Here is a 72,089-nt window from a genome sequence, read left to right on the forward strand (position 1 = left end):
TATGCTTATCTAAATACAAACTATGAGGATATCTAAACATCTTTCAAAACAAATTTACTAGAAATACTTATATCCAACAATTTTCACAAGACTTTAAGAATTTCTAAAGAGAAAATGAGGTGAAAGTGATATAGAGATGCTCCCAAGAAAGGTAGGTGAGTCTCTTGGACAAGCTTAGAAACCAAGCCTTTCAATTCTTGGACCCTTGAGACACAAGTCAGGGATAATTTAGGTGATAATGATGTGACATGATTACTGGCACTTGAGTCAATGATCCATTTGTTAAAAGATATATGGTGATGATGTACCTTGAGATTGCAAGGCTATGTTAGCATGCGGCTGGGAAGCAAGTCTAATTTCCTTTGCTAATAATTCGTTAACAACATAATCAATAAAAAGCATAGGGTTATGATGCAAAGTTGAACCACATAAACTTTCAAAATTACTACGTCAGGCCATAAGAAATTGAACTAAACATTGTGATTCCACTACACCATTTTTCACTTTAAGCAATTGGTAAAAAGTGTTGGCTAAAGTTAAAAAAGTGTGGCCTAAACTTTAGGCAACACTTAGGCAACAATTTTGTAGGTGTGGAGGATATGGTTGTGGGCTTAGGTTATAGGCAACAATTTTTGTACTAAAGGCCACACAATTTACAAAACTGTTGCCTTATAGTGTTAGAATAGGCCACACATTTTAAATGTTGACTATTCTTTTTAGACAACACATTTTGAATGTTGTTTGTTGTTTATAGGCAACACATTTTAAATGTTGCTTATTGTTTTTAGACAACACATTTAAAATGTTGCTTCATGTTTAGACAACATGTTTTTAAATGTTGTCATATGTAAATATCATACCTCTTATCTATCCTTTAGAGAACACTTTTCTAATGTGGCTTGTTGTGTATAGACAATACATTTTAAATGTTGCTTATTGTTTTTAGACAACAAAGTGAAATTATAATTATTCATTTAAGCAATTCTTATATTATTTTGTGTTAATGATTTATGTAACATAATAATAATTTTACAAAATATGTAATATACGTAATAACGGATAAGAGTTCATAAGCATTAAAACTAAGAGTTAAAAGTAACATATGTGTAGTCCAATGTATGCTAAAACTAAAAGTGTTGTAAGTATTAAAACTAAAAGAGTTAAAAGATAACAAAAGAATTATAACATTTGCTATGTAAAATCTAGAGGTTCTTCAATCAATCATTCTTCCATTTGCTCTGCGGTATTTTCTTGAGGTTCTTGATCAACCTAAAACAAATAAACAAAAGTTGATCAAGCTTTTTAAAATATGATCTAATATGTAAATGAAATAAGATAAACACAAAGTACCCAAATTATAACATTGAATGCAAATTGTTAGCATGCTGTTATACCTGGTCAAAACAAGGAACATGAGTGGAAGTAGATGAACGTGGAGCAATGGCACTATTTTCTTTCCCAAAAGCTAATGACATCATATGTTATATATCATCCTCATTCAAATCAGGGTTTTGTTGCTTAAGTATGAGTGTCATCATTGTTTCTAAACCTTCAATCCTTTTTGTCATCCCATCTATTTTCATATCATATCCTTTTTTAATTGCAGCAATTTCTTGATTTCTTTTAAATAATGATGGGGTCACAGTCCTTCCATAACAACGGACCCGACCATGCTTTTCTTTTCCAAACATTGATTCAAAAGTTTTTTCCACATTTTCAGTTGATGAGTTTTGCATAAATCCTTCAAGCTTAGACTGAAACATATGTATATGTATATACATCAAAGTTCATGATTAAAAAAATGAACTACTCAAACATATATCATAAATTAAAATAAACTTACAATAGTATCCAATGTTTCTTTGTCCACTACTTTTCCTTTCCTACAAGGATGACCTTGGCGAGTTTTTATAAACATTTCAACTCTACTGACTTCTTCTCCATCCTTTTTCCCAACACTCTATATGAATTGAAAATTAAGCCTTCAACTAATGAGAATCTCATTGTAACAAGTAATATAACAAAGTTCTCAAAGTCTCATTATAAATGACAATGCATGCTTTCTCATACTTAATATAACAAATTAAGTGGTAATAGAGTTTTTTGGTTTCAATCTTTGGAGTTGACATAGGATTTTATGTGCTTTACCTCACTTTTATAATACTTCTCTTGGATTATCCTTTACCGACCAAGTTACCTAACACATAATTTCTGTTAACATTTAAGAACAATCATGTGTGCTCGCAACAAACTAAATTTCACGTAAAGACTTCTATCATTTTTTCCATTGGTGATTCCAAAACCATTTTTCCTATTCAAGTATAAAACTATAATCATGGTTTGTGTTGTTGTGTTGTAATTAATAAATCATCCTAAGATCAAACAGAAGAGGAGGACTGTGTTAGTCAATTGAGATGATGACAATTGATGACCTTATTTTTGAAGATTTGGAATTTGCCAAAGTTGAATGACATGGTGTGATTCATAAAATGCACTATGCATTGGAGTATCTCTCGCCAATTAATGAAGCCCTTAATAGAATAAAACTTCAGATATTTATGATCAAGAATATTAACATAGCATACCCAGGGTAGTCACTAATTGTCCATAGAAGAGCTGCATGCATTTGAAATGTCTCATTTTTTGAAGCATCATAGGTTTGTACTCCCAACTCCCATAACTCTTTCAGCTCCTGGATCAGAGGTTGAAGGTACACATCAATATCATTTCCTATTGATTGTGGTCCAGGAATCAACAACGATAACATTGTATATTCAGGTTTCATGGACAACCAAGGCGGAAGGTTGTACACAACCATCATGACAGGCCATGTGCTATGAGATATGCTCATGGTTCTAAATGGATTAAAGCCATCACTAGCCAGACCAAGTCTTACATTACGCGAGTCAACAGAAAAATTTTCATGAAGGCCATCAAAGCTCTTCCAAGCTTCACCATCAGCAGGATGTCTCATTTTTCCATCCTTTACTCGTTCTTCTTCATGCCACCTCATTAACTCAGCAGTCTTCGAACACATAAACAGTCTTTGAAGTCTAGGAATCAATGGAAAGTGCCGCAATACTTTGGCAAGAACTTTATGCTGATATTTTGGGCCCTCAACCTCAGAATTGGCTTCAGGAAATTCTTTCCATCGTGAAGATTTACAGATACTACAAACATCTAAATTCTCATTGTCTTTCCAAAATAACATGCAATCTTTTGGACATGCATGAATCTTTTTATAATAAAGACCTAAATCAGTAATCATGCTCTTCGTTTTGTTGAAAGATTCAGGAATATTCAAGTTAGGCATGGCCTCTTTTAGTAGTTGTAAGAGGTCAGTGAATGAAGAATTGCTCCAACCATGAAGACACTTTAATAAATATAGCCGAATGATAAAAGATAAAGTGGAGAAGCTTTCACATCCAAGGTAGAGTTCTTGATTTGCATCATTAATCAATTGGTAGAACTTTTTAGCTTCATCGTGAGGACCCTCTTTGCCTTCTTTTTCTTCTACCACATTTCTAAATGTATCATAAAATAAGGCATTAATATCATCGTGTGAGTCTTCATTATCTATCATGTCTTCATCTTTACTAGTGGGCGAAGGTATTTCTTCTCCATGATGGACCCAAAGATCATACCCTTCAAGAAATCATGTGATAATTAGATGTTCGTAGATCACATGTCGTCTAGCCCAAATACAATTTTTACATTTAGCACATGGGCATAAAATCTCATGTCCTTGAGGTCTTCCTCTTGTGTAAGCAAAATCAAGAAATGATTCAACACCCTTTATATACTCATTACTAATCCTTGGAAATTTCGTCCACTCCTTATCCATCACCTTTAATGTAATACATAAGAAATTATAGTTTCATTAAGCAATTAATAATTGAAAATAGTATTACACGAATTAAAATTATAGTTTTATTAAGTGGCAAATAATCTATAAAATAAAGTTAAACAATGGTTCACTTATGACTTAAAACAAAATTAAGCAAAAACGTTTCTAGCCCATAAACATTCACTAAAACTGCAAAAAAAAAAAAAACTAAATTGGAAAAGCATAAACTAAAACAAAGTTTTGGTTCCTTTTCTTATCCAAGAGATAATAAGACTCAAGGAAATATATTTATACACGTAATTTTTTTTAAAGAAAAAAGTTTTATTAGTAAGATTCAATTTAATCACTTCTAAGGTGCGACTTTTCTTGATATATATATATATATATATATATATATATATATATATATATATATATATATATATATATATATATATATATATATATAAGAACAATTTAATTGACAGTCTTTAATCAACAAAGACAAGTTAAGCTATGTTATGTATGCATTCAAATATTGGAGGAATGAGAACATCACCTGTAGCTAAAGAAGAATTATCTTGGATACAATTTAAGGAACTTTACTGTGAAATGGAGACAAGCCAAACATAATGCAACATCTTGAATACAAGCTGCAATTGAGATAAAGAATCATAAAGAATCATAATGCTTTTTGCCAAAAGAAACTGTCACCACTTTGACAAATCTTGAAGTTGTTCAATCAAAACCTACCATGGTTGAGGAACTTAACATCTCATTAGAACAGACATTGAGAAAGAAAAGCAAGAATAAATATTTATAATATATATATATATATATATATATATATATATATATATATATATATATATATGTTCATAAGGATTTTTTGTTTTTAGCATTTTTACTTTATTTTTTATATTAAGTTAGTTAGATTAGACTGAATCTGTAATTCATTTTGCATGTAATAGTGAAAATTTAGGTTCATTTTATAGGTAAGAGGTACAATTTATAGTAGATTAAATTCATGTTGCATATGTAAGAATCAATTGTTTAGTTATATTGAATTCTTGTTATCATCATCAAATTCTTAAGTCTCTTATCGGCATAAATTTCATCATTTATTGCACATTTTTATTTAAATAAAATAATAATAGAAACATATAGTAAAAAACTTACCATAGGATAGGACGAAGGATGGTGGGATGAAAATGGTGCTGTGTGTAAAAAATAAAAAGAGAAATCATTAAAGAAAAACAATTTACAGATATCATTTCTACATATAATAAAAAAAGTAATTAATACAAAAATAAGAATACATTATTTTATTCATTTTGAGCACTTTTAATCTTTTGAATAACATACCTCTTTAAGTAAAGTTTATCTCAATAAACCTCGCATTTGTTATACATTTTTATTTAAGTAACAATAATAGAAACATAGAAAAATCTAACAACCCAAATTAGTAGATAATATGTTACTAGTTACATTATTCATACATATTAACACACATTTTATTTATAATATATACCAAAATCTTCACACAAGATTCCCTTGGTACAATCAAGCTAGTCTTACATTATATTAAGTTACCCATATTAATTTATGAAAGTTACTATCTGTTATATATACATGCAAATAGAGTCTTTCAAACAAAGTGTTTGTCAAAACGTATACATATATATAGAGAAAGAGATAGGAAGAGTGAGAGAGAGATAAGCATGAATTTGTAATGGGTTCCCACTGTTTAGATAACAACATTGACACTTCAAAATTGGCCATGTCCATCTAACTGTTTTCATCCAAACAAATGTATTACTATAATCTTTTATATATATAGATATGATAGATTTTCTACAGTTCTCCACTGTTAAGATATAAACACTGACATTCAAAATAAATGATCCATCACCATCATTTCCACCAAAAATAAAGGACAAAACATCCATCGCATTAATGGACATGTTTTCTATGGCTCCAATGAAATCAGTGATTAAGCTGTTTTCTATATAGTTATACTTGGTTGAGTGGAGAAGATGCTGCAATATTTTTTCAGTTTTGATATCTTACATTACTTCTGATAACTTCCACATTTAAAAAGGACAAACTGATGATTTCTTATTCCCCATTGAAAGATATTATTGATAAAATTAACATTTTTGTTGAAAATTTTGGCTTCCTTTTTTATATTTGTGTGAATCGGTAGCTCAAAGAAAGGAGTTTTAAATGAAGTTTCAGGAGAGTCATCATGTACCCTGAAGTCAAATCCTTGTGAAAAAGTTAGCCAGTACAAGATGGTGCAGAACAATGAAAAGAAGGATCAAAGTTGAAAAAATGTTTGTTTCTTTGAGCAAAAGATAACAGCTAGAGTGCGGTTTCGTGATAAATATTTTAGCCCTGTCATTATCAAACAACTTACTGTCTGCATTCAATAATTTTGTCTATTCACCATCAAGTCAAGTGGTTATTTGGTCACATATTTGTGAAGACAAAACATAATTGGAGATCTCGCTGATACCTTAAATTTCTTTTACTATTGCCATTCATCATTATTTACCCAAATTCATTGACTATACATAAGCCCCACCACTATCATTCTCCAGTTCCATTTCAGTTTTTCTCATTTCCTTCTCAACTACTTTCTTAAAGCTTCTTAAACTATTACAGCAATACATGGTGCTCTAAAATAATATCCTACTAATAATTTCCTATTCACAAAAACCATCAGTGAACACTGCTGACATTTAAAATCCTCTTAACTCGTACATATTCGCTAAACATGAAAACTTTGATAACATATAAGGGTAAAATCACACACAAAAAAGGAAAAAAAAAATTAGGGGATGAAGTTAAAGATATGATTTACAATCTACACTTGAATGGAAACGAAATTAAAAATGTCAAAACCCTAGAAATTTGGTAAACACGTACCTATAGCCGGAAAAACTCAGGGAATCATCAGACCAGCGAGTGTTAGTCTGAAATCAGTGACGAACAGATCTGAATCACAACAAAAATTGAAGGATCTTAACTTTCGCAGAGGAAACAGAGGTTTTAAGAAATTCAGAGAAAGGTTGAACATACCGGAGGGAAAAGGGAGTAGCAACAAAGAACGCGGTGTTGATAAAGGGAGCGAAGACGCGGTGCAAAATGTGAAGACGCTGAAACATCAGAAGAAGATGCTGAAACATCAGAAGAAGATGCGCGCGGTGTTGATAAAAGGAGTCACAAAATGTGAAGAAATGTACTGTGAGAAGAGAACGAGATTGAAAAATTTTAATATTGTCCTAAACATAAAATTTCTATACATTATTATTAACGCGAAAAAAAAAAACATGTTTACGTTTTACATAATTTTAAAGTAGTAAAATATTTACATTATTACATTAGTAAAAACTTAAAGTAAAAATCAAATATCATTTTCCATGAGAAAAAAATTATGATATATTTACTGTATTGGACTATTTAGCAAAGATAAATATTATGTGTAAAAAGATTTAAGATTTTTTTTGTAAGGTTATTTGTAAATTTAAGGCCACATTTTTTTTATCACATATCTTAAAGACAACATTTTAAAAAGTATGGTATAAATAGTCAATATTTTATGAAATTTGGTCTTTGGTAATTTTTAAACCACATCTATAAAAAGGTGTGGTCTTTGTTAATTTTTAAACCACCTCAATAAAATTGTTGTCTTTAATATATTTAAGCAACACTTTTTTATGTGTTGGCAAGTTCATTGTTGCCTAAGGCAAAAAATGGTGTAGTGTTCCCTACAAGAAATTGAAGACTTTTAGAAATCCAATCCCATAAGGTTATCATGACAGAATAAAAGTCTTGATTGCTCATGTCATTTTGCTTCAATGCACAAATATTTGTCTTAAGTTGATAGTGTTTGGCAAAATTAGACTATGTATACAATTGAGATATGTGATTCAATAGAGCTTCAATTGCCAATTGAGCTTCAATAGAGTGTATGAAGGAATTATTGACCCAAGTGATAATTTAGAGTTATCAACTTCCCATGCCTCTAAAGCAGTAGCATAATCACCAACTTTGGTGTCAATCGGTTTTGTTTTAACACCTAAAGTATAACACCACACAAACTTTCCACAAAGAAAATTACCATCTAATTGTACACTAATAGACTGAAGAGAATCATCTTTATTGTAAGACTCGAGAAAATTAAATACTTAATTAAATAATTATTTAATAAATGCGGGTAATAGAAGCCTTTAAGGCATTTAATGCAGAGAGCTATGACGTGGAAAAGTACTAGCTCAAATGGTTGAAATTACTTTGATTGTGTGAAAGGACTTATATTTGAATGTGAGATGTGATAATGGAATCCTAAAAAATTTAGGAATTATCACAATTGTGAATTGGTTGAATTGGTTGTGCACTTGAATTACTAATTGATGAGTTATGGGTTCAAACCTTGCTAAGAACAAATTTACTCTCTTTTTGCGAATTTTTTCCTTAGCGTGGATATGGAAGGGTTTAGGAACCCTAGCAGCCAAGAGAGGTAGCTTAGAAGGCAGAAAAACATTCCAATTATGAGGGTTGAATAACAATTAAACTATTTTTTTTATTTAAAATTCGTTTTAGTGTTAATTACACTTAATTAAGGTAGTGAGTGAGAGAGAGAAGGCAATTGGAGGGGGAAAGGGAGTGCTACTGTTCGTGTGAAGGCTAGGCAAGGGTTTCAGAGGAGTGGTACTTAGTGAAGGAAAGGTGAGGCTGAAATCAACACTATCAAAGCGAAACCAAAGGCTATAAGGGTTTTGGTTGAAGGATACACACATCAAATTCGTGTTTTAGCAAGGAACCCAGGTTAGGGGAGCTACTTTTGCACATTTTCAATCCTATACGATATACTGTTTAATTGGATAAACCCTATTGCATGAACCCCGTTCCAAATTGTGTTGTTTTCGCGTTTTCTGGGTTTCTGCCCAGAAACCGCCTGGCGGGCATGCATGTGCTGCCAAGCGGTTCATCAATTTGTGCATGGTTTTGGTTTCTGTTGGCTTAAACCACCTGGTAGGGATGAATATCCGCCAAGCGGCGCGACAGTGCTCGCGGTTTTTGGCTTGTTTTGATGTTGTTTTAGTGTAAAAGTAATGTGATTCCTGGAATCAATACGCGTATACCCTATTGGATGTCCTGTTGATATAAAACTGACTCGAATTTTGGGTATGGCAGAGTTTTAGACCACTTGTGCATGATAAACTATGATCATATGGGCAAGGGTGAAGGGAAACGAGAATTTGATTGATTCAGGAGCGGAAAAGATCAAGAAACATCTTATGAATTGAATTAAGCACAGGAAGTTAGTCTCTTATATTATGAATTATCGCATTTTGGTGTGTTTAGCATTAGGAATGGATACTGGTTATGGGCTGACATACTCGCAGGTATGGAGAAGCATAGGTTTAGGCTGATTCTAGTGTACCGCTTGGCATCGCTAGGCTTGCTGCCAGGCGATGGCAAGGCACAGGTGCTGTTTTATGAGTTTAGGTAATGGAAAATGAAGAAAGGGATCTAGGTGAGTGAGTGGTACTAGAAAATTATTGATGAAACTGTGAGGAACAATATAATTATGGTGTTGAATTGTGTGAATTGGAATAAGTGTGAATGTATGAGCATAATATGGCGTGGTTAAAGGAAAGTAAAATTCAAGATAGGGAGAATAATGATTCAAATTCAGAGATTCAGGTTTGGAATGTGTAGTGTTATTTGATGGTGTATAATTGGGACATGAGATAGTGTGTCGTCATGAGATAAGGTATGAGATATGAATTGTGTAGCATGGATGGAACGCTAAAGGAGTAGAAAGTGTATTACTGTTGTAATGCGATCTAGGTTGATAATGTGCTATAAGGTATTGTGTAATGGCCTTATTCTGAGTTAGGTTGGATCATTGGGTAATGATTGAAGAACTTGGTAAATCTTAGATTTTTGTTGTGAAATTGAGAATGGAAAAATTATAGGTAATGGTTTCACTTGTAGGGTGCCAAGGGTTCAAGAAATCAGATTGGGATGATGGAGAGTGTTTTATTACCTTGGAGGGGTTATGAGAGTGAGAGACAACCTGATTGAGGTGTGAAAAACAGCAACTGGTGCATTGCTGATACAGCGCCTGGCGGTTGGAACGTGTGCGCCAGGCGAGAAGAGCTCCAGGGAGGGTTCTACAACAATGGGCGCCTGGCGGTGGAGTGGGAACCGCCAGGCAGAAGCGAAGCAGTGGACTTGCTGTTCGTGGACCTGGCGCCTGGCGGTGTGGCTTGAACCGCTAGGCGGTTAGCACTGATTGCGCCTGGTGGCACTTAGGGCTGCGCCCGACGATGGTGCTGCAGATTATGACTTGTGTGCACGTTGCTTTTAAGCGATAATGCTATACTTGGAGCGGGAGATGTTGTGCCATGAGCGGGTAGGTTCATGGATGGTGGTTAACATGTGATGATATGAGCGGGGAGGTTTATATCCAGTTACTCTCGCGTGGGGATACGAGCGAGGTAGGTTTGTATGTTCCATGCTCATGCTTGAGAGATGCCACGTGCGGGGAGGTACGGGGCTGGTGGATCACATGTGTTGGACTACGGGCGGGCAAGTCTGTAGAGCAGGACTACGAGCGGGGAGGTTCGTAGAGGCAGGACCACGAGCGGGCAGGTTCATGTGAGCATCATATTCCCGAGTCCAAGGCTAACCATTTGTGTGATTTGAAGGCTATAAAGCCTTGGGGTTAAGGTCTTAGCCAAGAACTAAGTAGATTGAATAAGATGGGTGTATAACTTATGTTGCATATTATATATATGTTATTTTTATTTTCTCAGCTCACCCTTTTTGTTTGTGTATGACGATGATCGTGTGATTTGTTACACGGGAGCAGATGTTGATACAGGTGATGCTGAGGACGCTCAGGCGACGGAGTGAGGGCTAGCTGTGATTAAGCTAGGAGTTTATTTATGTTATCATTTATGTTTGGATTTTTGGGAATTGTAAAGTTTTAAATACTACGATTTTAATAATTGTGGCGCGATGTTTAATTATTTTAAATTTTCCCGTTGGGAATAATAATATCGTGACGTTTTATTTTTCTTTTCTTTCTTTATTTATTTAAATTAGTAATATTCCTTAGGGATGTTACATTTACAAGTTGCCATAACAAATCGAATGCAAAACATAAATGTGAACCACACAATGGAAGCAACGATCAAAACATAAGACAGACCCAATATTAGAGGATTGCAAATACCTTAAAAGTGTGATATCGGGTGAAACCTAAAAAATTTCGAAAGAGGCTTAGGACTTAGGGCTTAGGGTTTATGGCCTAGGGCTTGCGAATTAGGAAAAAGGAACCTATTGCAAGAATCCCTTCTCAATCATAAAATTTGCGAAAATAAGGATTTAGGGTTTAAGAAAAAGAAACTATTACAAGAATCCTTTATCAATCCTTGATTGTTTGGGGCTCTGATACGATGTAGAAAACAACAAACAAATACATGAAGAAGGGGATTGTATATTATTAAGTGTGTATAAAATGTTATAAGATGAGTGTTATATATAAACCATAAATAAATGAACATAAAACATAAGCCTATGCTAACAAAAACCAACCCAGTAGGGAGCGAATTGCCATGGATAACATATTATTATTATTATTATTATTATTATTATTATTATTATTATTATTATTATTGCATTGGAAAATAAGATTATAAAACATATTTTGTGCTCTTATAAATGCAAACATACGCTATTTATCTTCTGAACACGGTTGAAATTTATTGGAAATTACAAAGGAGAATCGTAGTCTGAAACAAATAATTTTTGTGACTTATAATGAGCGAATATAAAAGAGAGTCCACGGAAGATGAAATCTACCTTTTCTGTCTCGTTTCACTACTCTTTCTAAGAGAGGTTTTGAGTTTTTTTATCAAAGAGGGTCTTCTGGGGGAGTCCGCCCTTGAAATCGAACCTTCAAGCTATTAAGAATCATAGTCATCCAAAACAAGAAAACTACAAAAGTGATTAATTGTTGGAGTGCCCATGAACCAATGCTCTCCTTCACTTGCGTTTTCTTCATTTCAGGTTCCAGTTTTTTATTGTCAATGGTTTCGGAACCAAAGTCTCTCCATCTGGGTTGTCCGCTACGGCCTTTAGATGCCAGTTTTTCATCAACAATAGTTTTGGAACCAAAGTCTCTTCGTCTGGGTTGTCCGCTACGGCCTTTAGATGCCAATTTTTCATCAACAATAGTTTGGAAACCAAAGTCTCTCCGTCTGGGTTGTCCGCTACGGTCTTTAGATGCCAGTTTTTCATCAACAATAGTTTCGGAACCAAAGTCCCCCTGTCTGGGTTGTGCGCTACGAAGTTTAGTTACCAATTTTTCATCAACAATAGTTTGGAAACCAAAGTCTGTCTCGCTGGGAGGTCTGCGAGGGATATTAGGGACGATTGGGATACCCTTGCTAGTCCTCTTTCTTCCATCGTTGGCCATGGGAATTCCTCGCTTAGATTTTATCTGACATTTACCAGTTTTATATATACAGCAATCTTATACTAGGTTTGACAACTAATCTATCATTTGAAACTTTCAAATTGGCAATGTGAAAGGTAGCTATTAAGTATTCTCCATTAGCCCACCTACCCCGTTGAATTCAACCTTCATTAATAAACAACTGAACCATATGCAGGGATTTAAAACCAAATATCTGTTTCATTTACGCCACTATTATTTTAACTTCTCCATGGTCATGATTCATGAATATCAATTTGTTCAGCAGATTAGGTTTCTCAAAATATTTAATATATTACTCTTCCTTACAACACAATGATAATTCACTCATGATGTATGACTCTTGGATGACCAAAATATATTGACCAGGCTTCAATTAGACTGATGGTAGAGATATACTCCATTTTCTAATAAACACCTATCTAATACTATATATATATATATATATATATATATATATATATATATATATATATATATATATATATATATATATATATATATATAATATTTTTACTTCAATATATAAACTAATTTTTAGAAAAATCAAGAACAAAATTAAAATGCTATCTTCTTTTACTAGATTTCATTCTTACGAGTGCATTATTTAGACCACTTATCTTTACCTTTCAGGAATTTAATTGTCTTAAAATTTATTGTTTTAATTACAATTGTTGGGATACAAAGAGCTTTGAATGAAATTATATGCTAAAATCATCTTTTTACCTCTAACAAGAAGAAAGTTCTAGATAGGCAGTATGTACTAGACACTCTAGTTGGGAGAGTTTAATAAGAAAGCCTAGTATGTTGAAATCCAATAGATAACTTGTTAAATTATTTATAAATTGAGTTTTTGATGACATTATATAATTGAAAAGATGTTTTTTAGTGTTCTAATGTGTGATTTGTGTTGCTAAAGCGAAACGAAGTTCCTAAATCATAATTTACAGGGATTAATCGTCTAACGATAATGATCCTATGTAATCATGACTAAATTGGAAAATTTACTCTGACCGAGTTAAGATTGCAGGCTTTTATTAAAAGAGTAAGGTGTTGAGAAATGATAAACATAATGTATAATACCTTCCAAGAAAACAACCTATGAGTGTTTGCTAAAAATCTATATTGAGAGACAATACTTGTAAAGTAGTATGTAACCAATAATTTATTATTTTATAAATTGATATCTAAATCCATCACTATATAATAATTAAGAATTTTTTGTTACTAAAATTAGTAGTTAATGAAAAATTTTCTTGTACTAAAATTTTAGTGGTATTCTTTAGGTTGAAGTTTATAACATATAAGGCAATTATTTATTACTAAGTGACTGTAACTTTTATATTTAACTGAAACGCTACACAGGAATAGTGCAACAGCGCAGTTCTGGGGTTCTTAACACCACCCCTAGAAAACTAGGCACACCACGATGTCAACAGAAAACAGGATAACAAGTCTACAAAAATGTATATAAATCCAAGGACAAACAAGTACATGGGCCATAGCTCTAAAGAAAAGCCCACAAAGAAACTAAAGTCCAGTCCACGCGGACTATGTGGCGAAACCATCACCTCCCTATTGTCCACGGGTGTTCCTCGCATCTGCTCACACCAACAAGTTGATGATCATCGCAAAAGAGAGTACCACACAGCAGAACACACAACAATAAAAGTAGGGTAAGCTAGAGCACAAAAGAATTCATCCATACAACCAAATATATATTCACCATACCATGTACACATATCAATCAAGCATGTTATGACTTCTCAGACAATATAGTAAGACACGAGTCGACTCATCCGAATACATATAACCTGGTCGGATTCAGTGAATGCTTGCACTTGTGGTGGATACCTCTGCTCACCCCCGAGCTATGTGTTACAAGTGTTACAATGAATCAATTTCCCTCCCCACAAGGTTAGCCCTTAATGAATTTCAGGCCTCCTGCTACTCTCACCACAAGAGTTAGTTCGCTCTAGGTGAGACTAACTGACTCCTTAGATTGTCAGGATGCAACCTTACCTTGAATCCTTACCTAGTTATACAGATGGGGGGCACCACCATGGACACCCACTAACAGGGGCCATAGAATAACGTCCCAACCACTGAAGCGCGACCCTGAAAGTCTCAACTAGAGACTCAAAGGAATTACGCACTAACACAGACCAAACATAATCACACAGCCAAATAACATTCACCATGCATGTATACGTTCATCATACCAACCTTTAAAGCCAACGCCTTTCATGTTCCAGGTCTAACTCATTTCAACTCATCATAAACCATCCATGCATAAAGGATTTCCAACTCATCTCATTATCATGACTCTTTAATACCAACCATTTAATTAGAGTCTCATACTAAACTCATATCAACCCATTATTCACAACTCATGACTCACACCACTCATACATACTCATTTATCTCATACTTTCAATACAATACTTAAAACCAAGCAAGCATTATCCATACAAAGTCAAGAAAACAATCACATATCACACTGCCTCGCCCAACACCTCGCTCAGGCTAAAGGGTCTCGCTCAGGCGAGAGGCTCTCGCTCAGGCGAGCCCCCTTCGCCTAGGCGAGAGATCGAAAAAGGGGAACAGTAGCTCACACGGGAACTCGCTTAGGCGAGACCCCTCTCGCTTGGGGGAGATGGTCGCTCTCTCAGGAGCAACGTGGTTCGCCTGAGCGACCACTCGCGTGAAACATCTTGAGTGAGCCTCTGTTGATCTCGCGCAGGCGAGCCATGCTCGCTTGGGCGAGAAAACCAGTGCTCACCATTGTTCTCTCGTGCACAAACGCCCAACAGATTCACCAAGGTTCAATACAATCGTACACAAGTTTGCATCAACATACCAACATATTTAAAATGATAAAACAGTGGTACAAACATCATAACTCAAAGAAAGGGCGAACCCTAGAGGCTTCAACATTGAACCATGGAGCACAACAACTCGAGAGATAGACTGGGAACAGTAGAAAAAATGAGATTATTATTGAACCCTAAACGGAGGAATACAAAAAAGAGTAATAGGGAGTACAGGTAGGAGATTTGGAATCATTTACATGGAGCAGAAAGCAATACTAAGCTTTGAACGGACTGGTTTGAGACGAGAAAGCAAACCCTTGTAGAGCTCTAATGGTGTAATTGAGAGAGATGGCTTCAAATCTATGAATGAATGAGAGTGGAAACGTTAGGGCAACCTGGGATCAGCTTTATCCTATGGGCCAGCTCTTTGGCCCATCAGATTTGGGACAACCCTTTTTGTTAAAGGTTACAAAAAGAATAGGGCCTTACAATGCTGGTGGAACTAATTCTTTGTTTTGTCATGGTGTTAGTTTTATTGACATTAAATAACATTTTAATATTTACTTTATAACTTGCATTTTGTTTAACATATCTTTATAGTTGGCGCTAATTATATTATTTAAATTTTAATATTATGTACAAAAAGGACATTTGTTTATTGTTACTGAAATGATGAAATTATTGTAACACCCCAACAATGGAGAGAAGTTCTATTTACAAGTTGCATACGTCATAGATATCATTTTTGTGTGTAAAACCAACAATATTCTGCAAAGATTTTCAAAGATTGTTATCTTCTTGTACTTCTTATAATCTTTCACAAGTCGATAATTCCACAAATATCGTCCTCTCTGGTCTGAAACGAAGATTGTGTATGTAGAAGATACTCTGATGCTCAAGTCATCCAAGTGTGTGAGATGGCAATAAATGTTGTTATAGTGAATGTAATCAAAATACCTCGAGTATTGTGCTACTTATACCATCATTATGGTTTCTTACCTGGATGGGCCTTGATCCATATGATTAGTTACCTTAATTAACTTCTAAGCAATTGATGAGTTCATATTTATGCCCTCATTTAATTTTTAATTGAATTTTGTTCTTAAAAGATGATTTAATTAGCATATCTTATAATTTGGTTTATTGAGCATGAAATATAAAAACATGTTAAAAATAGTTTTTTAGTTGCATAAATGATCTTTGGATATTTTGAGTTGTGTCAGTGCAGCTGCAACTAAGTTGAGCTCATAGAGGTGTGGAAATAAATTGATTAAGTTTCATGACACCTTAAAGATAAATCCAAGAATAAAAAAATTATAAAAATCATTAAAATCCAAGTCAAGCATTGCATGAAGAAGGCAAAAAAAAGCTTGAAAGAGTGAAGAAGTTTGGGGAAAATATGTCCTTAGTAGTTTGGGGAACGAACAGTAAAAATTGAACCTTGCAGCTTTCTTTATCTTTTCCTAAAAGAAAGAGCTTTCATAATTCATAAATATTTATGATAAAAGTTAATTTGGGGAAAATATGTCCTTAGTAGATATTTTATTAGATATTTTTAGATAATTATCTTATTTAATTATATCATAAAATATCAAAAGATAATAACTATCAAATCTTTTTAAATATGGAAAGATCTTCTTAAATCTTTTTAGATCTCCACAACAAACAAATATATCTTAAAGAAATTGAATGATTTAGAAGTTAATTGGAGTAAATTATATAATAAACTTGTTTAATTATAATCGGAGGAAATTATACATTTAAGTAACTAACTTATTTAATTATATCAGAAATTATGAACCAGTTATATTTGTCAAATAATTTTAAAAATGACTATATCTCTTCAAATATTATTAGATATTCATAACCACTATAAAGATAAATGATACTTACAATTATTTTAAAGATATATGAGAGATTTCAATAAAAAAAACTAGATTCAAGCTCAATCAAATCCTATATAAAGAAACCAAGGGGAAGTAAAAAAACAAGTTCGGAAATTTGGAGTTTAGGAACCCTCTAGGTGGGGCTAATTTTGTTCTCTCTCTCCACTCTCGTCTTTTATTTTGATGTAATATTGATTCCATAGAGTGCTAGGCTTCTAGGGTTGGTTCCACTATAATTTCATTATGGATTTTGAGGTTAGAATGAAATAATTTCTTTAACCTTTTTATTATTTTTAAGGTTTCAAATTATCTATGTATTTTGTTTTTGAATCAAATAAAAAGTAATGATTTTACATGCTAGCTAATTAACAAAGTGTATAAATATATATGCATGTTAATCGTATAAGTTGAAGGGCTTTTAAATTTAGTTTATACTTTACTTTGATTTTATTTAGAAATTTTCATATGATTAGATGAGTTTTAACCAATAATTGAGACTTTACTTTGGTTAAAAATTATTCTAACTAAAATTAGTCAAGACTTTACTTTGATTAATTAAGTTTTTTACTAGGTGAAGAGATAAAAGAATAGACATATAGGCTTAGTAAAATTTGATTGAGACTATACTTTGATTAAAATTACTATGATAATATAAAAGTGTTCACTTTTAATTGAGACTGTAATTTGGTTAAAAGTGAGAATGCCAATAAATTAATTGAGACTTTACATTGATTAATTTGCAAATCTACAACAATAATTATATGAATGATAATCCTTAGATAACCAATGAAGAATTGAAAAACTAGTGAAATCAATCTATTTCCTTTATAATTGTTTTTATATCTTTTTATTTTTTTCCAATATTATTTTATTTGACTAACACCTTTTGTATAGTTTTTATCAGAACTAATTTGTCAAAAAATTAATTTTGTGTTCGTTGGAAGATGACTTAGGGTTGACTTTACCCTTTCTATTTTGTTAACTACTACCTTAGCAATACTGAAGTTACTATAGTTTAGTAATATTAATTTGATCGTGTCAATAACAGCATTATCAACAATCTACTAACAATGCTTTAGATATTTCCTCTAATTAATTACCTTTGACTATACTAGTGACTTGGCCGTCTAGATATCATCCTTGCCGATATGGTGTCCTCCAAGTCCGCCTACATGTTGGCCGAGTACATCTCGGCCTAGGTGTGAGGTGTTGTTGAACATATTTAGTACATCATCTATGTTACAAAATTGACAAGTGTACAAAATCGTACAAGTGATAAAGTAGATAACTCCAAATATCGTTTTCCTATACAGACTCACGTTGTTTAGAAAAAACTGTGATTATTTACTAATTAAGGCCAAGAACATTAAAATAATGAAATGTATTAATTTTTGTTTATGAAATAATTCAAAATTGAAGAAAGCAAATTAAATTTATGAAATTAAAATATATGGTAAAGGCTTCATTGGGGCTGGATTTCGTGCATCAAATGAATATGAAAAGACTAATAATATATTTATAATTTCTAACTCTAGCATTCACACCACTATGTAACAAGCCCTAATGTCTTAACGACAAATCTAAAATTTAATAAGAACTTAGACCTTTCCTTATTAAAAGTTCGCCTTAAGCCTTAAGTTTGGATGTTAAGAATGACCAATGATGTAATTTATGTCTAGATGCATAATAAATTAGTTGTCTATTATAGTCTAGGTTATAATACCGTCTAATGATTAGATATGCACAAATATACAATCAATAATTATCATGACGTTAGGATCAAGAATAAAACATAAAATTATGGAAAAGAAATATATCAAATAGCATAAATTGCAAAGAGTTATGACATATTACATCAACCTCGTGAATATGGGGAGTTAGCTACTCTTATACATTACGAACACTGGAAAAAGAACAATGTTAAATGCCTTCAGCCTCCATAATGCTCCTTTGCCTCCAAGGATTTTAAAAAGAATAGAGGAAATGCAAAATACCTTTTAACTGCCTCAAGCCTTCTTTTTATAGATTTTTCAGAACTAGACTCTGCCTAACATTTGTACTTGAATAAATTGTAATAGTTAATAATAGTTAATATATCTTTCAATCTTCTAGAATTTCCATATCTTTGATATATTCTTCAAATCTTATGAAATTTCAAATTATCTGCAAAATATAAACCTAATTATCTAAACAAATAATAATCAAAATACCAATAAAAGATAAAGTACTTATCTTTAATAAAATTATTTAATAAAGTCTTAATTATTTAAAAAGATAATAATAAAAATATCAATAATAGATAAAAAAAAACATGATAATGTCAATTATCAATCTCCTAGGCTTTACATGCTATATGTTAAATTATTAACGTTTCTATTGTGATGTTGGTATCGACAAGGCTAATATGTTCAAAGAAAATTTATATTTCTTTGGTCATAGTCATCCTATAGGTATAGTAGCTCACCAATCTTAAGAAGCATAACGACAAAGAGGCATAAGTAGATGACTGTCATGCGTGCAGTAATGGATGTGACAATGAGGAGATGAAAAGTTATAACCTTTGATCATTAGATTTGGGGAGATCTGACGATTGGAATCGAAGAGGTGGGAGACAAAGAGTCACCATAATTTTTCTATAAATAGTATACAAATTTGTCTTTCTAGCATTTTTTTTCTACTAGTGATATTTGTTTCAAGAGTCCTTAGTGTTTAAGTACCGAATAGTATCAAGTATGTCTTCGAGTAGTTCTAATATGTTTGTTATGGATAACCCACAGTCAAGTAGTAGTGAGTCTTTGGCCAATCTTCCCTAATAAAACTCCCCTGTGAATCAAAAAGGTTGTCATAGAGACAAGGGTAGGCACAAACAATGAAATAGTCGAGTCTAACTAGTCGAGGGAAGTAGGGTAGAGTGGGTACATCCTAAAGTAAAGATAACTTAAGACACGCGAAATTTAATTAATTAAATAATTAATTAATTAATAAATGCGGGTAGTGGAAGCCTTTATGGCATTTAATATTGACATGTATGACGTGGAAAAGTATTAGCTTAAATGGTTGAGAGTACTTGATTGTGTGAGGGGACTTGGGTTCAAGTTCTATGTATGCCATTTATGTGTTGGATCATGATGAGTGATAATATAATCATAGAATTATATAAATTATCACTTAACATGAATGGTTGAATGGTTATGCATTCAATTGATATTGGTGTGGTTATGGGTTCGAATGGAAAAACAACCACTAATGGACTTTGAATGGCAATTAAGTCAGCTTAATGTCAATTCTCGTTTTTCTCTTCATCGTTGCTTATTAAGGCACTTTTTAGTGCGAATTAAGGGTGAGAGAAAGAGTTTTGGTGCCTGCCATTGGAAAGCATTGTGAGGAGTGAAATTTCAGAAAGCAATTGTGGTTCTTGGGTGAACAGAAAAGCTGAATTGAGGTGTCACTAAGGACACCATTGGTGATCAAAAAGGGAAGCTCTATATTATCAAATTATAAGCAAGGAATCCAGGTTAGGAGAGCTACCAGTTCCTATTTTAATGATATTATATGCAATTGCATTATATATTGATGCATAAAAGTCTTCTTTTGAACCAATTTCTTTTATTGTTTAACCTCTTCATGTTTGTTGTATGCGATTTTAGAGAGAGTATGTGTATGCTTATAGTTTCCGTTGTATTCAGTACTCTCTGTGACTCCATCACTACTATGATTATTATGATTCTTCTTTTTTTTACTTGCCGACATGTTTAAAGTTTTTCTCCTAACTGCGGCATAATTATTATTGTAAGGCCCATTAAAAATCCTTTACTCTTTTCTGCCCTAAAGTAAGGGGCTACCCTTGTAAGTGGGCCTAAGACCGACCCAACAGATAAAGCCATTAGGTCTACCCTAAACCTAACACTTCTCCTCATTTCAAAAACTGTTGTCCTTGTCCTAGAGCCACAACCCCCTTCTACCTCTACTAGGGTTTGGTATCACCATGAGCACGCAAGTTTGAACCAGTCCTTCTTTCCTACATAAGTGCTTCCTCTTTCTGTGCCTGTATTTCCGCCACTATTGCTCTAAGTAACTCATATTTCCGTTGTTGGTTATATTTTTCCAGCCTCTGGTGTCATCCCTCGAGTTACTACGTTCCGCTGTTTGGGGTCAAGATCGTGTGCGAGTCATTTTCCAAGTAGGGAAGCTCTGGCTTACTACCATATTCCCTGTTTCCATGTTGTTGGCTGTTATTTCGAGTTTCGGAGGTTGTTGTTATGATATGTTACTTGTGAATGTATGAATGCTTCGTTTTGGGTTCTGGTGTGCGTGACTGTTGCAGGAAAACAGTGGCGAGACCTGCTAATCTCGCCCAAGTGAGCTAGTCTCGCCTAGGCGAGATGGACAGGGACTCGACCAAACCCTTTTACGCGAAAGGTCGCCTAGGCGACCCGCTAAATTTTTGAGCGAGCTAAGCGAGATCCCACGTTGGTTTCCTGATGCTTTTTCGAGCCCTCGCCTAGGCGAAGGGGGGTCGCCTAAGCGAGCACATCTCGCCTGAGCGAGGGGTTGGGCGAGGCAGTGCGCTGTTTGGATGCTTGTTTGTTCTTGGATGATCGATATTTGTTTGGGTATGAATGTTATGATAAGAAACATGTATATAATGAAGTGTTATGTATGCGTGGCATGATTCATGTTATGGATGATGGGTTTGGTGTGAAAATTTGCATGTGAACTAAATGAGATGGGTATTATTAAAGTGGCATGATAATGAGGTTAGTTGAATCCTATGTGCATGGATGGATTATGACGAGTTGGAATGAGTTGGACCTGGAAACATGAAAGGTATTGGCTTTAAAGGTTGACATAATGAATATATCCTTGCATGGCGAATACTATTTGACTGTGTGATCATATTTTGTCTGTGTTAGTGTATAATTCCTTGGGGTCTCTAGGTGAGACTTTCAGGGTCGCGCTTCAGTGGTCGGGACGTAATTCCATGGCCCTTGTTAGTGGGTGTCCATGGTGGTGCCCCATCTGTATAACTAGGTAAGGATTCAAGGTAAGGTTGCATCCTAACACTCTAAGGAGTCAGTTAGTCTCACCTAGAGCGTATTGACTCCTGCGATGAGAGTAGTAGGAGGCCTGAAATTTTGTAAGGGCTAACCTTGTGGTGAGGGAAATTGAATTATTGTAACACTATAACACATAGCTCGGGGGTGAGCATAGGTATCCACCACAAGTGCAAGCATCCGCTGAATCCGACCAAGTTATATGTATCCGGATGAGTCGAGTAGAGTCGTAGTGTATTACCTGATGAGTCATAACATGCTTGGTTGAATTGAGTGTATGATACTTTGAAATTATATCTGACTTGATGGATGAGATCTTTTGTGCTTTAGCTTACCCTACTTTTGTTATTGTGTGTTTTGTTGTGTGGTGCTCTCTCTTGCGATGATCATCAACTTGTTGGTGTGAGTAGATGCGAGGAACACCCGTGGGCAACAGGGTTGTAATAGTTTTGCTGCATAGTCCGTGTAGACTTGATCTTATTTCTTGATGGGTTTTTTTTCTTTAGGGCTTGGGCCCATGCATTATTTTCTACTTAGTACTCTTCTTCAACTGTTAGACCTTTCAACTGTTTCCTGTTGGCATTGTGGTGTACCTAGTTTTGTAGGGATGATGTTAAGACCCCAGGACTACATTGTTATACTATCTATGTGTAGCGTTTTCTTTAATTACGTTTATAAATTAAATGGGACGTTACAATAATAATAATAATAATTATTATTATTATTATCTTATTATTATTATTATTACTATTATTATTAATTTTATTATTATTATTATTACTATTATTATAATTATTATTTATTATTATAATTATTATTATTATTTTTTTATTATTATTGTTTTTATTATTTATATATTATTATCACCGGTTATTATTATTATTATTTTATTATTATTACTATTATTATTATTATTATTTTATTTACTATTGTTATTATTATTATTATTATTTTATTTACCATTATTATTAATATTTTATTTTATTATTATTATTTTAAAATTATTATTATTATTATTATTATTTATATTATTATTATTATTTATATATTATTTTTATTAGTTATTATTATTATTATTATTCTTATTTTTCTTATTATTATTTTTATTATTATTAATATTATTATTATTTTATTTTACAATAATTATTAATATTATTGTTTTATTATGATTGTTTCATTTTATTTTATTGTTTTCATTATTATTATTATTATTATTATTATTATTATTATTATTATTATTATTATTATTTTGTTTTATTATTATTGTTTTTGTTGTAAGTTTTATTATTATCATTATTATTGTTTTATTGCCCATGCGATATTTTTGGGACAATGATTATGTATTCTTCCTGCTTTTGTATATTGTTTGGTTGTTTAGGATTGTGTTGGACTATGATCCAGTCATGTGATTATGACTGGATAAGTATATTTCATGTTATGAATTATATGTATAGTGTTTGGGGTTCTGTGGAACTTGCTTCAAAGTGCCAAAAACCAGTAGCAATGACGCTACTGGTGTGGCACCTAGCGGCTTGGGGTGTACTGCCAGGTGATAAGGGAAAACCAGAGAAGCTTGGAATGCATGTTGATTGACAGAAAATGTGATCCAGCCAGGCGGAAAAGATATGGTAAAGGCTCTGGAAAGCGTATAGCTCCTAACGGAGTCAGGTGTCTGCTTGGTGGTTTGGATCGAAGTTCTGCCTAGCGACGTGAGAGGTGCGCCAGGCGGTTTTGGGTGCAGAGTTGGATCGCGAGGAGGATTTTTATACCGCTTTGGATGGAGGTCATCAAGTGATGCTTTGCTGGGGGCCCAATTACGAGTGTAAACGTGGCCACTTGAGGTTGTAGCCTGGTGGTTTTCGAAGTCTAGTGGAGTGTGCGAGATTGTGGCTCGTACGGCAAGGTTTCAAAAGATTGCCCTCTTTAGTGTAACTAATAGAGTTTGGTAGTCTTGGGACGACTACGAACCGCGGTTCATTTTGGGGAACTCCACTTGGTATCGTGGATTGTGGTCGTGGGAATTTATTCCCACGTGGTCGTGCCAAATCTTCCATTAGAAACCTCTTGATTCTACACATTTTGATGATTACATTGATCGATCTTTGTTGTCACGAGTGTCTACTCGCCCCTCCGACTACAGGACACCACCTAATAGTCCACACGCGTGAATAAATTTGCAACGACTACGATCTACGACACCAATTGGAGTTCCCCAATACGAGTCGCAGTCTCTATTTGTTCCAAGACTATCAAACTCGTCGGATAACACCGAGGAGGGCAATCTTCCGGAACGCATCCGTAGGAGCCACAATCTCGCACACTCCACTAGACTTCCAAAACCACCAGGCAACAACCTCGAGTGGTCACATGTTACCCCAATACAAGTTGCACTCGTAACTAGGCCCCTACAAAGTATCGCATCAAGACCTCCATCCAAAGCTGTGTAGAATCCCTCGCGTAATCCATCACTACAATCAAAACCGCCTAGCACAACATCTACATCGCTAGGTTAATTCGCGTTCTGGACCACCTGGCAGAACACTTGGCGCCAACCCACTTGATTTTGGTCCAAGCCCAGTTCTACAACACACCGCCTGGTGGGACCACTTCCGTCGCCAAGCGCCAACTCTCGGGTTTTACTCTAAAGTTCACTTTATGGCCTATGTCCTAGCGGTTTACACCGTTCCGCCAAAAGCCACACCAGTAACTAGTAATTTACTGGTATTTGGCACTCTAGAATAGGTTCCAATGAACCTATTTACACAAGACACTCAGTTCATGCAAAACATGCATCCATAACAAGTAAAAACACTTTCATATTATTAAGTTGAACTCAACTACACAATATCACATGGTCATACATCAAACACAATCACATTCTTACTTTTATACATGACTGAGAATCACAATAAATTCATATAAAACCATCGAAACAAAGTGTTATACCCAACACACAATCTTGGACAACCAAACAATATACAAACCAGAAAGAACACATAATCATTGCCCAAAATATCGCACAGGCAATAAAATAGTGATAATGATAATAAAAACAACAATAACAACAACAACAACAACAATAATAATAATAATAATAATAATAATAATAATAATAATAATAAAATGAAACAATTAAAATAAAAATAATAATAAAATAAAACAATAATAATAAAACAATAATACTAATAAAATAAAACAATAATAATAAAATAATAATAATAATAATAATAAAATAAAGGAAAAATTATAAAACAATGAAATTAAAATAAAAAATTATAATAATAAAAATAATCATAAATAATAATAATAATAATAATAATGATAATAATAATTCAAATAATAATAAAATTACAAATAATAATAAAAATATAAATATAAATATAAATAATAACAATAATAAAAACTAGCGTAAACACAGGCCCGCATGTGTGTACACATTTTTTTAATATGCATAATATTATATTTGTAATGGATGATATTGTAATATTATTAAGTTAATAAACAAAATAAAATTATATTTATTAAAAATAAAGTGAAATGTATGGAGAAAATATGAGAAAATAACGGATGATGAATAGAAGAAAAAGGAAGAAGGAAATAAGTAAATAGTTTTATAAAAACTTGTAAAAATAACTGTTAATTTTAAAAAATTTAACAAATAATTATATTGTAAAGGGTAAAGTTGGAATTATGAAATGTGGACACAAAAGAGGAAATCCTCTTTATATATAGTTATAGATATTTATAATAATAATAATAATAGTAGTAATGATAAAACGGAACAATAAAAATAAAAATAAAAATAATAAAATGAAAAAATAATAATAATAAAACAGTAATACTAATAAGATAAAACAACAATACTAAAATAATAATAATAATAATAATAATAATAATAATAATAATAATAATAATAAAACAACAACAGTAATAAAACAACAATAATGATAATAAAATCATGAATAAAATTAAACAATAACAATAATCATAACAATAATAATAAAATAGTGAAACAAAACAATAATAATAAATTAATAATAATAATAATAATAATAATAAAATATCGATAAGGATAATAAAATCATCAATAAAATAAAATAATGATAATAATAAAAATAGTAATAAAATAATAATAAAATAAAATAAAATAATAATAATAAATAATAATAATAATAATAATCATAAGTGTGTCAGATTTAGAAGAAAAACTTTGAACATCACGTCAAGTCAAAAAGAAGAATCACAATAATTATAGTAGAGATGTTACAAAGAGAACTCATTACAATGAAAACCTTAAGCACACGCATACTCTATAAAATCATATACAACAAACATCAAAAAGTTAAATGATACAAAATTTTGGTTCAGGAGAAGGCTTTCATGCATCAATATAATGCAATTGCATATAAAATCATTAAAACAGGAAATGGAAGCTCCCCTAACCTGGATTCCCTTCTCTAATCTGCTTTGAGGATTCTTTCTTGCACCAAAGGAATTGCCTCCACTTTGATACCTCTCTTGACCCTTGCAGCAAAGTCTCCCCCCCACGCTCTCTTTACTTTTGTTCTAATGCTCTCAAGATTCTCCTCAACAACTCACATGAATTGGTATTCTAAAAACACCCTTTCTTCTCACCATTGGCTTCTTAACTATGCCTTAACTATGCTTAATGGCAAGAAAAACGAAAATTAAAAAGATAGCTTAATCGCCATTTAAGGACCATTACACTATGGTTTCTCAAACCTTCCTACTCCCTAGGCTAGGGTTTTTTGATCATTCTCATTCATGACCAAAAAGAGTTTTTGGCAAAAAGAACTTATTTTACATAAGTCAAGGTTTGAACACACAACCACACAATTACCAATCCATTGCACAACTAACCAACTAATTCATGTTTCGTGATAATTCCTATGCATCTAGGATTATAAAATCATGCCTCATGGTCCATCATATTATTAAAATAATAAAACCATTAAATTACCCTCTAATGGCATTCAAGTCCTCCCATAATAACTAAGTACTCTTAACCACTTGAGCTAGTATTGTCCCTTATCATCTTTCTCCACATTAATTAACTTAGGGACTCCCGTCCTCACATTTATTAAATAAATATTTATTTATTTATTTAATTTTCTCGAGTCTTATAGTGGTGACCACAGAAGGGTATTCTAATTTTTACAATGAGAACAATAACCCTAAGTTTCCTTTTTACTGAACCAATAACCCAACTAGGTGTCAAGAGTGGTCAAAAGATAATATGATTGAATTTTGAGTTTTTTGGACGAGCTTCCTTAATGAGGGTACTCTGTCGCGGTACTCGCTGGAAAACCTCTCGAATAAGTGTTCTACCGATTGAAACTCGCAGTATCCGAGGAAAAAACGCAACGGAATACTCAGGTTATGGTGTTTAGCACTCAAATCTCTCTAGTTTCTCACTAGTTTGGGGCAACCTGAAGAGGTAAAAACCTAATCTAGGGTTTAGGGTTTGAGCAGAGACGAAAGGGGGAGTGTTCTCAACCAAATTTAACATTCATCTCAACTTTCTATTACAACGGTTTTGCTTGCCTTTTATAGATGAAGGCAACCGGTGAAACAAAAAAGGAAAAGGATGCCATCTAATAGATTCCTAATGGCAGAGATGGGATGCTAGCCAAACCCTAACGGTGACAAGGTGATGAAAACATATGGGCTGCTAACGGGCAAGGTGCCAACTGATGGTTGATGGCAGAAACGTGTATGGGTGGAAAGCAAACCCTAACACGTGAAGATTGGTTTTCGAAAGGAAGAGAAGCACTCTGTCCAGACCCTAGCGGCTGTATGCATGTAAATGAAAACCTAGCTGAGCTTCCCCTTTGGTCACGCGTGAGGTCTTGGAGAATTGGGCTTCGTTTGATGAATGCATATCTCGGCCCATGCTGGAATGAAGAATGGCACGCTGCTGAACGAAAGTTAAATTGTGCACTACCCTTGCAACTTTCACGTCTCCATGCCACATGGGCAAATGATGGGTTGGTATGGATAAAATTGGGCCACAGGCCCAATGTTAATTGGCAGCTTGAAAAGTGGGCGACATTTAGCAAAACAACTCAATTAGAACAAGTTTTATTTAATTAAAATAAAAGAAATTAAAAGAAAGTTAAAAGAAAGGGGCCTAGCCAATGGCCCAAGCTATGAGCCTTAATGGGATCACATCATTTCTTGTCTACCTTTTACTAGGGAAATTGTTAAGATATACTTATCCCTCAGACCTTTGAATAACATGTTTGGTCGGTATACTTCTTAGAATTGGTTATTAAATACTATTTGGCTAAACTGAATATGTGTTGTAACATCCCTACTGAAAATTACTTAATTAAATAAATAAAATAAAATATAGAAACTCAATCGACAAAATTTTATTATTTCCAAACGCGGGAAAATTCAAATTATTTTTCAACGTGCCATAATTTAAACATAACATAATAATAATCTTGTTACAAGTTTTCAAAATCGAACATAATGAAAGAACATCATAAAAATCCCTAGCTCAAGAGCCTCCAAGCTAGCCCTCTCTCCGTCTCCATGCATCACTAGCATCACCTGTAACATCATCTGCTCCCGCGTAACATCACCAAACACAAACAGAAAGGGTGAGCTCAAAATAAACAATCAATTAATTTAATAAACTTAACAATACACTCAATTATTTTATTCTAGTTAGTTCTTGGCAAAGATCTTAATCCCCAAGGCTTTTCAACCTTCACAGCACACAAATAGTTAGCATTGGATTCAAGGTTTATGATGCTCACACGACCTTGCCCGCTCGTTGTCTTGTCTCTACGAACCTCTCCGCTCGTAGTTTTGCTCTATGAACCTCCCTGCTCGTAGTCCTGCTCTACGGACCTACCCGCCCGTAGTCCAACACACGTGATCCACCAACTACGTACCTCCCCGCACCCAACATCTCTCAGTGTGAACACAGAACATACGAACCTACCTCGCTCGTTTCCCCACACGAGAGTAACAGGATATGAACCTCCCCGCTCATATCATCACGTGTTCACCACCATCAATGAACCTACCCCCTCATGGCACAGCATCCCTTGATCCAAGTTTCACATCACAAGATGATAACGAAAACAAGAAAAGTGCACTACGCTACACAAGGTACATACTCAAGTTGGTCTTAGGGATTCTAATGCTTCCACGAACCTGCCCGCTCGTGGTCCAACTCTACGAACCTCCCCGCTCGTAGTCGAACTCTACGGACCTACCCGTAGTCCAACACACGTGATCCACCAACTACGAACCTCCTCGCTTGTAGCATCTCTCAAGTGTGAGCACGGAACATACGAACCTCCCCGCTCGTATCCCCACACGAGAGTATCAGGATATGAACCTCCCTGCTCATATCATCACGTGTTCATCACCAATTGATGAGTGCGTATTTTTGCCCTCATTCAGTGTTTAATTCTGGGTATTTGGTTGAATTTATGTGCTTAAAGAGTGATTTAATTGATAATTCTAACAATTAGGCTACTTGAGCTTGTGTGATAAAAATGTGTTAAAAAGTGATTTTTAGCTGCATAAATTATTTTTGGATATTTTAACGTTTGTTGATGTAGCTGAAGTTAAGATTAAGCATTCAAGGTGAAAATAAATAAATTAAAGTTACAAACACCTTTGAATAAGGCTAAAATCAACAAGTTCTGAAAAATTCACTTTGCACCCCATACATTACTTAAACACTCTCCTATTTCCAAATGGACCACAAAAAAACTTGTTTTGCTAAGTTGCACCCCTTCTACCACTTAAACCCATTTCAACCAGATGCTGCCATGTGGCAATCCTCAACTTTTAAAATTGGCCAACCAAAACAAGTCACGTGGCATTAATCCTTGCAAACACATATGCACCAATTAGACACTGCCACGTCATCATCTTCCATCTCTCGCACAAACCAAAAACCCTAGCCTCACATTCCAATGTTGGCAGCCACTGCTCCGCCACCATCGTCCCTTCACTACATTTGTGGACCACTTCCTTCACGCATCTACACCAGCCCGTGAACCAGAGTGAAAAGCGCCACTGCGAGAATCACCACCGCGCCTGCAGCACAGCCGCAACACCTGCATTCAACAGTAGGGGAAACCACCGCACGTGTGCCAGCCGCAAACCTGCACCAGATGGAAGAAGAGGACCGCACTAGTGACGCGCACCGTTCGTCATCCACAGTTCCACGCAGCAGAACCACCGCACCACCATCTTCTCGACACCATGAACCAAAGCAGCAATTCAAACAGCCAGAACAGAAGCGAAAACCTTACATGGCAGCACCCGTTCGGAACAACACCTGCAACTCCACCAACGTTCTCCATTGTGACGGATCACATAGCGCCTGCAATTGCACCTTGGAGCTACCATGGACCCAGTGTTTCTGCACTGTAGTTCCGCGAGTAGCACCTTGGTTCCATCCTTGCAATTCCTGCATCTTTGCCTTGCCGGAAAACGTCGCTGGAGAGAAAGGAGCAGCCGTCATTGCACCTTGCACTTGCGACAGCAACAATGATAGGGGCAGCAAACCCTAATTTTGGAAGAGAGAAGGGAATGACACGTGTCAGACTGTTATTGCACAATCAAACTGGTCAAAGCTGGTCAAACAGTCAACTCTGTTGGTATCGCGCAGCGGAATGTTTGAGCGTGCGGACAAAACCAAGAGGGGGGTGAATTGGTTTTTGAATAATAAAATTAATACTTTAAAATTTTTCCAAAATTTATCAAGTAGATCAATAAATAATTTCTTTATAACACAATAATAAATGAAATAAAGAGATAGAGAAGAAGATTGAACACAAGTATTTATACTGGTTCGGATCAAAAGACCCTACATCCAGTTGTTAATCTTTTAAAAACGAGATTAACTAAATCACTAACAAGTAACAGATTTACAATCAGATATTTAGAGTGTAAGGAAAGAAAACACCTCTCTTGAATCACACAAGAGATGAACACCTTTCTCTGAATCACACAGAGAACCTTGACCTTAGCTTTCCTAGCAACAACAGCAACACTCAATCTCCTAGAACACCTCTCAGGAAAAGTTATCGCTCTACCCACACTAGGTTTTTCAAAGCTTCAATTGAGAACACTTCAGAGAACTCTCTTGCAGTCACAGCACTAGTACTCTAGCTTCTCAAAAAGGTAATTAAGAAGTAACTCTGAAGTTCCTTAAATAGGGGTTCCAGAAATTAGGTCAAAAAGCTGAACAGTCACGCCCAACAGACCAGGATAATCGATTATCACTAGTGATAATCGATTATTCCAGTGTGGTTTATGGAAAACAAATTTTTGAGCAGATAATCGATTATCAGAAGTAATAATCGATTATTCCAGTGCTTTCTTTAAAAAAATTTTGTTCAGCTCAGGATAATCGATTATTCCAAGTGATAATCGATTGTCATTTTGATATTTCGAGAAATACTAGAATTTTCTTGTACAATACTGCTTCTAACTTAATCTAATTATATTTTACAAGATAGCTTTAAACATAATAACATGTAGTCTTCATATTGTCTTCCAGATGGCTTTCAGGCTTCTTTTATCATCATCAAAATCTTGCTTCAGCATTTAGACTTGTATTGCTTTTGCCAACAATCTTCCCCTTTTTGATGATGATCAAAACAATATGTTTAAAGTATCTGCAATCAAAATATCTTACAAGGAGATTTGTTAGTAGCACTGTTTGGTTTAAATGTTTAAACTTTTTCTCCCCCTGTTTTGATCATATGAAAAAGGTTTTAATAAAGAAGCTCCCCCTCAATTTGGCATAGGTAAAGAATAACAAGACAAATATACTTATATTAAAAATAAAACTGGAAAACATATTACAATTGCAAACAATGAGACTATGATGTAGACTTTTAAAAGTCTTGACTCATGTCATCATCGTCCTCATATTTATCAAATTTATGTTCTAAGTTAGAGATCCTAGAATCTAATCCTCTAATTAAGCCAGTGACTTCTTCATGTCTGTGAGTGGAGAGAAGAAAGAATTCTTCAAGCCTCTGATTGATATTTAAAATGTGATCTTCTAAAGAAGAGGATGAGCCACCAACACCACTGGATGATCCAATATGTGTGTCAACAGGAGGAATATGAGCGGTGGGAGGATTTTCTTCTTCTTCATTGTCCGAAGAAGGCATATCATCCTTGTGAATGTAGGTATTCCCAAAAGGAATAAATTTCATCTGCTTCGAGGAGTTTTCTGCAATTTTGTTTGCTGCAGTTGTCTTATGAGACTGTTCATCAGAGACATTTACCCCTTTATACTCACAAATATGAGAGATGAGCAAGGAATACGGAAGAGGATATTGAGGCAATCGTTTGGCTTTTAGCATGGTGTCAAGAATGATACTTGGCCAATAGATGGGGATGTGGTTGAGCATGGCATATATTATCATAAGATCGGCTTCACTGCACTATGCGTGATTTGTACCACGTGGACATAAAATCCAAACAATGAGATAGTGAAGTAGACGCTCATCGATTTTGAGAGGTCCAGCTAGTAATTGACGGCCAATTTCTTGATCTGGGCGTCGCATAAAGGATCTATATGCAAAAATTCTGTTGAACCCTTCTATGCCAGCCGTGAGAATGGGAGATGTGCCATCATGAATGGGAAATTGTGCAACATTTTCCCAAATATCATCATCTAAAATGATGTCGATACCTTTCACTTTTGTGAACCCAACTCCATCTCTGAATTTGTAGTTGAAATAAAAAGCTCGAACCAAATCTGGATAGTAGGTGCCTTGCATCTCTGTGAAGAATTTCACACCTTGTTCAGCCAGAAAGTTTTGAATGGTGAAATGGCGATTTATAAACCATTGAGACTGGATGAATTTTGGAGTGATGAGGGGTTTGTCTTTCCATAGTGTGATGAATTCAGAACGTCTTTCTTCATCCGAAATCCATCCTTCAATGGAGGCTGTTCTTGGTGCAGTTGAGGGATGAGAGGCACGAGATGCAGTCCTTCTGCGTGTAGGAATTTTTCTACGAGAGGATTCAGCCATGGTTTAGGTAAAAGAGAGGGAAGCCTTTGAGAGTTTTGTGAGAGAATGAGAAAAGGAGAGGGTCTTGAGTGTTGATGTAGAGAAAAAAGTGTTCTGGTGACAAAAATGGCTAATATTTATAGAGAGAAGACTCCAACGGTCATATACACGCGATTTGATGAAAATCTAGCCGTTGCAACGGCTAGTTTTTGAATTTGTTGGTCCAACGACGTGTAATAATCGATTATTCTAAGATGATAATCGATTATTGGTTCATAAATTGGGCAAAATATGAAGTCTGACGAGCTGATAATCGATTATCCTAAGTGATAATCGATTATTCCAGTGAGTTTTGATTTTTGGCTCAGAATTAAGGATAATCGATTATGGCCCTGAATAATCGATTATTACAAATTGTTTTTGAATTTTTAGGAAGAGATTTTAAGGATAATTGATTATTACCCAAAATAATCGATTATTCCAATATGTTTTGGGATTTTTGAAGATAGTCTGATAATCGATTATTGACACTTGTAATTGATTATTTACGCTATTTTTCGGATTTTTTAAGGATTGTGAGTTTTTAGCATTTTAAGAGATCTCTAATATGCCTAAGTCTCTTCTTAGTTCATAAAATCTATCTTTAGCTAAAGGTTTTGTAAAGATATCAGCTAATTGATGCTTTGTATCTACATATTCTATTTCACAATTTCCTTTATTAATGTGATCTCTTAGGAAATGATGTCTTATTTCAATATGCTTTGTCCTAGAGTGCATTATGGGATTTTTGGTTAAATTAATAGCACTAGTATTATCACATTTCAAAGGTATGTGATTTAAAAAGATATTATAGTCTTCTAGTTGTTGTTTCATCCAAAGAATTTGAGCACAACAATTTCCAGCTGCTATGTATTCAGCCTCTGTAGTTGACAAAGCCACACAAGCTTGTTTCTTTGAGTGCCAAGAGACTAATGAACTACCTAAGAGGTGACAAGTACCACTGGTACTTTTTCTATCTATTTTACAACCACCATAATCAGCATCTGAATAGCCTATCAAATTAGGAGACGCTCCTGAAGGATACCATAGTCCAAAACATGCAGTACCTTTTAAGTATTTTAAAATTCTTTTTACTGCAGTAAGATGTGATTCTTTTGGATTGGCTTGAAAACGAGCACACACACATACAGATTGCATAATGTCAGGCCTACTAGCAGTAAGATACAACAAAGAACCTATCATGCCTCTAAACATAGTTTGATTTACCTCTATTCCTGATTCATCTTTATCTAAGTAGCAGGAGGTTCCCATAGGAGTACTTGCTTCCTTAGCAGTATCCATTCCAAATTTCTTAAGTACTTCTTTGCAGTACTTAGATTGAGAAATGAAAGTTCCATTTTCCATTTGCTTAATTTGAAGACCCAAAAAGAATGTCAACTCTCCCATCATTGACATTTCAAACTCTCCCTGCATTATGCTTGCAAAGCCTTTACATAGTGAACTATCAGTAGACCCAAATATTATGTCATCTACATAAATCTGAACTAGCAAAATATGTTTATTTACTCTTTTGATAAACAGAGTTAAATCAATTTTACCTCTTTCAAAATCATTTTCTAACAAAAATGTACTTAATCGTTCATACCAAGATCTAGGTGCTTGTTTTAATCCATACAATGCTTTCTTTAATTTATAAATGTGATTAGGAAACTTATAGTCTTCAAAGCCAGGTGGTTGTTCAACATACACATTTTCTTTTATAAATCCATTTAAAAAAGCACTTTTGACATCCATCTGATATAGTTTGAATTTCATGAGAGAAGCATAGGCAAGAAGTAAGCGTATAGCTTCTAACCTAGCAACTGGAGCATAAGTCTCATCATAGTCTATACCTTCTTCTTGTCTGTATCCCTTTGCTACAAGTTTGGCTTTGTTTTTAGTGATGTTTCCATCCTCATCCAGCTTGTTTCTGAACACCCATTTTGTTCCTATTACTTGGTGTGAATCATCCCTAGGAATGAGTTCCCAAACTTCATTCCTTTCAAATTGATTCAGCTCTTCTTGCATTGCTATGCCCCATTGATCATCTTGAAGAGCTTCGTCTACACTTTTGGGTTCTATTTGTGAAACAAAGGCAACAGTCATACAGAAATTTGACATATTTCTAGTAACAACTCCCTTTGATATACCTCCAATGACATTTTCTAGAGATAATCCTCTAGGTGATTTCCAGCTTTTGGCAAGATCTTCAGGTTCAGTCAGTGGATTCTCATTTAGATACATCTCATCAAGGGCTTCTTTGAAATATTCTTCATCACCTGCATTTGTTTTATTTGACTTAAGAGGGTTCTCCTCAAGGTCCACAATTTCATCAAAAACAACATGCACAGATTCTTCCATATTCAAGGTTCTTCTATTAAAAATCCTATAGGCTTTACTAGTTAATGAATAACCTAAGAAAATAGCTTCATCAGCTTTAGAATCAAATTTACCCAAATTTTCTTTTCTGTTATTCAGAACAAAGCATTTGCATCCAAATATTTTTAAATGTGCTACATTAGGCTTTCTTCCTTTAAACAATTCATAGGGGGTAACCTTTAAAATTGGTCTAATGAGCATTCTATTTAATACATAACAAGCAGTGCTCACAGCATCAGCCCAAAAATATTTAGGCACATCATATTCGTTCAACATGGTGCGAGCTAATTCTTCTAAAGATCTATTTTTCCTTTCTACAACTCCATTTTGTTGAGGAGTTCTAGGTGCAGAAAAATTATGCATAATTCCGTTTTCTTCACAAAAGTTTTCAAATAATTCATTTTGAAATTCTCCACCATGGTCGCTTCTTAAAACTTTAATTTTCAAATCTTTTTCATTTTGAACAGCTTTTGCAAATTTTTTAAAAGCTTTGAATGCCTCACTTTTTAGTGTGAGAAAGAAAGTCCATGTATATCGTGAGTAATCATCAACAATAACAAGAGCATAATAATTTCCTCCAAAGCTTTTTGTCCTTGAAGGGCCAAATAAATCCATATGCAAAAGTTCTAAAGGTTTTGATGTAGAAATTATATTTTTTGAATGAAATGAAGATTTTACTTGTTTTCCTTTTTGACATGCATCACATAGTTTATCTTTTTCAAACTTTATTTTTGGTAATCCAATTACTAATTCTTTGGAAATTAGTTTGTTTAATTGTTTCATGTTAATATGAGCAGCTCGTTTATGCCATAACCAAGGATTTCCTTCTTTAACAACCAAACAAGTTATATCACTAGATGATGCAGTATCAAGATCAATTAAGTAAATATTATTGTGTCTCATACCTTTTAATGCTACTTCTTTGGAGTCCTTTTGATGAATAGTGCAGTAGTCACTCTCAAATATTACTTTGAGTCCTTTATCACATAATTGGCTTATACTGAGAAGATTGTGTTTTAGTCCTTCCACATACAGTACATCCTTGATCTCCAAAGTTTTTCCTCCACCTACATCACCCGTTCCAAGTATTTTTCCTTTGTTGTTATCCCCATAAGTGACAAATCCTTGTTCCTTCTTTTTAAAGTTTTTAAACTTCTTTTTATCTCCAGTCATGTGTCTTGAACAACCATTATCAAGATACCACATTGATCTTCTGGATTTAGAAGTCATCTGCAAAATAAGGAAACAATTCATTTAGGTCCCCAACAACTTGTTTGGGTCCTTGGGGTTAGAAAAAAAAATCTACTTATGAACAGGAACCCAAATATATTTCTTATTAGGAACACCAAGATGTTTGATATTGCATTTGTTTGAAGTATGACCCTTTTTCATGCAATAAAAACATGTAGTAGTACATGCATATGTATTTATAGAATGATATGTTCCTTTTTCTACCCAAACTCTACGAGTTCTTTTAGTTTTATTTTTAAAACTATGATTATGAGCATGCTTTGTCTTATTTGGATTTTTCTTGATTTTAAACTTTTCACAATTTTTATTTTCTAAAGCATCTGCGAGATGTTTTCCCAAAATACATATATCAAACATGTAACTTTTGCATGAAGCACATTCAACAGTTTCTTTATTTTCTAAATTTGAAATTTTATTTTTCAAAAATTCTTCTTCTTCAAGAGATTTTTCAAATTTACTTTGCAAATCTTTAAAATCAGATTTTAACTTTTTATGAGCAGTATCTAATTTACTAGATTTAATAAGCAATTGTTGAAAGGCGCCATACAAATCATCATAATCATTTTCGTGGCAAGTAGAATTTACCTCACTATCAGAATCATCATGATTGGCCATCAGACATAGATTTGCTTCTTCAATTTCAGAATCGCTAGAATTTGATGAACTTGAGGCATTGTCTTCCCAAGCTATATATGCTTTCTTTTTGAAGAATTTTCTACCCTTCTTTTCTTCACTTTTCTTTGAATTTGGGCAGTCAGCTTTGACATGTCCAGATTCTCCACATCCATAGCATTTGAAATTTGAGGATGATCCTTGATTATCCTTCTTGTTGTTCTTGAATTGATTTTTACCTTTGGCCTTCATGAATTTTGTAAACTTCTTAATCATGAGACTAAGATTTTCATCATCATCTGAATCTTCTTCTTCCTTTTGTCTTTTGCCTTTAACCACTTCGGTTTTAAAAGCTATGTTCTTCTTTCTTCCAATTTCTTCTTCATCATTTAATCTGCCCAATTCAAGCTCATGTTCTCTCAACTTTCCAAACAGAGCTGCCATCGTCATTGTAGCAAGGTTTTGTGACTCCATGATGGCTGTCACCTTTGGCTGCCAAGTCCTGTTCAAGGATTTAAGAACTTTTATATTTAATTCATCAGTGTCAAAAGTTTTACCTAAACCTTTGAGATGATTGACGATATGGGTGAATCGTTTCTGCACATCGTATATAGTTTCTCCTTGCTGCATCTGAAACATTTCGTATTCTTGGATCAAGGAGTTCTTGCGTGCTCTTTTTACATCGTCTGTTCCTTCATGGGTTACACGCAATATTTCCCACATTTCTTGTGCACTGGTGCATACTGAGATCCTGTAAAACTCATCTAGAGTTAAGGTAGATGAAATTATATTTCTAGCTTTTACATCATATTGGGCTCTTCTATTTTCGTCTGCTGTCCATTGCGAGAATGGCTTTGGTTCCTGCACATCATTTACAATATTAACAGGAACAAATGGACCATTTAAAACAGCATCCCAAATACCCCTATCAACAGATTCCAGAAAAATTTGCATCCTAACCTTCCAGAAAGGATAATTTTCACCAGTAAATAGAGGAGGTCTGTTGATATATGCGCCCTCGGCAAAGGTTTGATTTTGTCCAACCATTTTCGAAAATTTTGAATAACTATCAAAGCAAGCTCTGATACCAATTGTTGGTATCGCGCAGCGGAATGTTTGAGCGTGCGGACAAAACCAAGAGGGGGTGAATTGGTTTTTGAATAATAAAATTAATACTTTAAAATTTTTCCAAAATTTATCAAGTAGATCAATAAATAATTTCTTTATAACACAATAATAAATGAAATAAAGAGATAGAGAAGAAGATTGAACACAAGTATTTATACTGGTTCGGATCAAAAGACCCTACGTCCAGTTGTTAATCTCTTAAAAACGAGATTAACTAAATCACTAACAAGTAACAGATTTACAATCGGATATTTAGAGTGTAAGGAAAGAAAACACCTCCCTTGAATCACACAAGAGATGAACACCTTTCTCTGAATCACACAGAGAACCTTGACCTTAGCTTTCCTAGCAACAGCAGCAGCACTCAATCTCCTAGAACACCTCTCAGGAAAAGTTATCGCTCTACCCACACTAGGTTTTTCAAAGCTTCAATTGAGAACACTTCAGAGAACTCTCTTGCAGTCACAACACTAGTACTCTAGCTTCTCAAAAAGGTAATTGAGAAGTAACTCTGAAGTTCCTTAAATAGGGGTTCCAGAAATTAGGTCAAAAAGCTGAACAGTCGCGCCCAACAGACTAGGATAATCGATTCGATTATTCTAGTGTGGTTTACGGAAAACAAATTTTTGAGCAGATAATCGATTATCAGAAGTAATAATCGATTATTTCAGTGCTTTCTATAAAAAAAATTTGTTCAGCTCAGGATAATCGATTATTCCAAGTGATAATCGATTATCATTTAGATATTTCGAGAAATACTAGAATTTTCTTGTACAATACTGCTTCTAACTTAATCTAATTATATTTTACAAGATAGCTTTAAACATAATAACATGTAGTCTTCATATTGTCTTCCAGATGGCTTTCAGGCTTCTTTTATCATCATCAAAATCTTGCTTCAGCATTTAGACTTGTATTGCTTTTGCCAACAAACTCTGGTCAAATATTCAAATCTGGTCGAAGACTGGTCAAACTAGAGGGGTTTAACTGCAAATATTGATATTTTTGGATGTCTCTGCAAATTTGGACTACATGATTAAAAATGGCTCATTTAGAAAATTAATACAAATATTATTTGGTGATAATTTATCAGATATCTTTAAATAATTAATTTATTTAATTATATCATAAATTATTAACCAACTATATTTGTCAAATAATTTATATCTCTCCAAATATTTTTAAGTATTTATCTTTATCTTTATTTTAAAAGATATTTGAGAGATTTTAGCAACAGAAAAGCCCAGTCCAATTCCTATATAAAGAGACCAAGGGAGAAGCAGAAGGGACAAGCTCGGGACTTCGGAGTTCGGGAACCCTTCAGGGGGTCTTAATTTCGTTTCCTTTCTCTCTCTATTCTTCTTCTATTTTTATTTTGCATTCATGGAGTTCTAAACTTCTTGGGTTGATTCCATTGTAGTTTCTTAATTCGATTCTGAGGTTAGATCAATTAATTTGTTTGTTCTTTTGATTCTTGTTGAGATTTATTTTCATCTATGTCTTTTGGTTCTTAATTTAGTAAAAATAATGATTTTTACATTGTAGCAAGTTAGCACGGTGTTAAATCTACATAACACAACAATTGTGTGAGTCCAAAGGTTTTTAAATTTTAATTGAGAAGTTACTTTGATTAAATTTTAGAAACTTTCAAATGATTGAATGAGTTTTTGCTAATAATTGAGAAGTTACTTTGATTAAAGGTGAAAACTTAGATTCGAATTAATCAAGAAGTTACTTTGGTTAATTAGCTTTTTACTAGATATAAGAGGTAAAAGAATGAATATGATTATGATTAGTAATATTTAATTGAGAAGTTACTTTGGTTAAATTTACTAAGATTAATCTACAAAGTTCTTGCTTCTGATTAAGAAGTTACTTTTGTTGAAAGTAAGGACGCCAACAAATTAATTGAGAAGTTACATTGATTAATTTGAAGTCTTAAACAAGAAATCAATAACAATAATCTTTAAGAAACCAATGATGAATCCTATTTTGAAAAAGTAGTGGAATCGACCTATTTTTCTTTACTATTGTTTTTATTTCTTTTTATCTTTTCTATTTCTTTCTTGTTTATCTTAATCCTCCCATATTTTTATTATTTTATTTGACTAACTCTTTTGTATAGTTTTATAAGAACTAATTTGTTAGAAATCAATTCCGTGTTCGTTGGGAGATGACTTAGGGTTAACTGAACCCATACTAATTTTTTGGCTACTTTCTTAACAATACTGAAGTTGTTATAGATAAGTAGTATTAATTTGATCGCTTGAGGACAGCGTTATCAAATTTGGCGCCGTTGCCGGGGAATACGGTTAGAATTTTTATCATTTTAGTTCTTATTTTCTTATTTGTATTTTTTTTCTTTTGATTTTATTTTTTGTTTATCACTAACAGTTTTTATTATCTCAAATTTTTGTTTTCTAACATTTATTTTATTTTCTCTAGTTATTTTCTTTAGTTACTTTTTTTTAAGCATAATTTTTGTTTGAGGATTTTTGTTGGGAAATTTGTGAAACTAGTTGAGAAACACTTTGGCTAAGGAAAGACAAGGTACTTAAGTTGTCCATTGAGACACACCTCTCTTTCCTGGAAGTCTACTCAACAAGCTTTCAACTTATTTCTTTTCAAAAAACCTCTTCAAAAATGCAAAATCATTTTTCATATGAAAATAATCAACAATGTGATTTTCAAGTGAACTATAATTATTATCCACAGCAACCACATGATCCATATGATTATCAACAACAAATTGTCACACCTACTTCTGCACCTGATTTAAGTAGGCTAACTATACGTCAACTAAAGGATCTATATCCTAGATCATCTTTTTTGGAATATGAGCAACAATCCTACCATGAGCAACAACCATATTCTGAGTGTCCACCCCAGCCATCATATGTTCCATTTGGTCATCAACAACAACAACATGCAACATCACAACAAGTTGCAGTAATCAATGGACCATCCTATAAGCAAGTTGTGTTATTAATGGATGGACTGGGAGAGAAATTAGACACCAAAGATGAAAGGTTGTGAGCTGATCAACGATGCAAAGATATTGAGCAAGAATGGTATGAAAATGATAAAGTATTATATGAAATGATGGAGGATGCAAGTAACAAAATTTTTTTAGAATTACTTGGTACTGTTAATAACACCCTCCAATGCCATCCGAGATTTGATGAAATCCCAAAATTTAGAGCACTTCGTCAAGAAATAGAAGATATGCTTCTAAAGTTGGCCATTAGAGCTGAACAAATGTTAGAAGATTTAAGTCAGCTAATGAAAGACAAAGCTATGGAGGCCACCTTAGAAAAACTTATGAAGACGATAGTTGAGCAAAGGGATGAAATGATAATGTTAAGGAGCATGAATCAAAGGATGGAACAATTGAGCATTGATGTGAATGAGTACACAATTCAAATGTTAGATCAACCAACACCAGAATCACATCACACTGATATATCTACTGATAGATATAGTGATGCTCATAATAATGTGTCTACTGATGGACATATCAATTTTGCTAAAGATGTTGCTGATGAAGAAATTGAAGATTCTCACACACACATATCTACTGATGGATATGTTGATGATGCTCAATGTGAATATAAAGTTTTATCTATTGATGATGATATGAGTATAGATGATCTTTTTGAGGAGCAAAGTTGTGAGAACAATACAATGGAGGAAGCAAGAGCAATTGAAGAGCCAACGATATTCGAAGATGCAGTTGAAGCATCAACTATTGCAACTAACTTGGTTAATGATGAAGCAGCAAATTCAACTACTTCAAGTGCAGATTTTTGCTCACAAGGTGAGATTATGAGGATTACTGATGATCTTGTTAAGCATCTGAATGCACCTGATGATGCTCAAATTGAGTTGAAGCCACACACTCCACACATCAAGTTTGTTGATGTGAATGATGCAAATAAGTTTTTAGTGGTGATTTTTGTTGTCTTGGCTGCGGAGCAAGAGGAAAGGTTGCTTCAAAAGGAAAAGAGGTTAGACTCATATTCTTTTGAAAACATTGTTGATAAAAATGTTAAATTGCATGCATCTTTGTTTTTTGTTTCTAATTTTAATTTTAAAAATATTAAAAAAATTTCAAAAATATGTGTTTTTGTTTTCTTTAATAAAATTGTACCAGCTGACTTGTACTTTATAAAATTAAAGAAAATAAATTTTGACATATGGTCAGATTGAGCCAGAAGTCATAATTTTTCGTTTCCTCCCCAAAATAAGTCCATCAAGGACATTTTTTTGAAATAAGTGAGGGGGAGACAAATTGTAGGTAGGATTTTCTTTTTCTATTTTTTATATTTATTTTTATTTTCATAAAAAAAGAATTGTGATTTCTTTTTGAGAAAATTGTGAAAGTATTAACTTTTTACTAAGTAAAACTTTTAAACAATATATCTCATAAGAAATCCACCAAAAACATATTGACATTGGATTTTTAGGATTTGATTCAATAATTGGGATGATGATAATTCTGGAAAACTAAAAGTCATGTTGATATGAGTGGATTGTTTCTATGATTTGCTAATTGAGTTGATTTGAGAATTACTTGATTAAATCATTTGTGAAAGACTTTTGACCTTGTGAGTCTTGAACCTTAATGTAAAGGATGGACTGCCATGTGCCATTCCTATTTTTTCTTGAGTGACTTGCTCATGTCTGTTTATACTCAAATGTTTAGCTTGACTCTTTTGTTTTGCATCTTAGGTGAATATGCATGATTTGATATGACTGAGGCATTTCTTGTTTTTAGCTACTTGGCCAAATAAGCCCACCTTGATATTAATCCATTGGTAGCCCCTTTGAGCACTAAACCTTTTTTTTCTTGTTTTAAGCCTATTGCATAACCTTGAAAAGAAAAAGACCATATTCTACCATAGGAAGAAAGAAGGAGCTAATGAATTGTGTTCAGGAATGGTTGAGGAATAAAGTGTGTGGGTGAGTACCTCACCCACAAATTAATAAAAATGGTAAAAGGAAAAATTGTTGATGAAAAAGTGTTGAAATAATTGCTTTCTAAAAAAAAAAAGAGAGCAACAAAGCCATCAACGAAAACAAGTTGTTTTTGAAATTATGCTCTATTATTCTTCCTACATTTCTATTTCAAAAACCCAAAAATCCTAAAATTTTCATACCTTTGCCTTGGCCCCATTATAACATGTAAAAAGTCCTCATGATCTTTGAATGCATATTTTTCTGAAAGTTTGTAAATATTAGAATCTTGTTAAGTATTATGAGTATTTAATTGCATGGGTATTTTGAGTGAAAACACAAGCCAAAAACACTTAAACGAATTTTGGTGAGAAAATACACATTTAACTTGAGTGCATTCTTTCATAATTGATTATCTTGTGAATTCAAAAGATTAACTCAAGTGTGAAAAATAGAATTTTTCCGTTTGTGTATGCATGACAACTTGATTTCTAGAATATTGATTTGTCTCAAGTAAAGTTCATTCCTTTGATCCAGTGTTGATGTGAAATAAAATACCTTAGAAGAAGTTTTGGAATTGTTCAATTTTGCCCAAGAGTGCAAAAGGATAAGTGTGCGGTTATGATGAGTGCGTATTTTTGACCTCATTCAGTGTTTAATTCTAGGAAATTAATTGAATTTATGTGCTTAAAGAGTGATTTAATTGATAATTCTAACAATTAGGCTACTTGAGCTTGTGTGATAAAAATGTGTTAAAAAGTGATTTTTAGCTGCATAAATTATTTTTGGATATTTTAACGTTTGTTGATGTAGCTGAAGTTAAGATTAAGCTCATTGAAGGTGAAAATAAATTAATTAAAGTTACAAACACCTTTGAATAAGGCTAAAATCAGCAAGTTCTGAAAAAATCACTTTTGCACCCTATACATTACTTAAACACTCTCCTATTTCCAAATGGACCACAAAAAAACTTGTTCTGCACCCCAGTTTTTACTAAGTTGCACCCCTCCTACCACTTAAACCCATTTCAACCAGATGCTGCCATGTGGCAATCCTCAACTTTTAAAATTGGCCAACCAAAACAAGTCACGTGGCATTAATCCTTGCAAACACATATGCACCAATTAGACACTGCCACATCATCATCCTTCATCTCTCCCACAAACCAAAAACCCTAGCCTCACATTCCAATGTTGGCAGCCACTGCTCCGCCACCATCGTCCCTTCACTACATTTGTGGACCACTTCCTTCACGCATTTGCATCAGCCCGCGAACCAGAGCGGAAAGCGCCACTGCGAGAATCACCATTACGCCTGCAGCACAGTCGCAACACCTGCATTCAACAGTAGGGGAAACCACCGCACCTGTGCCAGTCGCGAATCTGCACCAGATGGAAGAAGAAGATCGCACTAGTGACGCGCACCGTTCGTCATCCACAGTTCCACGCAGCAGAACCACCGCACCACCATCTTCTCGACACCATGAACCAAAGCAGAAGTTCAAACAGCCAGAACAGAAGCGAAAACCTTACATGGCAGCACCCGTTCGGAACAACACCTGCAACTCCACCAGCGTTCTCCATTGTGACGGATCACACAGCGCCTGCAATTGCACCTTGGAGCTACCATGGACCCAGTGTTTCTGCACTGCAGTTCCGCGAGTAGCACCTTGGTTCCATCCTTGCAATTCCTGCATCTTTGCCTTGCCGAAAAACGTCGCTGGAGAAAAAGGAGCAGCCGTCATTGCACCTTGCACCTGCGGCAGCAACAATGATAGGGGCAGCAAACCCTAATTTTGGGAGAGAGAAGGGAATGACACGTGTCAGACTACTATTGCACAATCAAACTGGTCAAAGGTGGTCAAACAATCAACTCTAGTCAAATATTCAAATCTGGTCGAAGACTGGTCAAACTAGAGGGGTCTAACTACAAATATTGATATTTTTGGATGTCTCTGCAAATTTGGACTACATGATTAAAAATGGCTTATTTAGAAAATTAATACAAATATTATTTGGTGATAATTTATCAGATATCTTTAAATAATTAATTTATTTAATTATATCATAAATTATTAACCAACTATATTTATCAAATAATTTATATCTCTCCAAATATTTTTAAATATTTATCTTTATCTTTATTTTAAAAGATATTACAGAGATTTTAGCAACTGAAAAGCGCACTCCAATTCCTATATAAAGAGACCAAGGGAGAAGCAGAAGGGAAAAGCTCGGGACTTCGGAGTTCAGGAACCCTTTATGGGGGCCTAATTTCGTTTCCTTTCTCTCTCTATTCTTCTTCTATTTTTATTTTGCATTCATGGAGTTCTAAATTTCTTGGGTTGATTCCATTGTAGTTTCTTAATTCGATTCTGAGGTTAGATCAATTAATTTGTTTGTTCTTTTGATTCTTGTTGAGATTTATTTTCATCTATGTCTTTTGGTTCTTAATTTAGTAAAAGTAATGATTTTTACATTGTAGCAAGTTAGCACGGTGTTAAATCTACATAACATAACAATCGTATGAGTCCAAAGGGTTTTAAATTTTAATTGAGAAGTTACTTTGATTAAATTTTAGAAACTTTCATATGATTGAATGAGTTTTTGCTAATAATTGAGAAGTTACTTTGATTAAAGGTGAAAACTTAGATTAGAATTAATCAAGAAGTTACTTTGGTTAATTAGCTTTTTACTAGATATAAGAGGTAAAAGAATGAAGGTGATTAGGATTAGTAATATTTAATTGAGAAGTTACTTTGGTTAAATTTACTAAGATTAATCTACAAAGTTTTTTCTTCTGATTAAGAAGTTACTTTGGTTGAAAGTAAGGACGCCAAAAAATTAATTGAGAAGTTACATTGATTAATTTGAAGTCTTAAACAAGAAATCAATAACAATAATCTTTAAGAAACCAATGATGAATCCTATTTTGAAAAAGCAGTGGAATCGGCCTATTTTTCTTTACTATTGTTTTTATTTCTTTTTATCTTTTCTATTTCTTTCTTGTTTATCTTAATCCTCCCATATTTTTATTATTTTATTTGACTAACTCTTTTGTATAGTTTTATAAGAACTAATTTGTTAGAAATCAATTCCGTGTTCGTTGGGAGACCACTTAGGGTTAACTTAACCCATACTAATTTTTTGGCTACTTTCTTAACAATACTGAAGTTGTTATAGATAAGTAGTATTAATTTGATCGCTTGACGACAACGTTATCACCAATCATCAACCTACCCGCTCATGACAACATCTAGCATATCCCAGACCAGGACCAACACAATAAGTCATGCAAAACATATCACAATGCACCCTGCCACTACACTATCGCCTAGCACAACCTAACCGCCGTTAGGCGAAATGGCAATAAAGACCGCCTGGCGGTTCCACATCACCGTTGGGCGCCACAACTCACAAGACATTCTTGTTTCCTACTATCGCCTAGCGGTTCAGTCTACACCGCTAGGCGCTACACTAGTGATGTGACACTATTAGTTTTTGGTACTCTAATTCATTTCCTAGAATTCAACCATTCAATTCTCAAACATCCAGAAATCAATATACACATTCATATATTCCAAATTACAACATCACAACACATATGCATCTTTCAAGTATAAGCACACATTCCTCTCTTTTATAATTCATATATACTTACCTCTTAAATCAATTCCAACACACACTTTATTTTCCCCTTCTCATTTTCCCAACCCTTTGCATGCTTACAATTCACAAACCCATAAAAGAAACAATGAAAGTTATATACTTATTTCACATGCCCTCGCAATTCCATTACATTTAAAGTATGATTATCCTGTTCCCATACTTTCCCAAAACCCGTCATGATCATGCAACACTCGGTCATAGTGATATCATCAATAATGGCTTTATTCCCACACTTATAACATCTTACATTCGAGCTAACATATAAAGGCTCATATATTCAACATGTCTCAGCATGCACTACCAAAAACATACTCATCAATCACACATCTATATATTTATATATATATATATATATATATATATATATATATATATATATATATATATATATATATACACATTCACCAATCAAGGTCATACCAGCACTTGAGCACACTTAATCATCCATTAGTAATTATATTATTAAGGAATTCAACAACCAATCATGAGTGACGTATATCTCCATCTACAGGCATCCAATTCAAATCTCCACCGTTCAAAGTGAAGAACAACATGTTGTGAAACCCCTTCCAAAGTTTCACCTCAATCAGACGGTTAACGAAGCGGGATATGCAGTTTTACGAAAACTGCATAGACTAGAAAAATCTGTTGCGCTTAGCGCCTAAAAAATCAAAGCCTTGCGCCTGGCGGTATCAAAGTTGCGCCCGGCGGTGCCTGTTGCGTGAAAAGTATGAAAAATAGCGTTTTATTACAATATTCGCGTCGCCTGGCGGAGCCACCCTTGCCGCCAAGCGGTTCATCACAAGAAAACCCAGAATTGGGTTAATATTCATGCGTCGCCTAACGACATATTCAAAGCCGCCAGGCGGTTTCTGGAAATTTTGCAAAAACGCGAAAATAACATGCTTTTGATCATGCAGAGCATCATATTCAAACATTACAACACGATAATAATCATAGATAATTCATACACATAAAGGAACTCCCCTAACCTGTTAATCCTTGCTCAATTTGGAAGAACCAAGACGTCTCTTGTGCCACCACTAGTGCAACTTTGGCCTTCTCCCAATGCACTTGATGCTCTTCTCAAATCCACCCAAAACACTTTCAGAGCCCCCTTTTCTGCTGTCAATTTCGTTTGTCCTCTGCCCTTTCACGTTTCTCTCTCTTTCATCATAAAAAACTCTCTAATTAGACCATTAACTAAGCCAAAATGCTTGTTGATGATAGGGAAAACGAAAATGGCTTTGAATTAGGTGTTAATGACCATTCAAAGACCATTAGGTTGTCTCCCAGCCCACTTGGCTGCCTCCCTTGGTAGCTAGGGTTTTCTACCTTTTCATCTCCATGCCAAAAGAAATTTTGGCAAAAAGAAAATTAAATTTGTTCTTAACAAGGTTTGAACCCACAACCATTCAATTACAAAGGCAATGCACGACCAAATCAACCAATTACATTATCAGTAAGCACATTCACACATAACATTAACATTAAAATAATACACTTATTAAAATAGCATACAATTAGCATACATAAGACTTGAACCCAAGTCCTTTCAACTTAACTAAGTACTCTCAACCATTTGAGCTAGTACTTTTCCATGTCATAACAAACCACATTAAATGCCATAAAGGCTCCCACGACCCGCATTTATTAAATAATTATTTATTTAATTATTTAAATTTCTCGGGTCTTACATGTGTCGGTCCTTGCAGGTATGATGGCCCATCATGCACAAAAATATTGGGACAGAAGATATCTTCCACAACATGAGAAATAAAATACTACTGGGTGATAAGAAGTAGGGTAAGGGATCCTAGGTTCCGGTCTTCAAGGGGCCAAGTAGATTTTCATCCTCCTTATGTCATCGCGTAGAAAAAGATTCGTTTAAAAATACCAGGAAAGGGGAAGGATAGGAAGAGGTTGCGAGCCGAGCTTAATCCGCTAGAGGGAAGCTACGACTATAAGGCTGGCATCTATGGAGGACTAGTCAGTCCTCAATTAAGCATGAAATTATGCATCCAAATTAACTTTAATGAAGAGGTATGCCAACTAGTGGAGGATAGCAACCTAGAAGTTTTGATAAAGGTCAATCTTACTTTCACACCATATCTTTGATGTACAATCACAAGATCACCAAACTCTTAAAGAAAGAAATAAAGGATAAGGGAAGACGTAAATGGCCAAGGAGTTAGCGGCCTAGAAACAACAATGTGTAGCCGATAAAAAGGATTTAGAAAAGGAAATGGAGGCTTGGATTCATTAAGGGAGGCTTGGATTCATTGAAGAAGGGTGAGGACAAAGTAAAAAAAGATGAATGTTGCTTTGGCCAAGGAAAAGAGTGAACAAGAAAATGCCAAGGTCGAATCTTTCAAGTATAAAAAATTTGTTCTTTTCGAACATAATAATGATTTTGGTAAGACTTTAAGGTAGGTTGATGAGTGCATATTTATGCCCTCATTGAGCCTTTAATCTTGGATTCTTAATTGGTTTTTATGCTTTAAAAGATTGTTTTAATTAAGATTTGTTTATTATTCATGAGAAATAAAAACATGCTAAAAATAGCTTTTTAGTTATATAAATTTTCTTTTGATATTTTGACGTGTATTAGTGCATTTGTAGCTAAGTTGAGCTCATGGAGGTATGGATATCAATTGATTAAAGCTTCATGATACCTTAAAGATAAATCCAAGAATAGAAAATAATCAAAACCACAAAAATTCTAGCCTAACAATGCGTGAAGAAGGCAAAAAAAGCATGATAATTGATTTTTATGATAAAAGAGGGAACGAGCAACAAAAATTAGACCATGCGAGTTTCTCAATTTTTTCTACAAAAAAGGTTTTAATAATTGATAAATCGTTATGAGAAAATATAATTTGGGGAAAATATATCTTTAGATATCAGTAAATATCAAAAATATAATATTTTGCCAAATCTTTTTGAATATGGAAAGATCTTGTAACATCCCTATTGGAAATTACTTAATAAAATATATAAATTATATTGAAATTCAAATCGTCATAATTTATTATTTCCAAATGCGGGAAAATTTAAATTTTGGTTTAACTCGCTGAAATTTAAAATTAACATAGTCAATAGTTTTCTTACAAGTTTAAAATCAATTGAAAGTAAATACTAAAATAGTAAATAAGCATAACAAAGTTTTGTAGTGTCCCCTTCTCCATCTTTACACGTCTCTAGCCTCACCTGGAACATCATCTGCTCACGTGTGACAAGTCACACGATCATTGCCAAACACAAATAGAGAGGGTGAGCTCGTAACAATATAAACATATATTTAATAAAATAGAGATCCACCCCAAACTAATTTATTTTAATTAATACTTAATCTGGAACCTTACTACCCTTAGGTTTTTCCAATCATCGTCTCATTATGCAAATGAAACTACTAATCCAAACACCTCATACAATTACTTGACAATGGATCCAGGATATATCATGCTTCCACAAACCTGCCCACTTGTGGTCCAACTTCTACAAACCTCCCCGCTCGTAGTCCAACTCTACAGACCTTCCTGCCTATAGTCCAACACACGTGATCCATCCAGCTACAAACCTCCCTGCTCGCAACAACACTCAAGTGTGAGCACAAAACTACGAACATCCCTGCTCGTATCCTCACACAAGAGCATAATTAATATGAACCTCCCCGCTCATATTAATCATGTGTTCATCACCAGTCATGAACCTACTCGCTCATGATATTGTCAAACATCTCCTAGTCCAGGTTCAACATCACAACTATGCAAAACACAAGCAAAAAAAAAAAAACACAACTCTTTGTACTATCGCTTGGCACTACCTAAGTGCTGCTAGGAGAAAATCTATTGCAGACCGCTTGGTGATCCAAGTTCGCCGCCTGGCACCAGGCACTTCAGGATACCCCTGCTGATAGCTATCACCTGGTGGTCCAATCCGCACCATTAGGCAATACACCAGTAACATAATTCTTACTAGTTTAAGCATTGTAGAACCCCTTTTTAACACACCAATTTTCACAGGTACATATCCAGAATACCAAGTGTATATGCATACCCTACAACATGCCCCAAAATGGCATCCTCATAGCTCAAATGCATCAATCATGTATAAGCACACGTGCATTCACAATTTGAAATCATGCCAACACTTGATTATGGCCAAGACTACCCAATGCTTATAAGAATTTATAAGCCGACAACTAATTCATGCATATAATCATACAAGGTCTCAAACAATACATACAAGAGTCTTATTATTCCTATGCTTCACACCAAAACCACTATTTAGCCCATACCCAAATTAGAACACTTAATTTTTTTTTCTTACTACTCTCCATCTCTTCATTCAAAATACCTTCTACTCCAAATTCCTCGTAACCTTTAATCTTCCTCAAGATGCACCTGGAATAAGTCCTAATTCAATCTAACATTTATCTCTAATTAAATCATATGTTAAAGTTTTTAATGTCACAAAACCTGCACCTTGTACGAAATACTAGTGCACCATTTCTCTAATTTTTGTGCAATCCAACTTCTAATTAATTAAAGGTGACCCATCATTCTTTTCCAATTAAATAATCTTATGGCCTCCACCTCATTTCTTTCTCTTCATTTTCACCAATTTGTTAAATTCTTCCCTATACCCGATTAAAACAACCCCGGGATTAACGTTAGTAATATAAAACTGATATTGTTTCATCTAAGCCTCCCATTATTAAATATACAATACACTATATTTACCTATAATATATACATATTTAATTGAAGCAAGTAGTCATAAAAATAACTACAAATATAATATTTTTTTTCTACTGACGATCTAAACTAAAATATTTTCACTTTGATATTATCTTTCAGCATAATATCCACGCACAATGCATTATAACATCTACCATGTCCCACCAATTAAACATCTTGAATTTTCTTTCCACTAAACTAAAAGGATATATTGTTATGCACTTAAGGTATGTACTGCACCATACTAGAAATGTACAAAAGTCCCATCAAAAGCAAATATGTGCATCAAATATTACCAAAACAAGAGCTAACATAGGTTGCATGTTTGCACCACCACTTGAAATAAAAGAAAAAGAAATCAAAGTATGTCGTGTGTCCCTCCAATGTACCAAACCAACGAGCAAAGCCTAAATTCCAAACAACAATTTGGTAGCATCACCGTGGGTCCCATTGTGAGGATTGGATTCCATGACTTTTTTTTCTTAATTGATACCATCTGACAAGCACAAGCCTCGGAAGAAAAAGGAGAAAAGAAAACCAATCATGTGTAAAACTCGAGAAATTTAAATAATTAATTAAGTAATTATTTAATAAATGCTGGTAGTCGGAGCCTTTAAGGCATTTAATGCGGAGTGCTATGACGTGAAAAAAGTACTAGCTCAAGTGGTTGAAAGTACTTAGTTGTGTGAAAGGACTTGCATTCGAGTCTTATGTATGCCAATTGTATGTTATTTTAACTTGTGCATTATTTTAATATATATTTGAATGTGAGTCGTGATAATGTAATCCTAAAATTATAGGAATTATCATGAAATATGATTGATTGAATTGGTGGAGCACTTACTTTGTGATTGAGTGGGTTGTAGGTTCAAACCTTGCTAAGAACAAAACTAAATTTCCTTTTCGGCCAAATTTCCTTTTTGCATGGTAATGAAGAGGCATAGAAACCCTAGCTGCCTAGGGAGGCAGCCTAGTGGGCTGGAAACAACTAAATAATGGTTCATGATTAGCTATTAACATGACACTTAATGGTATTTTTCGTTTTAGAATTAAACACACTTAATTAGGGTAGTAAGTAAGAGAGAGAAGGCAATTTGGAGAAGAAAATGGTGTTGCATTTTCGTGTTAGGGTTAGGCAAAGGTTTTCCAGAGGAGTGGTACTGATTGAAAGGAGTTTTAAGCTGAAGAACGTTGTTTGGAGCATAAGTAAAGGATAGGAGGGTTTTGGTGGAAGGATACACACACCAAATTCGAGTTTAACAAGGAATCCAGGTAAGGGAGCTGTCTCTTGCGTTTTTTTATTCGTATTTGAATGATAATGCTCTGGCATGTAAAATTGCATGAATTTTTCCCTTTTTTGACGTTGTTTTTCGTGGGTTCTGGGTTTTTCCCAGAAACCACCTGGCGGTCATGAATATGCCGCCAGGCGATGCATCTTTGCTGCCTAGTTTTTTGGGTTCTGTCACCATCTGCCTGGCGACCAAGGTGGTTCTTCCAAGCAGCGCACCATGATTGTTCCTGTTTTGTTGTGTTCACGAATTTTGTAATACTATGACTCTTCAGTTAGATTGTTAGGTCTCTGAAATTGCGTGTTGACATTATGTTGTCATTGTTATGATGTGGGGAAAATTAAATTAGAAATATGAGCATGAAAAGAGTGTGTTAAGATTGATGAATGAATTGGAATTAAGGAGAATAGAAGTCAATTACATTCTAGGGTTGGATTGCATGATGTTATTAGTTGATTATACACCTGGAATTGTAATGACAATGAGCTATTGGTATGTGTATGAAATATTGGGTTTGGTAGGTTAAACAGAATGGTGTCCCAAGGCGTAGAGGAACCTGGTTTCCCAGGAACTGATGTGCCACATGGCGGCAACGTATTGGTTGTCAGACGATAACAGTGAACTAGTACTGTTATGGGAAGTCTGGTACAGTGGCTGCGAGGGAGGTTGTAGGTGAATCGAATTGGGAGAAAATTTAGCATGACTAGATGAGATATAGAGGAATAGGAGGTTGCTATGGTTATAGGTAGTTCATTGGTTTGGAGAGGGTAATTAGAATGCATTGGTGTCTAATAGGTAATGAACATTAGTGGAGACTAGTAATCTGATAATATGGAACCAGGACAATAGAGAATAACTAAATTTGAAAGGAAGGATAATTAAGCTGGAAATATGGGTTCTGGTGTAAGATCCGGGAAAATTTAATAGTTATTTAATTAATTATTTAATTAGGACGGGTAATGAGAATATTCAATGTAATAAATGTGGAGAACTATGACGTGGAAAAGTACTAGCTCAAGTGGTTGAGAGTACTTTATTGTGTGTGAGGACTTGGGTTCGAGTCCTATGTGTGCCACTTGGATGTTATTTAAATTGTGTGTTTTGTGTGTTTTTATATTGGATGCGTGTTGTCATGATAATTTCTTAAAATTGTAGGATTTATCATGAAATCTGGATTGGTTGAATGGTTTGGCCTTGGTTTGGTATGTGCATAGGTGTGGGTTCAAACCTTGTTGAGAACTAACTTACTTTTCTTTTTGCTAAATTTCATTAATATGAATATGAAGGGGTTTGAGAACCCTAGCAGCCAATGAGTGGGCAATTCAGAGGGCTGGACGTAGCTTGAGAAGCGGCTTAATTAATCATTAAGCTTTATTTTACTTAAATTTTCGTTTAGTGGTAAAAAGGGGTAATTAGAGAGGTAGTTAGTAAAGGAAAGGAAGAGAATTAGCAAGAGAAGGGGGTATTGAGACAGGAGCGTGGACGTTGGGTGGAGAACATCTGGTCTGGGCGCATTACAGAGAGGAATTTAGAGGAAGAACGGCGTAAAGGGTACAAGTCAAGAGAGGAGAAGGTTTTTACTTCAAAGCACACTCATCAATTCGTGTTTGGAGCAAGGAATCCGGGTAAGGGGAGTTGCTTTGCGTGTTTATCTTAGTTTTATTCAATTACGTCGTACCTCATGATCGAAATTGCATGAAACCTATCTGTTGCGCGCTGTTTTGTTGAAGTTTCTGGGTTTTTCCCAGAAACCGCCTGGCGGTTCTATCCCCACCGCCAGGCGGCACATCAGAGATGAATGTTTGTTCTTGTTTTGGTTTGAATCGCCTGGCGGCGATGAATCCCTGCCAGGCGGCGCGACTCCGTTCGTGGTTCTTGTTGATGTTTGTTGCTATTAGTGTAAGTGCGTATGTGTTTTCTGTGATTGGTGTGAATGGGTTCTATTGGACATCTTTTTGGATCCAATTGGATTATCAAATTGCGGGATGGTAAGGGTCGAGGGATGATCATGGGTGAAATGATTTGGGGTTCCTGGAACAGCAGGAACCGCCTGGCGGCACGTTGGTTACCGCCAGGCGCCATGTCAGTGAAGCGTGGTGTCTGATTCATGAAAAACGCTGTTTTTCGTACTTTTCGTGGAACAGGAACCGCCCGGCGCTAGTTCATGCCGCCAGGCGCCATCGATTTTTCTAGTCTGCGCAGTTTTCGAAAAACTGCATTTCCCGCTTCGTTAACCGTCCGATTTAGGCGAAATTTTGTAAGGTGTTTCACAACATGTTGTTCTTCACTTTGAACGGTGGAGATTTGAATTAGATGTCTTCAGCTAGAGATATACATCAGTCATGATTTGCTGTTTTAATAACTTAATAATATGATTACTAATGGATGATTAAGTGTTCTCAAGTGCTGGTATGGCCTTGATTGGTGAATGTATATATATAAATATATAGATGTGTGATTGATGAGTATGTTTTTGGTAGTGCTTGCTAAGACATGTTGACTATATGAACTTACATATGTTAGCTTGAATGTATGATGTTATAAGTGTGTAAAAAAAAAAAAAGCCACTATTGATGATATCACTATGACCAAGTGTTGCATGATCGTGACGGATTTTGAGGGATGTACGGAGAGTCACTGTTGGGACAATGTTCTTATTATTTGGAGGAGTTGGACAAACGGATCTGTCAGATTAGTGTATAAACACTTGATTAACCACGATTGGGGTAGACTCACCACAGGAAGGAGTCCTTATTGGTCCATAAGAGTGAGTATGTAACCAAAAGTCTAGTTGAGGTACATGTATTTGTTTACATACGATAATTGTAGGTTCACCTATGTGAGGGTTGAGATTGGGGTTCTTATGCGATCTATGGAAGGGATTTAAATGGTAAACTGGATTAACTGGAGTGTCATAAACCAGAAAAGTGTTGTTCTGGTGTGGCGCCTGGAGGTCTACTGATAGCCGCCAGGCGATAGGCTTAGCGAGAGAGGATCTGCACTGAGAGGCGCCTGGCGGCATGGTGAGCTCCGCCAGGCGGTGACAAGGAAACAGTGGGTCTGGGAGGACGCTGGCGCCTGGCGGGAAGTGAATACCGCCAGGCGGTCTGGAACAGTTTCGCCTGGCGGCGAGTGGGCCGAGCCAGGCGGAGATGCTGTTGTTCTTTGATTCCGGGTGTGTTGTTTTGACTGACGATGATGCTTTGCTTGGATCGGGAGATGCTGTGCCATGAGCGGGTAGGTTCATGGATGGTGTGACATGTGATGATATGAGCGGGGAGGTTCATATCAAGTTACTCTCACGTGGGGATACGAGCGGGGAGGTTCGTATGTTCCGTGCTCATGTTGAGAGATGCCACGTGCGGGGAGGTACGGGGGCTGGTGGATCACATGTGTTGGACTACGGGCGGGTAGGTCCGTAGAGCAGGACTACGAGCGGGGAGGTTCGTAGAGGCAGGACCACGAGCGGGCAGGTTCGTGTGAGCATCAGATTCCCGAGTCCAAGGCTAACCAATTGTATGATTGAAGACTGTTAAGTCTTGGGGTTAGGGTCTTGGCCAAGATTTATAGATAATGATTAAGATTGGGTAAATGATATATCCTGTAATTACTTGCTTATTATTTTGTTTTTCTCAGCTCACCCTTTCTGTTTGTGTGTGGCGATGATCGTGTAATTCGTTACACGGGAGCAGATGATGATACAGGTGGTGCTGAGGATGCTCAGATGGCGGAGTGAGGGCTAGCATGGGAATAGTGCTAGGGTTTTGATAAATTGTAATTTATATTTTAAATGCAAATTTTGGGAATTTGTAATCAGTTATGAATTCATTTATGAGTTTTGGCGCGCTATCTTAATAAATTGGAATTTTCCCGCTTTGGGATTTTTATCGAGATGGCTTTTAAAGCAATTATTTATTTTAATATTTATTTTAAGTAATATTCCCTAGGGATGTTACATCTGGTACGCTGGAGTAGTTGAAATTAAGGATAGCAATTGAGTGAGGAAAGGGTACATAAACAATTGGTTAAGTATAGGATTGCTTGCTAATGAGCCGAATTGGGTATAAGAAATGAGTAAGATTTGTTTCTGTTATAAGTTGATTGAGACATGATATAACTACAAAGTGGTGAGTGAATCACATGGTTTGGAATGTTTGAAAGGGAAAATATGAGTTATGAGAAATCAAATCAGGTTGTGATTGGTGGGTAATTAGAATCAGGTTCTGATACGAAAGCATGCCATTTCGACTTTGTAAGCAACTAGATTACAAGACAATCTGATGAGTGCCAAAAACCAACAGGTTTTGCTACTGTCATAGCGCTTGGCGGCTCTAGTAGGTGCGCCAGGCGATAGGACCTCCAAGGAAGTACCAACATCGGGTGGCACCTAGCGGCAGATGTAACCCACCAAGCGATAGACCCTGTATCAGGATATGAACCTACCCGCTCATATCATCACATGTTCACCACCATCTATGAACCTACCCGCTCATGGCACAACATCTCCTGATCCAAGTCCCGCATCACTGCGTACAAATAACACATGCAACCATTGGCTGCAGCATTATCGCTTGGTGCTGCTTAAGTGTTGTGAGCTGAAAACACTGCATAGACCCGCTTGGCAGGACATTCTCGTCGCCAAGCGCCAAGCCCACTCCAAACTCCCTGTTTTTGGGTCTATCGCCTAGTGAATCACCCCTTGCCGCTAGGCGCCAAACGTTGCAATGCACATCCTTGATAGCCTATCGCTTGGCGGCCACACCCATTCCGTCAGACGTTATACCAGTCCAATTCGTCCTAATACCTTGTAACATATCCTCAAATTATTACCTAACTCCAGACACATGAACATATCTCTTATCTTTCAATCTTTATACTTACAACACATGTTTATCCAGTCACACCTCAAATTGACAAAGTAACATCATCAAGTCATTACTACGTACTAACCCAACAACACATATTCTGATCACAATTCCTACTGACACTTCAGTGCAATTTTAAGCCACACTTATGTGTCTCCTCTATTTAGCATTTCTATCCAACCTTCCACTTATAGATGAAGAATCACTAATTCCCACCCTAACGCATATCAATTCTCAACACTTACTAATTGATAATCTGTCTTTCACATCTTATCTACAACAAGTTAGACCACCAATGCATAATCAATACTCCTTACCATGTCACTTCTAATAAAACACCACATCCTACTTCTCACATTACCTCAATCACCAGGAATTCAAGTGCCCTAGTCACTTCCAATTTTATTGACCTAATTTCTATTCCAATCCACTCATATAAATCTCTGTCACGACCAGTAAATTCAAAACATAACATTTGGCTCTGTACTAGTCATCGCCTGGCAGCAAACAGGGTGCCGCTAAGCGGTACATCAGCACCTGGGTAAAACTCCAGGTTCCTATACCTGTGAAGAATTTGATCCAGACGCCAATTGCACTGGAACACGATAATTTGCACATAATTTATAAACCCAACTCCCAATAATATCATTCTTTATGTATTATACAACCATTGAGTTATGATAATTCAAGTTACAGATTTTTCCCTTCCAAAACCAAAACTCTATTCATGGTTAATCGTATGCAACCTCTTCCAAGCATTATCAGACTCCAATTCCATAATTTTTGTAACATTAATCACACAACATATTTCACAAAAATCACATTCAGAAGTCACAATGACTCTTGCACCAATCAACACATCAAAAGAATCCTGGACAGCGTCATGCCGCCTGGCGGTAGTTCATCGCCGCCAAGCGATTCATAGCAAAACCCAGAGAACTGGGTAGGAAGGAAGCATTGCCTGGCGGCACACTAATGACCGTCAGGCGGTTTCTGGGCAAAAACCCAGAAACCTACGAAAAACAGCGTGAACAGATGAGAACCTTATTCAGTTTGATTCATACAAGGCACAATACATTATATAAGATTAAAACATATGAAAATAGTTCTCCTTACTTGTTAATCCTTGCTCAATTTGAAAACCCAAGCTTATTTTGTGATCCACAAAAGTGCTCCTTTGTTTCACCACCAATTTAGTCTGAAATCCTTGTGCCTACGCTCCGTGTAGTTGTATTACTATAGTAAAAATCTCCATTTACTCTCCAAAATGAAAAGGAATTAAAGGGGGCTTTGACGACTATTCATTAGTTATTAACAAGGTGTTTCTCAGCCCACTTGGCTGCCCCTCTTGGGGCTAGGGTTCCTCTACCTTTTCACATTCATGCCTAAAGAAAATTTGGCAAAAAGAGAGTTTAATATGTTCTTAGCAAGGTTTGAACACACAACCATTCAATTAACAAGCTAATGCACAACCAACTCATGTTTCATGATAATTCCTATAATTTTAGGATTACATTATCACTAATCACATTCAAACATCACCTTAAAATAATACACATATTAAAATAACATACAATTGGCACACATAAGACTCAAACCTAAGTCCTTTCAACATAACCAAGTACTCTCAACCACTTAAGCTAGTACTTTTCCATATCATAACATTCCACATTAATTGTCATAAAGGCTCCTACCACCTGCATTTATTAAATAATTATTTATTTAATTATTTAAATTTCTCGGGTCTTACATCCACAATCTTTCATATCCTCCCCTTCATTCTCTTTTATTTTTATGTTATTCTTACATTCCATGGAGTGTTGAGCTCTAGTGTTGATTCTATTATACTTTCTTATCTAGATTCTAATGTTAGATGAATAAATTTGTTTGTTATTTTGATTCTTGTTGTGATTTATTTTTATCTATGTCTTTTGTCTCTTAATAAATTAAAAGTAATGACTTTTACATTGTAGAAACAATGTTAAATCTACATAACATAACAATCGTATGAGTCCAATGGGTTTAAATTTTAATTAAGAAGTTACTTTGATTAAAGTTAAAAATATTCATATGATTGAATAGATTTTTGCAAATAATTGAGAAGTTACTTTAATTAAAGGTGAAACTTTGATTGGAAGTTCCTTTGGTTAATTATTTTTTTACTAGATATAAGAGGTAAAAGAATAGACATGATTAGACATAGTAATATTTAACTGAGAAGTTACTTTGGTTAAATTTACTATAATTATAAAAAATTTCTCTTTTGATTGAGAAGTTACTTAGGTTAAAAGCAAGAACGTCAACAAATTAATTGAGAAGTTATGTTGATTAATTTGATATCTTACACGACAAATCAATAACAATAATCTTTAGAAAACTAATGATGAATCACATTTTAAAAAATTAGTGGAATCAACCTATTTTCTTTATTATTATTTTTTTATCTCTTTTTAGCTTTTTCTAAATTTATTTATTTCTTTCATTTACTATTTTCTTAATTAATCATTTACTTATTTTGTTTATCTATATCTTCTTATATTATTTTTATTGCATTTGACTAACCCTTTTAGTGTATAAATTTTATAAGAACTAATTTTTTAAGAATTAATTTCGTATTCATTGGGAGAGGACTTAGGGATGACTTTACCTTTTCTATCTTTTTGGCTATTATCTTAGCAATATTGAATTTGGCAACGTTATCGAGAAACATGGTTAGATTTTTTATCATTTTGGTTTTTATGTTATTTTTGTTATTTTATTTTTGTTTTTATTTATAACTTGTGGCATCATATGAATGTGGTTGATTTGTGAACTCCCCATTACTAAAAAGGGGTGCTATAAGAAAATTAGGGGGTTAAGAATATATTTTTCTAGAATTTACTAATTTTGGCCCTGATGGTGTTTTGTAACTTTAATTTTCACAACTTGAATTAGTTTATGCTTACCTTCAGTTCTATCAACGAATATTAGAATATCTAAAAATATTTTATGTGTTTCAAATTTTATTGGGATACATTTTTATTTCACACAACTGCCATACTTGATACAATCCTATCTAACAAAGAGTACAATGGCTTCTAAATTTGAATCCTCAAGAGTCATAACAAAAATAAATAAGAGAAGAACAAGCAATAAGACTAGTATGGGTGACGCCGTAATCTAGCAGATTGATAAGTTAAGTTAAGATTCACCTCAAAGATGTTAGTCTTTGATAAGAATCAAAGTTATAATCCAAGAACTAAGAGAATCCTCTCTCAAAGAATGCAAATGAATATAATATGACTCAAAAGTATCTATATCAACTTTTGTTACCTCCAAATATAGGTACACAAGTTTAACAAAACCTAAAAACCCTAAATGAAAACCCAAAACCCGAAACCCAAACACACAACAATAACAACAAATAAAAATGACTAACACAGACTTTCACCTTGTGAGGCTTGTTGGCCTAGTGAATTTAACATCCTGTAAAGTTAAAATGAAATTTCAATTTATTTAATTTTCAAAATTATTCTTCAATTGTGCTCATGATCTTCATGTTCTTTAAGTTTCATCCTTTATGGAACATTATAAACTTCAAGAAGACATGTTTTAATATTTGACGTTGTCATAGATTCTTTGAATTACAAATATTCTTCCTCAAATTCTTCTTAAATATGTTCAAGAGATAGTCTTCTATGAATACTTTATCGTAGGCATTACAAAGTTTTGATCATAAATGCTTATGGTGGTATAAAATGTGGACTATCTTTACACAAGTTGATGATAGTATAAAATGTGAAGGTAGGATAAATATTTATGGTAGTATAAAATGTAAACTATCTTTACGCAAGTTAATGATAGTATAAAATGTGAAAGTAGGATAAAGATTTACCTGACTTAACATTTATATGTTAACTTAGCATAATGATAACAATAATATAATATTTTACCTAGTTAATTATATATATTACGTTTATATATGGTATTAAAAGATATTATAACGTAATCAAATAATAGAGATTTAGTCACATATTTTGTTAGTACAAGATAATCTAATATTATTTAACATTTTGAATGAATGTTGTTCGATCGTGCTAATTAATATATTTGTTGGATTGTGTATAAATTTATCTTCGATATATGCGAATTGATACTAAAAAAAGTCAAGTCACTTCGGTCATGTTCACACAGTAACAATAGTAATGGGAGTTTTCGAAGTAAACGCTGATGATTAACAAAATAAAAGTATAGACTTTGTTGTTTAGCAACATAAAATAAATAAATTTGGTTGTTAATGTTTGGAAAAGTTATTTTTGTTAGTTTTAACTTGTTTGATTTATGAAAAATATTAATATATTTTATTCTTAAATTCAAGAAAAATCGGTGAAAACGCTGAAAGTAAACTCTGAAAGTCTTCGTTGATATTATAATATAATGCAAACGTGAAGCGAGGACAAATTCAATTGAAAGATATTTTAACTTTGATTACCAAAACAACTTTATAAACCTATCTAAATAAATAATGAATCATTCACACGACCTTACCTTCTGTCAATTCTTTTACGATAAATTTAATTACTTTGTGTTGCAACGAAGTCTACGCATTTATATTGATTCGTGACATCTTGATATCATTTAATGAATGTCATCGTAGGTTAATTGAATTTGATTAGAGTCTTATCGTGTGACCAAATTCTAGATACATCATTGCAGGACACCTAGATTTAATTCTCTTAATTAATAATCAATTGAATACACGAAAGTACTAATTCCCTTAATTCATGATTTTAGTTATATAATGTGAACATATTCTTTTTATTTATTTTATTAATAATATTTATTAAGTATCATCTTAAATTTTCATATTTTGTTTTAATTTACTCATTTCATGTTGTTATCTAAATATATATTTTGTGGTAAATTTGTTTCGTAGAATACCAATGTAAAATGCAAACATTTTTTAAACATAAGAATGAGATTTTATAATATAGATTATTTCAGTACAAGATAACATCTGTTGTGATAATAGTGAAAATCAGGCTCCAGATGTCTTGGTAAATTAGATGTAACTCTATGATTGAGTGAACCCGTATAAAAACAGTTGTCCAATTTTGTTTCCCTCATCTTGATCACTTTAAAATTTCAAGAAAACTAAGGAAATCATTCTTTGAGTAATAGTGTATGATGTTTTAGTGAAATTCGTAAAATCTAGATTTTGCATAATTTCCCATAATTTTTGTCGATTGTTTTGAAATTTGAATTAAGATTCATATGTGTTATATATACATATATATATATATATATATATATATATATATATATATATTACAAATTTTTGCCAAGTTTAGTCTGAAAAGGTAATGTAGTATTTTTCTCTTTGAATGGAAAACTAACATGTCCTGAATTTTTTTTAATTTTCATCAGTCAAAGTGTTCATTTTTCCATTCTACAAAAGTTAATTTGATATTAGGTTGGATTCCTCACTTAAGACCATTTTTTTCATTTTTCATAGAATTAGTGTTTGTAGAGTGTTTTTAAACACTATTTGAGTGTGGTTGCATCATTTTTTTAGTCCTAGTGTCTTAGATGAGTCAAATCTATTGTTAAGAATCAAATTTTGCTTATCAAGCCTTTAAACCATGACATAATTGGCTTTAGAGTTGAGTTTTTGAAATTCTCCCAAATTGAGTGATTTGACCTTGTGGAATCATTATAAATGCCTAATTACACTTGTTGGAAGTGGTCAAACACCAAAATTTGAGGTTTAGGGCCAAATGAGAAATATTCTTAGTTTTCACGTTTTTTTGTCATTTTAGCTTAGTTGTTCAAGTAACGTTTAGGTAGAGCTAACCCTTCCACTTGAGTTTTTAATCAATTTGTAGGTCCTCTATCCTTAGGCAAGATTTTGTTGAAGATTTGAAGGCCTAGATGTTCGTATAACAACAAGGTCAAGTTGATGACAAAGCATGAAATGTCCAAAAGTGGCATGATTGACCTTAGAGTTGACTTTTTCCATTTGGACCCCAAATCAAGAGCCAATCATTTGGGGCACTTTAGGACATTAAAGGAGAATTGTTTCGTGCTGGGGATTGCCAAAAATCTGAGAGGGGGCTGCACATTGAAGTTTGGGCTTATTAGGTGAGAGATTGCTACAAAAAAATTGATATTACTAACGTCAAAATTCGTCGGTAATGGTTAAAATCCGTCCTAAATCAGAATTATCGATGGATTATCGACGGTTAAAACTCTTGTTCAGTAGAATTTTACCGATGGAAATCATGTTCCGTCGGTAATTATCAACAAAAAAATTTGTCGGTAAAATCTGTCAATAATTACCGATTGAAAAATTCTTCGTTAATTACCGACCGAATTGGAAGTTAAATTTTGAGTTTCCATCATCAAATCACCAAAACCCCAATTCTACACCATTTTCACGTTCACACACACACCATTAGTTACTATTCCACTGAATTTCTCACTCATTTCTTAATCATTTCGAGTTTTGTAAGTTCATGCACACTTCTAGGATGATTTCCAAGCTATTCAAACCATCACACACCCAATTCCATCACCATTTCATCAATTCACATTTTCTGCATTTTTCTCATTCACGTTCAACACAAAAACACTGTTCCATTCGAATTTCACGTGATTTAATTTTTTTGATTTGTTCTTGAGCTTCGTTCATCTTCCTCTAATGTTACCCAAGCTTTTTGAATAATCAATTTCTCATTTTCCTTCTATGAATCACTAAATTCGAATTTCTGCATCTTCTTTAATTTCATTTTTGCACAAATTCGTGGTTGTGATTTTAGTGATTGTTGGTGTAAATTGATTTGGGGGTTTCATTGTTTGCATCATTACGAAGCTATCTACACATTTAATTGCATTTTCATTGCACGAATTGGTCAAATTGATCGAAATCGCGTTTCGGCTCAAATTTGGTAATTAGGGTTCATGGAATTGGAAACTTTGTGTATAATGCACCAAATCGAGTAGTTCAAGTTTCTAGTTTCAATTTAGATCATCCATAATTATTCTACATCATTACATTTTCAATTGTATCACAAAAGAGCCCAATCTGAGGCTACCATGCACCTTGTTCATGAACATGCTTTTGATTTTGGACATATTTCGAGTTTGATAAATTTGGCCATCAAGATTGGCCATGCTCAAAGCAACGAGCATCCCATTACACCATATTCCACCATAAAATAATGAAAAAAATAGAGAATTTTCCCTTACAATTCCATGGAGAAAACCTAAACCCCAAACACACGTCCACACAAGAATCAAAGAAAACACGACTTAGCACCCCTTACCTAGAATTCCTATAATTAGACCACCTTAGCTTTGCTCTACCCTTTCCTTGCCCTTCGCGTTCTAACCAAAAACTTGTACTCTCACTCTTTCTCCCTTAAGCCTCACATTTTTTTTTCTCTTTTCTTTTTCTCTCAAGCCCCTGATTTTAACTTAACTAAAAGACCTATATTTTCCCTTGACAAGCCATGTAAAAAATATTAATTTCATCTCCAAATTTCACATTAGAATTTTCTAACCCATTTACTCCTCATAATTTCCTTTAATTTCTTTTGCATGTGTCCAATTAAAATGCCTCTACCTCAACCTTTCACCTTCCCAGGTGTACCACGAATTTACTAAAAAAATATACACCATTTAACCCTTTTTTCTCTACCTAAGATTTAAAGACACAACCCCTATATACACCATTTAACCCTTTTTTCTCTACCCAAGATTTAAAGACACAACCCCCAAGATTTAAAGACACAACCCCTATTACGCAAGCAACACTCCAAACCATGTCAACAATCACATATTTCTTATCCATCCACAAGCACAACAACATTACAATATATCCACACATTCAATGCATTCAAGAAAGCAACTAATTAAATTCTAAACATTTCTCACAAAATGCTAAGTTATTATATCCAAATGCATATACAAGATACAAGGATCGAACCCATGACCACCAATCCCATGGCATGACTCTAACTAATTGTGTTACTCTTCACTTTTGTTTATGACCTTATGCATTAATTCAGTTAATATTCCTCACCACCAACTATCCCTTAAAAATATCATTATTTTCGTGAGTCTTACATATTCCATTCCATTAACTTCTTCGTATATGACTTCGTCATGGTTCATCTGTCATACAAGTTTTCATGTTTATACCATCTCAAATCCATCTTTATTCATCTTTATAGTTTTCTTTTGTCCGATTATGAAATACACAACAAAACAAGGGTTATATATATATTATAAAAAAAGTAGTGCATATAGGATTTTCTTTTCATACATGTATATATTATTATAAAAAAATTGTCTTGCTGCCTAGTTTAAATGATATATAGTCATTCCTAATTGTAAAGTGACACTTTTTATTTTATTGTTTGCAACTTTTATAAAGAAGGATGACAGTAAATGTTTTGTTATTTTACATTGTAATAGTTATAGTTTAGATACGTTTATCAACAATGAATTCTCACCTATATATATTGCAACAATGAATAACTATTGACTAACTACTTTATTTTTATTAAAGTATCACTTTTATTTTGCAGCTTCTTGTGATAGTTTTAATTTTGAAAATATTAAGTGTTTTAATAAATAGCTTCAATTTTGTTTTTTTTTTTATTTTCACTATCTTAGAATACATTATGTTAATTAATGTCTTTAAAAAACTTACTAATATATAATTTCAAATGGATTATTATGTAATTATTATTTTATTTAATTATTATTTATTTTTACATTCCTACATTTAATAAATGTGATTTAAAAGAATAAGCAACATTAAAAAAAACTATTTCATTAGAGTGGTTATAAAGTGTTGCCTATTGTCACGTTTTAGGCAATGTTAATGTAATTGTTATCTATTCTCATATTTTAACCAACGTTTTTTATTGTTGCCTATGCTCATATTAGGCAACGGTTTTCCAACATTGCTTATTGTCATGTCTTAGGAAACAGTTTAGAAATTATGTGGCCTAAACCATAAAGGTTGTTGGATATAGTTTAAGCAATGATTTTTGGGCTTTCGGTCGCATTTTTTCATTGTCCTAAAGTCGTTTTTACTATAGTGATGACTTAGTACAAATTTGTATAAAGATAGAACAACAAATTTTGAGAAATTTTTTAAAAGTAATTACTCTACTTCTTACAAGAAGAAAGACTTTAAGAGGGAGGGGAAACAAGTTAAAGAAGAACATGCGCCCCCTAGGATGCTAAGAAAAGTGAAAGAGAAACCAAATGTCCCACCAAAAAGACCATGATCTTAAGTGGCATTAACATCTATAGTAGCCAAGATGAAGAGAGTTCTAGTGAGAATGAGGAATAATTTAAGAGTAAAGGTGAGGATACCTACCATTGTGATGGAGACCTTCATGATTCTCAATAATCAACCTAGTCCATAATAACCATTACAAAGAGAGAACATCTTCCATACAACATCTAAAGTTCAAGAAAATGTAACATCCCTACTAGAAATTACTTAATTAAAATAAATAAAAAAGAATGAAAATTCAAACGACATAATTTATTATTTCCAAAATGCGGGAAAAGTTAAAATATTTTTCAACGCGCCATAATTTAAACATCACCATAATAATAGTGTTATTACAAGTTCCAAAATTCGATAAAACAATGGAAAACATAGTAAAAATCCCTAGCTCATAGTCTCCCAAGCTAGCCCTCTCTCCATCACTAAGCATCAACCGCATCACTTGGAATGTCATCTGCTCTTGTGTAACGAATAACACGATCATCGCCAAACACAAACAAAAAGGGTGAGCTTATAATAAATAACAAGTTATTTAATAATATAAAAATACACCCAACTGTTTCATTCTAATTAGTTCTTGACCAAGACCTTAATCCCCAAAACTTTTCAACCTTCACAACACACAAATAGTTAGCCTTGGACTTAGGATTGATATTGCTCACACGAACCTGCCTGCTCGTGGTTTTGCCTCTACGAACCTCCCCGCTCGTAGTCCTGCTATACGAACCTCCCCGCTCGTAGTCCTGCTCTACGGACCTACCCGCCCGTAGTCCAACACACGTGATCCATCAGCTACGTACCTCTTCGCATGCAGCATCTCTCAAGTGTGAGCACGGAACATACGAACCTACCCGCTCGTATCTTCACACGAGAGTAACTGGATATGAACCTCCCCGCTCATATCATCACATGTTCACCACCATCCATGAACCTACCTGTTCATGGCGCAACATCTCCTGATCCCAGTCTCGCATCATTGCGTTCAAACAACTCACGTAAACACTGCCTCCAACGTTATCGCTTGGCACAACCAGGCAAAAATTACAATGCACACCCGCCTGGCGGGACAATCTTTATCACGAGGCACCAAGCCCACTAATAGAACATCTGTTTCACCGATATGGTTTGGCGATTTACCACCCACCGCCAGGCACCACTCAGTACAGGAACCCCCTGACTCTCGCATCGCGAGGCGCTATACCAGTAACATGCTAGTTACTAGTTTAGCCTCTCAACCTGTTTGTGGTACTTAGCAGCGATTCGACGTATATCCAACTAACTAATTACAGGTCTTTATTTCGCCACTTAACTCCAAGTTCCAACTAGGATTTTATACGTTCCCGTAATGGAGATCATAACTTCATAGCTACTTATACCTATGCTAACACCTTACAAATTTACCATCAACCACTTTCCTTCATGAATCCAATACCAATAGCCAATCCCAATCACATAACATAAGTGGAAACATTATAAAATAATGCACAATAGATTTGTTTAACCGAAACAATGCCTCTCACACCCAAATAACCTTATTACAACCACCCATACTTTCATTCCTTGGCTTTGTCACAATAAACTATTGTGCCCATTTCTTCCCATACTACAAGTATAATTCCATTCCAATTCTTCTCCTACAACCTCATTCCCAGCCATCCAATTAAACCCCAAAACAGCAAGGTTTCACTACTTTCGCTTAGCGGCCCATAAGATGCCACTAGGCGGCACATCAGTACCTGGAAAAATCCAAGTTTTTCTACGCTTGACAACACCAATAATTTAACCTGCAAAAATTCTAGTATTTCACCCACGACCTAACAATCCACAATTATTCCGTTTCTGATTCGTACTTAACCAATAACATTATACTAATCCAAACAAAACGTGATTGATTCATGATTATACTTAGGAAATCAAATTACTAAATCATCTTCCCAAACCCTATCAAGGTTAACATAATTGAGTGTCTCTCATTCAATCCCCAAGGTTCATCAACACACATAAACATTCACAAATTCATTCTTTTCATGATTCCCAACGTACACATGAACAATCTTAGAGAACCCAATCCATCACAGAATTAAAAACACACCCAGAACACAGATGATGAAGGATTGACCCCAACCAAGGATGAAGGCACATGCTTAAGAAGATTAAGCATGTTTAGAAAGGAAGTTCATTAATCCTTCATCCCTTTCTTAGTTGAATCAACTTTAGTTGACTTGTTGACCTTTGACTAGGTTTGACTTGTTGACTATACTTGACTTGACTTAAGCCAACATGCTAATCTATGTTTATTTGCTTTATAGGTTAATTAGGAGTAAGAAAGCAATGCTAGGTGGCGCATGGTGATTGGGGAGCATAAATGATGTAGATGAGAGAGTAAAGCAAAGGCATAAAGCATAAAGTAAAAGGCATAAAACAAGTGTACCTATGTACCTTTGGTCTCCTTTGTTTTTAGTACACTTTGGCCACCTTTTGGAGACATATGAGACACATTCTTTGTCTCCTTTTGTGTTAGAACGAAATTAGCCTTGCACACACCATAGTTGGCTCTTTTGTCTCTCATTTTTGTAACCTTATTTGACCTAGTTTCTAGAAGCTAGGGTTAGGTTTTTGTAGAGACATCCTTAGGTATCTTTTATTTGCTTAGAGGCCCCTAAACTCTTCTATATAAGGGGTGCTCCTAGACATGTAAAAGGGTTGAAGATTTTGAAGTAAAAACACTCTTGTGTCTCAACCATTTGTGAGAGTTTCCTCCCTAGGGAGTGAATACTTTTAAGCCTTATCTTGCATAGCAAGTGGCGACACACATCCACTCATCTTCAAGGTTTCCATGGCTTCTAGCCTAGCCTTGTAGTGGCGTGCGTCTCACATTTTTACCATTTCTTTCCTATTCATTTTATGTTTTCTTCTTCCTTTAATTGTTCTTGGTTTTCTATGGTTTATGTGCTTTCCATTTCCTTTTTGTTTGAATCAATCCATCATCTTCTTCTCTTGATCTTTGTGAAAGGAACCTTCACATCTAGATAGCTTGCTATCTTAATGTCCAGTGGGGATTTCACTTACCTTTCTTAATCAACTCACACCATATTCAAAAATCTAAAAAGGAACAAGATAATCCTTCATCAATAAACACGCTTGCGTCGCCTCGCGGACTCACGCTTGCTGCCAGGCGGTTCATCACGAAAACCCATAATTGGGTTATCACTCATGCATCGCCTGGCGGCACATTCAAAGCTGCCAAGCGGTTTCTAGGAATTTTTCCAGAAACTCGAAAACACCACGATTTAGATTATGTAGGGCATCATGATCATATAGTATAATACAAAAAGAATCATAAAGCATGTATATACATGAAAGAACTCCCCTAACCTGGATAATTCTTGCTCACTTGATAAAATTAGGACTTCTCTTGTGCCACCACTAGTCTATCCTATGCCTTCTCCCAATGCACTTGATGCTCTGCTTAATTGCCTTCAAAATCACCTTCAAACTCTCTCTCTCACTGCCAAATTTGTGTGCCCTCTTGCTCCCTCACTTTTTCTCTCTTTCTTCTCTAAAAATCCACTTAACTAGACCATTAACTAAGCTTTAATGCTTGTTAATGAGATGAAAACGAAAATGGCTTTGAATGTGGAGTTAATGGTCATTCAAAGACCATTAGTGGCTGCCTTCCCAACCCCCTAGGCTACCCATCTTGTAGCTAGGGTTTCTCTACCCTTTCATATTCTTGTCAAAAAGAAAATTTGGCAAAAAGATGTTTAATTCGTTCTTAGCAAGGTTTGAACCCACAACCATTCAATCACAAAGCAAGTGCACAACCAATTAAACCAATACATGTTTCATGATAATTCCTATAATTTTAGGATTACATTATCACTACTCATATTCAATCATATCATTAAAATAATACACATATTAAAATATCATATAGTTGGCACACACAGGACTTGAACCTAAGTCCTCTCATACAATCAAGTACTCTTAACCATTTGAGCTAATATTTTTCCACATCACAACAATTTTCATTAAATTCCATAGAGGATCCTACTGCCCGCATTTATTAAATAATTATTTATTTCATTATTTAAATTTCTCGGGTCTTACAAAAAGCATATGTTCTCTCACTGTAAACAGTGGGTCTTGTTGCAATTGTTGTAGTACTAGGTTGGTTAACAAGTCAACATTGACTGTTATACTCGATCCCAAACCTTATAAACTTCATTGGCTCAATGAAGATTGTGTGTTGTGTGATGTAGTCCCTGTGGAGGCTTTTCATATTTTATTGGGGAGGCCTTGGCAATTTGACAAGATATCCATGCACAATGACTTCACCAATGAGATCACCTTCACACATAAGGAGATGAAGTTTGTGCTTCATCCTTTAACACCAACCCAAGTGGTAGAGGATCAAGTAAAAATGAAAAAAAAAACAAATGAAGAAAAAGAAAAATCTACCTACATGCATATTACTAAAACATGTTCCAAATATTTAGGTAGAAAACACAAATTTTGAATGCTCTAGCAAAAGAGTCATCATTATAACATCAATCTTATTTCTTCCTCTTAAGCAGAAAAGTAAGACAAAAATAAACCTTGGGTCGAAAAACAAAATATCTTTGAGATGTAATGGCTTCAACATAAAACAAACAAGGAACTAAATGAAAATGTTCTTCAGAACAAATACCTTTATCATTCACTTGATAAAAGGTGTACGGACATTTGGAGCTACATCCTTTTG

At 34.4% G+C, this 72,089-nt stretch overlaps 2 protein-coding genes across 4 annotated transcripts; both read right to left on the reverse strand.

Annotated features, from left to right (window-relative positions):
- Positions 1-1,046: 1,046 nt before the first annotated feature.
- Positions 1,047-5,223, reverse strand: LOC146882400 (uncharacterized). 3 transcript variants are annotated; one of them, XR_014985320.1, is made up of 4 exons: positions 5,192-5,223; positions 5,006-5,043; positions 4,386-4,479; positions 1,047-1,269 (listed from the first exon to the last, which is right to left on the reverse strand). XR_014985320.1 is itself a non-coding variant. In XM_085667998.1 (3 exons), the coding sequence occupies exon 3, from the start codon at positions 3,581-3,583 to the stop codon at positions 2,549-2,551; it is 1,035 nt and encodes a 344-aa protein (XP_085524124.1). In that variant the 5' UTR covers positions 3,584-3,847; positions 4,386-4,479; positions 5,006-5,182; the 3' UTR covers positions 2,534-2,548. The 3 variants fall into 3 exon arrangements, 1 of the variants encoding a protein (XP_085524124.1); XR_014985319.1 differs by lacking the exon at positions 5,192-5,223 and having other exon boundaries at positions 5,006-5,182; XM_085667998.1 differs by lacking the exons at positions 1,047-1,269; positions 5,192-5,223 and adding an exon at positions 2,534-3,847 and having other exon boundaries at positions 5,006-5,182.
- A 31,884-nt stretch (positions 5,224-37,107) lies between these two features.
- LOC146882401 (uncharacterized) lies at positions 37,108-38,455 on the reverse strand. Its single transcript, XM_085667390.1, has 2 exons — positions 37,382-38,455; positions 37,108-37,116 (listed from the first exon to the last, which is right to left on the reverse strand). Exons 1-2 carry the CDS (start codon positions 38,453-38,455, stop codon positions 37,108-37,110), a joined length of 1,083 nt encoding a protein of 360 aa, XP_085523516.1.
- Positions 38,456-72,089: the final 33,634 nt, after the last annotated feature.

The sequence above is a fragment of the Vigna unguiculata genome, chromosome 10, assembly GCF_037176805.1.
Source record: "Vigna unguiculata cultivar grain cowpea cultivar isolate G323 ecotype 2 chromosome 10, ASM3717680v1, whole genome shotgun sequence".
NCBI lineage: Eukaryota > Viridiplantae > Streptophyta > Magnoliopsida > Fabales > Fabaceae > Vigna > Vigna unguiculata.

Excerpts from the sequence above, each read along its gene's own strand:
- LOC146882400 (XM_085667998.1), bottom strand. The coding sequence starts at position 3,583 with ATGATAGATAATGAAGACTCACACGATGATATTAATGCCTTATTTTAT.
- LOC146882401 (XM_085667390.1), bottom strand. The coding sequence starts at position 38,455 with ATGGTTGGACAAAATCAAACCTTTGCCGAGGGCGCATATATCAACAGA.